This window comes from Ammodytes marinus (assembly GCF_949987685.1).
Source record: "Ammodytes marinus genome assembly, chromosome: 16".
NCBI lineage: Eukaryota > Metazoa > Chordata > Actinopteri > Uranoscopiformes > Ammodytidae > Ammodytes > Ammodytes marinus.
Window position 1 is genome coordinate 2482527 of NC_137220.1, and position 72089 is coordinate 2554615.

The window sequence follows — 72089 nt, forward strand, 5'->3', positions numbered from 1 at the left end:
CGGAGCGCCTGTTTAGTGAAGTTTCTTTTTCTTTCTCTCTCTGTTGTGTGAGCGTGCGCATTGCCGCAGTAACCACCTATCAATCCACGGTTGAAACGTGCTCTCCCTGAGTTTGTTTGCATCGCCCTTGTGAGTAAGTGCATGGAGTTTCCCGATCTCTATAAATTATAATTTATGCACGTTATTAAACAGCCGCGATTCGCCGGTTGCAACAGCTGTTTAGCGTGTCATCATGAGCCGAATATTGCTATTGTTATTTTCCTGGGATCTGTATGCTGCTGTGCATGTTAAAGAAGGAAATAAACATAGGATAAATCCTTACTCCTCCTCTCATCGTCTCATGCTTCATAGTCTGACGTTTTTGGCCTTAAGTGGTGTTTTATCCGACACCCCTGAAGTGAATCCAGTGATAGCAGATCAGCACGGCAGGCTACATTCAGCAGTTTCCTCTTCTACTTTTGTTGAGAACAAAATAGGCTAGGCCTACTTGAAGTGCAGGATAAACCTCTTGCTGTCTGTTGATGTGCAATAAATATTGAAGGTTATGTAGTCTGTTCTACTCATTTCAACTGACTTGTGAAAACTGCTCAGAAAAATCCAAATTTGTTGACATAGCCTACAGCAACTTTTTTTTTACAGTAGGCTAACACAAATAGTTACTTTCCCTGGTAACTAGTTACTTCTATTATAAAATAATTCAGTTACTAACTCAGTTACTTTTTGGAACAAGTAGTGAGTAACTATAACTAATTACTTTTTTAAAGTAACGTTCCCAACACTGTGCATATGTACTAAGTACTTGGTTTGGGCCCCTTTTGCATGAATTCTTGCCTTAATGCGGCGTGGCATGGATGCTATCAGTCTGTGGCACTGCTGAGGTGTTATGGAAGCCCAGGTTGCTTTGATAGTGGCCTTAAGCTCCTCTGTATCGTTGGGTCTGGTGTGTCTCATCTTCCTCTTGACAATAGTCCATAGTTTCTCTAAGGAGTTCAGATCAGGAGAGTTGTCTGGCCATTCATGCACAGTAATACCATGGTCAGTCAACCAGTTACCAGTGGTTTATGGTACTGTGGGCAGGTGCCAAGTCTAGCTGGAAATGGAAATTGTCATCACCATAAAGCTTATCAACAGACAGAAGCATGAAGTGCTCTAAAATCTTCTGGTAGATGGCTGTGGTGACTTTGGACTTGATAACACAGTGGACCAACAGCAGCAGATGACATGATACCTCAAATCATCACTGATCCAAATTAAATGTTGCGTTTCATTTGGAAATCAAGGTTCCACAGTCTAGAGGAAGAGTGGAGGGGCACAAAATCCAAGGGGCTTGAAGACCACTGTCAAGTTTCAACAGTCAGTGATGATTTGAGGCACCATGTCATCTGATGGTGTTGGTCCACTGTGTTATCAAGTACAAAGTCACCACAGCCATCCATCAGGAGATTTTAGAGCACTTCATGCTCCTGTCTGTTGACAAGCTTTATGGAGATGCTGAATTACTTTTTCCAGCAAGACTTGACACCTGTCCACAGTGCCAAAACCACAAGTAACTGGTTGACTGACCATGGTATTACTGTGTTGATTGGCCAGCAAACTCTCCTGACCTGAACCCAATAGAGAAACTATGGAGTATTGTTAAGAGGCAGATGAGACACACCAGACCCAACAATACAGACGAGCTGAAGGCCACTATCAAAGCAACCTGGGCTTCCATAACACCTCAGCAGTGCCACAGGCTGATAGCATCCATGCCACGCCGCATTTAGGCAATACTTCATGCAAAAGGGGCCCAAACCAAGTACTGGCTACGTATGCATGATTATACATTCTAGAGCAGTGATTTTCAACCTTTTTTGAGCCGCGGCACACTTTTTACATTTACAAAATCCTGGGGCACACCACCAACCGAAATGACACAAAATGACATTCTAACACAGTACATATAATACATATAGTTAATAATATAGTTTCTAAATGTATTTATACTCACTTAGTGTGAAACCTGGGCCTGTTTTGATGAGCACAAAATGGATATCCTGGCAGGAATGGTAGAAAGACTGGGATTTTGACCCATTTTCACCTCAACCCCTTCGACACCTGAGCCCTGTGATTTTTCCTTCTCTATCTCTGCTGACTCCTCTATAAGGAAAATAGTTATTGGCCCACAATTAACTAGTAGTAGCTGGATGACATAATCAACTAATTTGCATAATATGCTATTCTGAAAGAGGCTAAATTAATAGAAAATGCTGAGTAGTAGGCCTATACAAATTACCTAGGTCTCTTTACATATTTACAAACTAACTTTAAAAACGTTGTTAGTTGCTATAACTACAAGGTTAGCATTTTTTTATATAGATGCAGTCGCCAATTGAATGTGGACCAATAAAACTATTAACGTGTTTACAAACGTCACCTGGCAGCTCTTGCTCAGAGCAACACGGTGTTGACTGTCTGCTGGCTGCTGCAGGTAGCAGGGGGCTGTTATCAGAAACACACAAACCGTGTGAGTGAGGGCTGTCAGCGGTGAGGAGGAGGAGACAGCAGCCGTTGCTAGTACTCGGCTATGGTGAGCGCGATATTAAAAAAAAGTTGCAAGATGTGTCTCTGGTCTTTAACGAGCCTTAGCGCTATGGCGGAAAGTCGGCAAATATAGCGGAAAAAGTCGCCAGTTGCCAACATATGTTAACGAGGTGACGACACTGAGATGAGAGTAGGTCACGTGATCCCGCTGTTGATCGTTTCACTGATCAGTCGCGGACTGCTCTCTCTCTCTCTCTCTCTCTCTCAAACACAAAGCACTAATAATGGATGTAATAATAATAATGAAAAGATGTCGGCGAATTTCCCGGTCGCGCGTGCCCCCAGTTGAAAATAGTAGGCTACTCGCACTGTCTCAAAAAATTTCGCAAAATGCAAGCATTTGGTCGCAGTCTGGTGCCCTGCAGCTTTGCACACCACTCATCACTTGCAAGCAGCTTTGAGTATCCCATTTCCTCACACAAAGTGTGCCGCGGCACACTGGTTGAAAATCACTGTTCTAGAGGGCCGACATTTCTGTATTTAAAATAATTTTTTTATTGATTTTATGTAATATTCTAATTTTCTGAGATTTTGAATTTGGGGTTTTCATAAGCTGTAAACCAGGGGTCCCCAAACTACGGCCCGCGGGCCGCCCGCTTTTTATTGGCCCGCGGCCGATTTTAAAAATATAATGTAATATGGCGCTTTTAATTTTTAAATAATTTAAATGCACTCATTATATTACAGAGAAATATGTCCCATAAAAGAAAATGAGCAACAAGCCCATCCCAGAGGACCCTGCATAAATCTATGCGTCCTTCTCCAATAGCTTCTAATTCATCTGACACAGTGTCTCCATTTTTTTTTCATACAAAATTCTTCAGATTTAGCCTCTTAATTTCCCTCTCAAAGTGCACCAGATTCATGCATTTCGCTTTAAAAACTTAAAAAAATCTCCCAGGGGGGGCATACCCCCGGACCCCCCTAGGAGGGTCGGGACCTCGGCTGGATACTATTTTCACCCTGCTGGACATTGGACGCAAAGGCAGAAAACACTGGGTGTATCATTGGCATATAAACAAGAGGGGAAATGTGTCTGTTTAATGTGCAAGGAAAGTGTTGCCGTGAAGAAGGATTACAATTTACGAAGACACTATGAAACTAAACATCAGAGCAGCTACTGTACATGTCCTGATAAATGTGTTATTTTTGCAAAGTGGCCCGGCCCTTCGTAGATTTTTCTGTATGTGGCCCTCAGTGAAAAAAGTTTGGAGACCCCTGCTGTAAGCCATAATAATCACAATTATAACAAATAAAGGCTTGAAATATCTCACTTTGCATGCTATGAGTCTATATAATATATTAGTTTAACCTTTTAGGTTGAATTACTGAAATAAATTAACTTTTGCACGATATTCTAATTTTTCGAGTTTCACCTGTATGTTCTGTTTTAGGAAGCGGGGTTAAAAAGCATAGGTTGCAAATATAAAAAGGGTTTATACTAAACAGAAACCGGCATCATCATAAGGATGAAGAGGTTCTGATGAAGTAAAACGCTGAATACCGTGGCACTTATTGAACATTTTCCTTTATTTAAAAAGTATCTCAGGGAGTCTTGAGGGTGAATCTTGCGCTTTCACCGCTGAGGCCGGGGTTCGCGTCTTGTAGCAGAAGCCGTGGTGAGAGGGGAGATTTCTTTATGAAGAGAGAATTTACAATTAGAGCACAGTGTTACAAGCTAGTTAATACTGGTTTATTAGGACATAACTGATAGACATTAGATACTTATTTATTTAGCGAATGCAAAGTCCTTTAGCCAAGCAGTTGCCTCTTGCTCTGCTGTATGAAGGGTGACGAGTCCTCCTTTAAGTTTTTGTAGAGGGCATGTTTCAATGATGTGATGCATTGTTTGCAGCTCTCCACAAGCACACTGTGGGGTTGGGCTGCTGCCCCATTTGTGAAGGCTGGCCAAGCAGGGGCCATGTCCAGTCCTGAATCTGTTCAATGTTGTCCACTGCTTCCTTGGAAGATTGGTGCCAGGGACCGGTAGGGTGGGGTCTGACACCAGATGTTGATTTGGGACATCCTTGGACTCCCATTCCTTTTTCCAAACTGATTGGATGGTGAGATCAGCTGGTGGTGGGTTCTTCCAAATTGGACGTCTAGATGGAAGTCGAGCTGTGGGTGGATTAAAAATGTCCATGTGAATTGGAAGGTGAGGGGAGTCTTTAGACTTTTGGAGCATCCTTTGAGTAAGGACTACTCGCCGGATGTGTGGAGGAGCTATGTTGGCTAGGACGGGGAGCCAGGGGAGTGGTGTTGAGCGGATTGTTCCTGTGATGGTCCTCATTGTAGAGTTCAGTTGGGTGTCCAAATGGTGTGTGTGGGATGACCTGGACCAAACAGGGGCACAGTATTCCGCTGCAGAAAATACAAGGGCTAGTGCTGAAGTACGCAGAGTGGGGGCTGCTGCCCCCCACTTTGAGCCAGCAAGCTTACTGAGGAGGTTGTTTCTGGACTTCACCTTAGATACTAACTTTTCATTATTGGTCGGACTTTTCCAAACTCAATCGCTTCAACACACACCTGATTGCAATGAGTTGATGCAGTGTCACCTAACTAATCTCACGGAGCAGAAAGACTCCGTGTCCTCACGGAAAGCGAATGAACGAGAGAAGGCAGTTAGTAGCCTATGGATCACGATGAGGTAATGTGTTTATGTTGTTGTAAATAATGACTATTTCAGATGAATAATGGTCATCTGATGATGCTGGTGAGGCAAAGTAAACTTTGTTTTAGTACCGCTCATTCATTTAGGAGTAAACACTGCAGTCTAGTTCGCTCCCGTGAAATTGTGTATACGTTGCTTGGCAACGCCCTCCCGCCTGTCTACCACTCTCCCTTTTAGCTTTTCTTCATTGCATTTTCTTTTTTTTCTTTGATGGTTCAGCCCCGTTATCAGTCATTATGACGACAAATAACTGTCTCAAACAAGGCTCCCGCTCCCCTTCCCTCACCTGGAGGGATAGGCTTCTCAAATCGCGCTGCTGCTCCACACTGAAATCTGCGACCAATACGAATATGTGACCATAGAGCATGCATGCGCCAACCGAACATCGTACTGGGTGTGCGACCAGACCAAACGCAATAATAAAAACTATATAAAAACGTCTTTCTTTGCACTGATGGTCTTGTTTGCTGTTAAAGGTAATTTATGATTATCAGAGGAAACATGAGGCTGTTTAAAAGATATTTAAATGTTACTCGTAGCTGCTTTAAGTCTGACACTGTCCCCAAATGAATAGTATATGTGGAAAATCACTTTATTTTTGGGCCACAACAAAATTAATAACAATTTTATTTTGATTTAGGCTAATAGCCCTTTATTTGCATCTTATAAATATCAATACAATAAAAAGCATAGATACAAAACCTGTAGTCTGTATTTTCCAGACAAATATGAATCTACTGTGAGAAGCTTAACCTGCGAGTCTGCAGCGATGTCCGAACTGTGACAGCTGTCACCTGTCACGTCCCAACTGTAATCGCTACTGATGAAAAGAAAGAAGCCTACAGTGAAATAATGTTGCAACCTGTGATTTTACAGAATGCTTCAATAAGAGCCAGTGTGTGTAGATCGCCAGGAAAAATCATTTGAGGAGAGAGCATAAAGTGGCGCTGCGTACAGTAGGCTATTTTACATTTTCTGCATCAATAACTGTATGCATGTGGCAAAAAGCCGCAGCGCAATGTTACAGTTCACTCTGCTGTAAGTCTTATGTCACAGCTTCGTTTCGTTCATTAACTTACTGATCAATAAGTTAACTTATTTAACGAGTTTCCACCGTGAGAATGTATCGCTCAGACAATATAGTCAGGTCCGCAGGATTTCAAAATGTGTAATTTCCTCAAAGGGCAGCGCTCTAAGAGCGGAATTTAAGCTCAAACTCTGGAACAAAAACTGGTCTGAGCAGGTTAGCCGTGCAGCCTCTGTTACCGCGGTGATCTAGCCAGGTAGAAAGAGAGCCACCTTTCGTGATACTGAAAACTCTGGCTTTAGACTCAACAGACCTCGCTCAGCCCTTAATCTCGCGTCGTAGTATACTCCTCTGCTCAGGTGGCTAGGCTAATTACCATCACCGCAGCAAGTCCGGCTGTTTTCAAAGCATCAAGTAACACATCGCACATATCCAAACAACAGAAAGGACCAGAGAAACATATACATCCCTTTATTTACGGTGTTATGTTGTGATATAGTGTCAATAAAGACCAAATATATATAGCTTTACATTTACGGCAATACCTGTTGTGAAATTATAGGGGGGAGGCGGGGCGTGCTGGTGTCACGTAGGGCGCAGAATACCATTGTTTGGACCGGCATTTACCGTTACTGATCGGCAGACGCCATGGAATGTCAGTGGTCGCTGTGGCACCACAGGCCGATAAACGATCTTGGTGTCTCTCAAACAATCTGTTTATGGTTCTAATTTGTGTGTGTTTCCTAATAGATAATTTAAAATGAGATAAGGTGTAAAATTGTTGAAATCTTTAGAAAGGTAAAGCGTCATTAATTCAAAACATACTTTGTGGAAACTGTCATGGAAACTTAAATATCAGTTTGTCGGTTGCAGATGAGAGTTGTTTTTTTAAAGGTAACATATTATGCACTTTGCTGTCAATTTTATATGGTCTAAGTAGTCCCTAATACTTATTTTTTTAGATGTTTGTTGAAAAACCCGTTCAGATCATTTATTGTAGCAAGCCTCTATACCCTGATTGTCCTCTGGTCTCAGGATGACCTATATTTGTGCGATCTGGCTGGCCCCTCCCACCTCTCTGCCGGGCTTTCTTTATATGGCCATGGGGCTCTCCCACCGTCTCTGCCGTGCTCTCGCGATACTAGAGAGACACTACGTGAGTCGTGACTGCAAACACAGTGTTTACACCCGGAGGCTCTGGGCCGGAGCTAAGCTAAGAGAACAGTTTGACATGACCTGACATGATTAAAACCAGTGAAAACAGTAGCTTCAAAGTTTGATTTCTAAAAACGAGTCATTTTCAGACTGCTGTGGGGAGTATAAAGCGTGTTATGAGCAAAACTTGGTGCTACAACAGAAGCTACATGGGCGCTAACGCTAAAAATAAGACTCAGACGATAAAATAAACTAAAAGTACCACACAAATCAGTGAAAAAAATATCTTCAAAATTGACAATCCTTTGTCCTGTTAAAAACGAGGCATTTCCAGACTGGTTTGGGTAATAGAATTATGTTTTTATAAGCAAAAGCTGAATGCTTGTCCCAAAGCTAAATAGCTATACACCAGTCAGGCAAAAATACCAATAAAAACATTTCTTTCAGTTTCACTGTTTGCAAAAACCCACAAGTAGCTTCCTATCCGTTGTGTTATTAAAAACGAGGCATAGACTGCTGTGGTTAAGATAAATTAGTGGAGTATGAGCAAAAGCATTCTGTGTTGGTGTATGTTGTCGCTTAGTGGGGAAAGCAACATGGCTGTCGGTCGGAAAATTTTCCAGAAGATCTCATGGGATCTCGGGCACGGGATCTCGGGGCCGTGGACCAATAAGAAATGGGGGGGTGGGGTTATCATAGACTACTGCACGGTAGAAATTTCTGGTTACTAATGTGGGGGGGAAGCATCGGAAGCATGGACATATAAAGAAAATATGGGGATGTGGCTGTGCAGTTTATGACGTCATAAACCGCGAGAATTATGAACGGAGTATATTGGGGGGAGGGGTGGGGGTTTCAGAAAGGGGGCGAGTGAGAAAAGGAGATTGTTATTTTTTTTTATATTTTGGCAGTCTCTAGGCACACCGTGGCCCCATGGATATGTTAGAACACATTTAAAAAGTGCATTTAGCATAATATGTGACCTTTAAATTCCAGTTGACACAATGTTCCAATTCTCAGTAGATCTTTATTGTTTGCAAAGAAAAGCCTTAGTCAGCATCACACAGAGAGGACTGCAGATATAGCAGTTATAGAACTTAAAATTAATTAACTAGAAAACATAGTGTGCAGATTTTTTTCACTTAAGACATTATAGACTTATGGCGCTTTTCCACTGCGTGGTATCAGCTCAACTTGACTCAACTCGCATTTTTGACGTTTCCAACGCAAAAAAATGTTACCTGCCCCCCTGTAGCGGCTGTTTTTTTGGTATCGCCTCCCTCTAGGTTCCAAGCGAGTTGTGCCGATGCCATAAGGTGACGTCGGCAGACTGCCGGCTTCATTCTGTTGTATATTCTCCCTAACTCTCCGGGACTTTTTGAGTGTATTTTGTCTCACCACGTGCAGCCTTCTCTGGCTCTCTTTCATTTGATTTGCATCACAGATCCGAAAAAACTTAATGAAATGTCCATATATAATGGGGGCGGGACCTGATAAGCCTTTGGCTTCTTCTGTCACCCTTCGGACAAAACAAAGTAAGATGTATGAAGATATGAAAGAGAAAATTGTGTATTGTGTGGAATTGTCCGAAAGAATAATAAATAAATAAATATATTAGCTAAGTTCACCCAGTTGTGTTGGTTGTTGGGGATGTTACTTTAAACATACGGTACACGACACGAGAGGAGACATGTAGGGCAGCTAGCAGATAGCAGTAAACCAGCAGGGACAGAAATGATAGCGAGCAAATACATTACAAGCCTGCAGTGATTACCTCAATAAAATATTCAGGCTGAGACAAGGCTGGCATTTGAAAACACGTATCCTAAAACAAGCACTAATCAGTCAACTTTATGATGCCTGTGTTTACGTGCAAAGGGATGTAGGTGACGGATCCCTACAGCTGACTGAGTGGCAGAGTCACACATCGGGACACCAATCCTCCCTTTTAATGGCCCATCGCAATATTCTTCTACTTCTTTTAGCAAACAGATACAAGGGGGGGATTTCTTAAACATTTTCCATCTGTATTTTTGGCGGTTGGTTGGCTACTTGGCTACGGAGTCGGCTTTCTGTCACTTTGTAAGACGACCCCGCCCACGTTCAGGAGGTACTATTTGCGGTGGAAAACGACCCATGCTGCTACCAAACCAAGTTGAGTTGAGTCGAGTTGAGTCGAGTAGAGCTACATGTGCGGTGGAAAAGCGCCATTAGACAACCTTGCTCCGTTATCACATCCTTACTATTCAGGCCTTATCTTATAACACCTTGACTGTCTACCATCTGCATTATACACACACACAGGAGGAGGTCAAACTCTTTTATAATGAGTTCATTGTATTCTGTTTCACAACAACATATGACCATATTAAAAATACACATGATTATGCCAATGATATCATTTAATTCGCAAAACAAAGTAAGAAGAAAATATGCAGATGAAAATGTCTCAAATGATTTTCAGATGAGTTGGACAACAGATATAGCAAAAACATTAGCCAAAACACAATAATTCCTTACTTTAACATGAACGTTCAACTTCTCACAACTCTTTCCTTTTTTGTAGAACTCAGCAAGTCTCATATACAAGTTTCATTCATTTTTGTAATCAACAACTTTTCATTAATTCAAACTCAAAACATCTACAATGACTCATAATATCTATCGGTACACAAATTCTTTCAAAACCCTTAAAAAACAGTTAACAAATAATACAATTAGAGATGTACTTAAGTGGAACTTTTAGCAAAAGTATGTACAATATTTGATTTCTCTTTAAACTTAACCAACTGTGAGGAAAAACTTCATTTCTATTTTTAATGTATATCATTGGAAGAAAACAGATATACTCCCCTTAACTAACAAGGCACAGCTGGATCAACTTTTTATTTAAGCATACAAATTAAAACAGTTATTTTCATATAGAAGTAAAAAGGTAAATAAATTAAAATTATAGCCCGCTCCCTTAATTTTAGAGGAATGAGAATATGTCCATACTATTTAAAACTTTGAACTGTGTATTCCTTTTGTTTGATTAATTCTCCCTATACGTTTTAGTTAACAAATTGCATCGTCATCATAACATGAAAAAATGCAAACGTTTAATTCTGTCTCATAACTTTTATAATGATCCTTTAAAAGCTGAAAACTATTTTCTGGAGTTCTGCTTTGCTAATGTTAATTTGCAACTATCCTTACTACTTAATGTATTAATGCAGTTTAATTCTCTTTTAAAATTAAAGGAATTAAAATAAAACATTTTGATCAGATAAAAAGAAAAAGGTGCTTCCTTGGTCATTTTGAAAACTCTTAATCTATGATACTGCTATTGTGTCACTCATTTAATAAAATAAAAAACTAAATTTGTTATGAACAGTTAAAGGATCGTTGAGCTTCTGTCATTTAATATAGAGATCAATTGTTTGCTAGTCAATTCATTTTGCGCAAGTATCATGATTTTACTCGGAGGTTATAGTTTTGGCTCACTTGAACATTACATCCAGGCTTTTTATAGCCTCTCCTTTACTGTGTGTTCTCCACCCACGGGGAATTTCACCATCGGCCTTGAATTTGTTCCTGTAGTGCTCTTCCAGTTCCTTTTCAAATCGACACACAAACCATTTCCAATACGGCAGCTCAGAATTATCAGGGGTAATGCTCCAGTTAACATATCTTGGGCCAGCAAATCGGTACATTTTAAAGGGAATCATCAACTGTGGTCTGTCTTCTGGGAAAAAAAATCCATCACTTGCAACCTCTGTTGTGCAGAAATAAATCGACATCATGTCTCCGTATTTGAAGTGAAATCCCCCGACAGCAGCAGGTCGATGAAAAGGCACGCTGTGATCATAAGGGAAGTGGTCTTCCAGGGTGTTGGTACAAACAGCTGCACAGAATGGACACTTTACCCAGCAGCAGTTACACAGCTGATCAATGAGGATTTCATCAGGCTGCTGCTTGAATTCCTTGATCTTCTCCAATGACAGGCTGTTCATCTCCTCTATGACGGAAACAAGGCCGTTCTTGATCTCTTCTTTAAGAAAGTCAAAGTTGTTTATGTCATGGAAGTTTTGACAAGAAATGGTGAAGGTTAGCTGATCTTTGGAACTGGAAAATTCATCCACCCACATGTTTATGTTCCCATTCCGAGTTTTGACTTGATCTGTTGCAGTGACTAAAGCATCACTCAAATGGTTGTTGATTTCTTCAACATTTCTCTTGAGTATATTGCGTGCTTTATCTCTTTGTTTTGTGAAAATGAATTTTTCAACTTCTTCCTTTATAAAACTCTCTACTTGCTTCCTTGGCTGTAGGATGTAGGTGATAAAACCATCAAAGTCCTCTTTCTCTGCGAGTGATCTCAACACATGTTTCTCCAAGTTCAGCCTGTTCCCACTGAATGCTGGGACATTGCGCCTCATTTCTCTAGCGAGATCAATGGCAGTCTTGTTCTGGACAGCCTCAACAACGGAGCTCTTAAGTTTTTCACAGATCAGTTTTCCAAGCACGATAGCAGATGAGCTTCCTTCGCAGAAGCTTCTGAAAATGTCGTAATATCGATCTTTGTTGCTCTCTAAATAAGTGAGCACATCGTTGTTATTTTGGAATTCCTTGTGGGTCTTTGAAAGCCAACCTTCTGCTTTGTCAAATACGTACAGAACGAGATCAACCATAAACTCCTTCTTCAGAGAGTGTTTCCTCGCTGACTCAAATTCTGTCACTTTTTTTTTAACATGTTTGGCCACTTCTTGCAAGTAAGTTGGATTGTAGCCATTTGTAGCTACAGGTTTCTTTTTGATTGCATCAAGGGACTGTTTTTCAACATCTTGAATGAGGGATCTGATCAGTCTCTGTTCTTTCTGAAAAGGCGGCTCCAAGTTTATATAATGTTTTGCTGCATTGACAAAGGTAGAATCTTTTCCTTGGACTACATAACAGCTGTAATCTCTAACCGCTGATATTGTTTTGTATTTGCCGCTGCTTTTGGATTCATTGATGAGAGACCATTCATAACCAATATCTCGAAGGATGGTTATTTGGTCTTGTTCCAGGTTGATGTCCTCAATGGGTTTTGTATCTGCCGTTAATTCTTTTACCCAATGACTCCAAACAGAGTCAAACTCCTTTTTAAGTTTCTCTTCGTCTTTTGCTTGGTCTTTTAACTTATGAGCCAGATCTTTGCTCTGTTGTAGCAGGTTGTTCTCAAACTCTGTCTTCTTATCATTTAGCTTTCTACAAGCGTTTTTCTGCTGAATAACTTCATCCAGTTTTCTTTTGACTTCTTTCACTTGTTCATCATGAAACGTGTTTAATTTGCATTCAAATAGGCCTCGCCACTGAACCAACATTTCTTTGTCGTTTTCATCCTCAAAGTGAGTTTTCATCTCTTTTTGGATGTCTCCAAAGGTCTTTTTAATTTCCTCATAAAGGTGGCTAAGCTCAACCTTGTCAAGTTTTTCATTTTTAATTCTTGTACAAAGATTGTTCTCAATAGTCAACATGTTGCTTCTCAGGTCCCATGTCCAGTTCCCATACTGGACCTCAAGTTTTCTGTACACTGCAATTTCAAGAGTGTTTTTGAAACTGAAAACAAAGTTTTCATTCATCAGGGCATTCCACAGGTCCACAATGTTGCTCTTGAACTGTGAGAGAGGAATCCCTGCAGCTGTTTGGGCTTTAGAGAGGATGAGTTTCTTCAGTTCTTGAATGCTCTCACTGTAACCTGGATTTGGAGGAGCCATGGGTGGATTTCCCTCCCAGAGTTGGGCAAAATATTTCACATCTTTTTGCACATCAAATTCAATTACATCATTGAAGCACTTGGCATCACAATCCTCCTCTTTTGCGGCAAGTAGGGCCATTTGATCCAGTTTTTCTTGCAGGTGTCTCTTTCCATCCATGTTCTTCTCTGTAGCTGACATATCTGAAACGTTCTGGTGAACAAACAAACAACTTGGAGAAAATTTAACTTTCTTCATCCTCATGAAAGCCTGAACAACAATCTGCAGAACTTCTTGCATCTCAGATGGATTCTCTCCAAAGATGTTGATCAATGTCATGTTCCCAAGACCAACAACAAATGTTGCCAGCTCATTGTCGTGGTGAAGAGTGGTGTTACCTGCCAACTCAGGAGCACGCAGGCCTTCAGTGTCCACCACCAGAATGTAGTCAAACTTAAAGTCTTTCCTGATCTCCTTTGACACTTTGACCAGCTGCATGAAAGCACCTTTGGTGCACCTGCCAGCACTCACTGCAAACTGTAAACCAAACATCGCATTCAGCATCGTTGATTTTCCACTGCTTTGTACGCCTAAAACTGACAAAACAAAAACTTTCTGGTCGCCCACTTTCTTAATGACTTCATCTAAAAGACTAGATATCCATGTTAAAGGAACATGACCTGCATCTCCATCCATCAGCTCCATCGGGTGTCCTGATAGCATCAGTTCTGCAGCCATCTCGGGGTATTTAGACCAGTCAGTCTTTACCGGTTTAGTTGGTTCATTCAGAGATTCATGAGCCTCATAGATCTGTCCCATTTCTCTGAAGATGTGCTCCAAGCCAAAAGTTGCTGACTGTAGGTTTTTTGATATTGTATCAAGCTCTGTTTGCTTGATATTTAGATCATCAGATGTGTTATTCTCCTTCTCCTTCTCCTTCAAAACCAAAACTTCAGACCACTTTTTATCATACTCATGGAGAATGTCAGAGATATTGTCTGTGGAGTGGGCATCTATGAAGATCTGAGTCCATTTCAAGAAATACACCCTGTCTGCTGATGGCAATGAGGAGAGGCTTTCAATGAACAACTTCATGAACTCATTAGAAGCTTTGCATTGTTTTTGCCTTATACCTTTCTGTTCCTCTTTCTTTTCATCTTTGTTATGTTCAATTCTTCCTTTGAGGTGATGCAGTTCTTTGTTTATTTTGCACCAATCATGCCAGAGTTGACCTTGACAAGGTAGAAAATGTTCTTTGATCTTTGAAAAGTCCATCCCTTGAAGCAATTTCCTTGCATCAGATTTACCATTTTGACAGACAGTGTCGTTTTCATCCACTGTAATTCCAGGTACCTCAGCCATGGTTTCAAGCTTGAAGGCTGTATGTGGTCCAGTCAAGAGGTTTCCGATGATTCCTTTCAGTTGTTCAGAAACACCTGCCTGGCTTTTGTCTTTCAGACCCATTTTGTATTTTCCCTCTTTAATTTGAACTGCATCAGAGTCATTGTCAGCAATGAGAATAATGAGAGGCTTTGGAGACTTCATAAGGGCTGCGATAACTGTTGTACTTTTATGGGTTTTAACCAGATTTTGAACAAGAACAACATTCACTGAAGCTTTTTCAGTCATTATTTCTCGCTGTTTTTCAATCAACAGAGCATCACCATGAAGATTACCGAAGGCAATGCAGTCTGTGAAGGCATCATGAGGTTTTCCAGAAGGGCAATACCAGGCAATCTCTGCCACTCCATCCATAAGATGGCGGGACTTGGTGCTACCTGGGCAGTTTCTGTGGAAGAAGGTGCTGTGACGGTCATTGATCAAAGTGTTCATCAGCTGAGATTTAGACAGTGATACTGGACCCAGGCGGAAAAATGACACCATGGGTGTCTCAGCTGTGCAGATGGGCATACTCTTCATTGTAACAATGTTTGATTTATCTTTGAGTTTTTCAGTTATCTTCAATGTTTTTATTATTTGTCTGAATGTCCACAGAGGACATTGAATATCCATGGTGACAGGGTCAGGGACAAGCAGAGGTAAGGCGTACTGACATTGTGAAAGCTTTGTAATCATGTTCTGTTTAAAAAAGCTGTCTGAGCAATGAAACACTGCCATTTGAACATCCATTGGATGCACATGAGTCGGTTGAGATTGAACCGAGTCTTCACCAGAGCTAAAGAGTGCGTCAAAGTCATTGTCAAACACTGGATCTGGCTTTGACTGGCCCACATCAGGACTGTCTTGTCTTACAGGAATATATCTGGCTGTATAGTCTAACATCATCAACCTCTGAAGAAAAGTATGAGCAAGATCTTCGTCAGATGTTTCATTTTCCTGTTTCACAGGTGGACCTATTTTAAGAAAATCTGCTGTTGAGAACTTCTGTTGAAGTTTCTCCTGAAGGTGAAGTCTGCCAAGCAGTGTTCTGGTTTCTTCAGTAATCTCCAGTGACTGCTGTAAATAACCATTTAATACGTTAAGAAATAATAATGATAAAGTCATACTACGGGATCTAAAGTAAATTGTCTTAAAGATCTTGTGACTTAAATTCGAGTTTCTTACCTCATCCTTGTTTTTACTAATCTCCACATGGAAGGCACCTGCAGTAGAAGAACAACATCACAATAGGGTCAGAGCAATATGCCAATCAACCTGTATATATCCCTAAAAGTATTGGAACAGTAAGGCCAATTCCTTTATTTTTGCTGTAGACTGGAAATATTTGGGTTTGACACCAAAAGATGAATAAGAGATCAACATTTCAGCTTTTATTTCCAGAGCCCTGTTTCAGGTAGCTGGTTTTGAGGCAACCCAGAGTTTGTTCGCTCTGAGTTAGTTGAAACTCTCGGTTTTCCGTTTCAGGTAGCAGGTTCAGCGCAACCGAGAGTCAGTTACTGCGGCAACATACGCCGTGGGTCTAACCTGCTCGGGAGGTGGTTAGAGCTATCCTGAGTTTGTTACGCTGCAGCTCCGACTGAAGAAAGAGTCACTGTTACAACGCGTCCCTGTACAGTTTAAAGCAAAATCAATCCATAGAAATCTCCATCGGGATGTTTTTATCATGTACTGATGATTTTACGTTTGATCGATCATTTATCTGATCAGTAGCCTTGTTCTCAGCCCTCGTTCCTTCATATGGTGGCCACCTTACACATCGTGAACATGTTCTAAATTCAGATTAATAAACCTATTTGTATTGTATGTAGGCCTATATCATTCTTCTTTTTATTAATAGGGATTTTTTAACATCTGTGCCACTGAACAGATTTATGTCAGGATGAAATGTAATTCTGCGGCTGGGGCTGCACACGATCGTTACTGTTCACTTGTGTCATCCCAAAGTCACAGACGAGCCTCGTTAAATAGCCGTATATGAATATAGAAATAATATAATAATTTAAAAGGGGCTGGCCCGAATTATTCGAATATTCAAATACTCGTTCGGAAAATTAGTATTCGGAGCTTAAATTAGTATTCGGAGCTTCGTTTTTTTTTTTTTTTTTTCCAAAATTTTTTTTTGCAAGAAGCTAGTACTGCAATATAATGTCATCAAATGATTTTATATTTGGATATAAAAGTTAGTAATATTGTAGTGGTAGTAGTAGTATTGCTCATTTTAACCTGCAATTTTTATTCTATTAGCTTCTTTTATTCGCTTTTAAATGTTTTATAATGTGTTTTATGTATTCTAATCTTGCCCATGTAAAGCACTTTGAGTGGCCTTGTGTCTGAATTGTGCTATATAAATAAACTTGCCTTGCCTGGGGGTAGTGGGTAGGGAGCTCGCCTCTGGTGTGCAGGGTCGGAGGTTCGATCCCCCGTCTCCCCGCCACATGTCGAAGTGTCCCTGGGCAAGACACTGAACCCCGAATTGCTCCCGATAGTTAGCTTAGTTAGCTTAGCACCCTAGTGCTAAGCCTACCCTGCGTGGTAGCTGCTGCTATCGGTGTATGAATGTGTGTGTGACTGGGTGAATGTGTACAAAAAAAAAAACAATGTAAAGCGCTCTGAGTCTGTGAATAACGGAGATATAGCGCTATACAAGTCCATTTACCATTTACCATCATTTAGGAGGATATTACATCACTAAGTGTCATAGCGCATCCATTACTTCACCTTCGTGCACGTAAATCTTCAACAAAATATGCAGATACTGTCAAAATCGGTTCCAGGGAGTATATAGGGATTATTAACGTTTTTTTTTTTTTTTTTAATAATTTTTAATTTTTTAAATTTTTTTTATGTTTTTGATGGTGTGTTTTTCTGGAACGACTATTCGAATATTCGCTCGGAAAAACCAACGAATATTCGAAGCCTGAAAAATGGCATTCGGGCCAGCCCTAAATTTAAACTGTGATCACTAGAGGACAAGGAATCTGGTAATACATCAATCAGGCTCTACAATGGAAACTGTCATCTAACGTGTCTGACGTTTATGTCTTTCACTCCTCATTTAAAAGAAGCGACAGTCTGTTTACTGCACAGTAGGCTATTAGGCTATAGCTTGCCTACATAATACAGCAAATATAAAACACTGTCAGCATGATAGTGTTTTATATTCGCTGTATTATGTGTCAGCAATGCTGTGCGGCGCATGCTTACACTTTTGCTGCTGCTGATATGCGTAACTTAATTCTTAAAATAAACTTGCTTCTCATACGGAAGCGTAGGCCTAATGATTCTATTGACAAAAAATGTTCCCCCCGTTGTTTTTCTGAATGGCCGAGGTGATTAGATCAGAGTTATGAGATAATATCCCCGTTAATTCTTCTCCATACCATACACTCATTCGTCACTTCGTTCGGAGCGGAGAAGTTTTTTTTCTTTTTTTTGAGAAGTGGAGAAGTGGGAGGATCAAGCATTTGTTTCTTCTGTTTCCATGGTGAATCATGTTATCAGCGATACATTGACGATGGCTTTTACGCACGCGATCAACCCAGAGTGAACACGCTCAGAGTTGATTGACCCAAAGCTGATCCACTGTTCTGAAACCGATAACCCAGAGTTTCTCATCAACCCTGCGCTCTGAGTTTACCAACTCAGAGCGCAGGATTAAACCAAGAGTTTGTAAAACCAGCTACCTGAAACAGGGCTCTGGTATTTACATCTGGATATGGTAAACAACTTAGAAAATAGCATTATTTGTTAAGGAACACCACATTTTTAGGTGAGCAAAAGATTTGGAACAGATAGACTTAAAATAAATTAAAGTGAACAAGACTTAATATTTTGTTGCAAATCCTTTGCTTGCAATAACTGCATCAAGCCTGTGAGCCACTGACATCACCAAACTTTTGCATTCTAGTTTTGTGATGACTTTCACTGCAGCCTCTTTCAGTTGTTGTTTATTTTGGGGGGTTACTATCTTCAGTCTCCTCTTTAGCAGGTAACATTCATGCTCTATAAGGTTTAAGTCTGGAGATTGACTTGGCCAGTTTAAAACTTTCCACTTCTTGCCCCTGATGAACTCCTTTGTTGTTTTTGGAGTGTGTTTTGGGTCATTCTCTTGCTGCATGATGAATAATCCTCCAATAAGTTTGGTTGCATCTTTCTTTTAAGAGAACCTATTGTGCTATTTTTCAGTCTGACTTTGGTACTGCAGTTTAGCCTCTCTGCAAAAACGCTCTGTCCCTCTGCACTCTGTTTGAACCTCGCGAATCAGAGCAGGCCTGTAACTCCATGGCAACATGCACGCCCCCTAGTTTCACGTTACACTGAGCAGATTGCAGTGTGACCGGAGAGAGGGGGACAGGGACATGTCTGAGCGTGCAGCAGCATGACCATACATGGAAAATCCGCTTTGTGTAACGTCACGCAAATCATGGAAACTAGACAATAGGATGCCATGATTGTTGAGGCTGTGCACAGCTAACTGCAGCCACCCCGAACATTAAGCAGGGAATTGTCTAAAATGCATGTACGTCCTTATCTGACACTTTGGTATCATTTAGCATGACTGTATAACATTATAACAGCATTTAGGTCAGAAAAGATGAAAAAGCATAATAGGTTCTCTTTAAATTGGCAGACAAAATGTTTCTGTAGACTTCTGAGTTAATTTTGCTGTTGCCATCATGTGTAACATCATCAATGAAGATTAATGAGCTTGTCCCAGAAGAAGCCATCCAAGCAGCCCAAGCCATGACATGGCCTCCACCGTGTTTCACAGATGCGCTTGTGTGTTTGGGATTATGAGCAGATCCTTTCTTTCTCCAAACTTTAGCCTTTCAATCACTTAGGTTAATCTTTGTCTCATCAGTCCATGAAACTTTGTCCCAGAATTTTTGAAGCTCATCTCTGTGCTTTTTGGCAAAATGGTTTGCATCTTCTGGTGTAACATGCTGTAACTGATGGGAGGATGGCCTATAGCAGGGGTGGCCAACCTGCGGCTCGCGAGCCGCATGCGGCTCTTTGCCTTGCTTCGTGCGGCTCTTCAGTTCATATCAAATTTTGTGATTATAATTTTATTTTTTTCTATACTTTTTTTTTGTGTGGGCCTATGTGTGTGCATGTTCGCAGACGTTTCATGCGGCTCTTACGTTCGTTTTACATGTTGTTTATTATTTAATTTTTTATTTTGTTAATGTGTATGTGTATGCCTGTTTGCAAATGTTTAATTGAGGACGCAACATAACGTTCGCAAACGTTTGGTGTGGACGCAACCTAAAACTGCCCGCTCAGCTTGGAGGGAGGTTTTCCGTGAGTAAACAATTTGTGTCAAGTTCGCTCCGAAACAGAGTGGGAGAGTTTATATTTTTTGTTGAACGTTATGCCAAGCCATTCTGCCTTATATGCCAGGTGTCATTTGCGCATTTCAAGGCTTCAAATCTTCAGCGCCACTTCAGCTCACTCCATGCTAAAGTCCCACTAAGCAACATGCATAGTAAGAGAAAAACGCTATTGTAAATTGTTATATTTTTGTTTGTGGACTTGGTTGAACTGAGAGTTTGTGTGTGAGGCAGTGCACACAATGTTCATTGTTGAAAATGACTGGCCTGTCGTCTTAGTACTGTAGGAGTCCAGTTCTGTCATTATCACAGGGGCGGCCTTAACGATCTGGGGGCCCGTTTCAAGTCCTAGTGTGGGGCCCCCCTTTTTTTTTTTTTTTTTTAATAAATAATGCGAAAATTAAAAAGATTGTGGAATCCAGTTGGTTCTTCAACGGATTATGAGATAATAGGCCCCTGGACCAAGACTCTCAAAGGGCCCCCCCACTCCTACCTATCCAGTCAGTTACACTGACTTTTCCGCACAGATACATACAATTATTGGCAAAAAACATATTAAGAAAGTCAGTGTTTCCCAGATGATTTTGGGACACTGTGGGAGGGACCCTGGTCCTTGTTGGGGGGTCAGGGGGCATTGCACACTGGAAGAAAATGTGTACTGTTTTAAAGTAAAATGCATCAATCTGATGCACTTAGAGAGGAAAATTTAGAGGCTAAATCAAATCTTGAGCTGCAGAAGGAACATTATTTTTCTGATTTTTCTTAAGCAGGCAGCATCCTTTACTCTGCAACTGCAAACACAGTAGATTGGTCTGTAGACCCATGTTATATGATGGAGAGACCCATTTCAACAGATAAAGGATGGATAGCTACTTTTTATGAACAGTATAGAATTTACACATAGAAAGTTTATTCCTGTATGTGTGGGGGCCTTAGAGGCCCCTCATGAAGCCCCTAAGACAGAGCTAATAATGCTGTTGCTTTACAATTGCTTTTGTATTTCTCCCCTAGTTGAGGGGCCCATGATGATTTATTTTCTTATATTTAGGCTATTCCTTTTTGGAACCTTTTATTGACATGAGTGACTGAGCTCTTTGACTATAAGACATGTAAAGTTATCAGTACCTTAGCTTAGGGCCCCCTTGAGCCCTTGTGCCCCTGGGCCTGGTAGCATGCACAAGCATTATTTATTTAAAAAATAATAATAATACAAAATTCAACTGAAACGGGTGAAACATAGTTAAGGCCGTTACTGCATTATCATTTTGGTTGTGACATTTACAGTAAATCTGACTGAGCAGAGGTCTGTGTGTGTGTGTGTGTGTGTCAAACTGAGCCCAAGGATAGGAGGGTTAACTGAGGCCCTTTAAAGGTGCAGTGTGTAATGTGACATCATCAAGAAAGTTCTACAAAAATTTTGGGGCGACTGTGGCTCAGTTGGTAGAGCAGGTCGGCTGATGATCAAAGGGTTGGAGGTTCGATCCCCGCCCTGCCACCTATGTCATAGTTGTTGTGTCCTTGGGCAAGACACTTCACCCACCTTGCCTCGTGTGAATGTTGATAGTTAGCCTGCTATCGGTGTATGAATGTGTGTGTGAATGGTAACGTGGGAATGGGAACAGGTCTCCCTTGCAAAAGAGTCTTCGGTCTCAATGGGATTTACCTGTATAAATAAAGGTTAAAAGAAAATAGAATGCAACACTCCCTACGTAACCCCAACCCTTTCGAATAATAGCAGAAGCTACAGTGGCCTTCAAGAACAATTCTAAATTTTAAACAATGCACCTGATGACATTCCAACTATAACACTTTCAAGATGGCGGCACTAGGCCTTGGTCCAAAATATGCAGAAATATGGACATATATGAGACCCTTTATAAGGAAAAAATAATATAATTTTTTTCAGCTATTATGCACTAAATTAAATGTACTTATGGATATTATAATTACTTTCTACAAAATCTGCTAGGAAATAAAACCCAAAATTCTACACACTGCAGGTTTAAGGCAACAGGACCAGTAACAGTTCACCACAGCACAGAGGAGGAAGAGCCACCTGATACTAGCTGCATGTGTGGAAGACTGATGACTGAAGCCAAGCTGCTGAGTGTGTGTGTGTGTGTGTGTGTGTGTGTGTGTGTGTATGTGTGTGTGTGTGTGTGTGTGTGTGTGTGTGTGTGTGTGCGTGTATGAGGAAGGGATGGGGGAATGTTCATGTGTGTGTACGATGTGGCTCTTTGCAGTAACACAGTAAAAAATGTGGCTCTTAGTCTCTGACTGGTTGGCCACCCCTGGCCTAGAAGAAAGGTGGCCGACCAGTAACCATCAGGTCGCTGGTTCGATCCCCAGCACCGGACAGGAGGGTGTTAGTTGTAAAACTAGCAGAGGCTGGTATAACGTCTACGGTGCCCACCATCTCTACCATTGTGTCCTTGAGCAAGACACTTAACCCAAAAACTGCTGTACTATGGCTGACCCTGCGCTATGACCACCTCCGAAGTTTGGTCACTTGAGAGGGGATATGCGAAAAGACAAATTTCAATGTAACCATTGACTAATAAAGTAACTTAACTAACTTAACAGCAAAAATAACTCGGAAGTCTACAGAAACATTTTGTTTACCAATTCAAAGAAAGATGCAACCAAACTGATTGGAAGATCATTCATCATGAAGCAAGATAATGACCCAAAACACAATGCAAAAACAACAAAGGAGTTCATCACAGGCAAGAAGTGGAAAGTGTTAGACTGACCAAGTCAATATCCAAACTTAAACCCTATAGAGCATGCATTTTACCTGCTAAATAGGAGACTGAAGAGAGTAACCCCCCAAAATAAACAGCAACTGAAAGAGGCTGCGGTGAAAGCCTGGAAAAAAAACAGCATCACAAAAGAATAATGCAAAAGTTTGGTGATGTCAATGGCTCACAGGCTTGATGCAGTTATTGCAAGCAAAGAATTTGCAACAAAATATTAAGTCATATTCACTTTAATTTATTTTAAGTCTATCTGTTCTAATACTTTTGCTTGCATAAAAATGTGGTGTTCCTTTACAAAAAATGCTATCTTCTAACTTGTTTACCTTATCCAGATGTAAATACCTGGAAATAAAAGCTGAAATGTTGATCTCTTGTCTCATATTCATCTTTTGGTGTCAAACCCAAATGTTTCTAGTCTACAGCAAAAATAAAGGAATTGGCTCCACTGTTCCAATACTTTTCGGGGGGACTGTTATATATTTTTTATTTCTCAAAACATCAGAAATTGCATAGCCTAGTTAATTATCATTTTGACTGTTTCATGGTATTGTTTAATTACATAATTCAGCATAGCTGTTACCTTTGTTTTTGGTGGCAGATGGCACAGACATGATTTCAGACTCTCCTTCTATTGCTGTGCTGTCCTCATTCTTCTCTGAGTTTTCAACATCCTCAGGATCATTCACTGGATCATGCTAGGAAGGCAAAACATTTAATTTAAGATGTAGTTAACCAGGTTCCAACCACTGAGGTGAGGAACATGAAGATCTACAACACACAGTGTTACAAAAATTAATGACAATAACAAAACAAGCAAAGAAAACAATATGAACAAACTAAATGGAAGCAGGTTTGTATTTAGTTTAGTTAAGTGTATCTTATATCTGTAATTTTCCAATTTATAGACTATACACTTGGTCAAGCCTTTTCAGAAAAAAGGGGAAAAAAATCAATGAACATGAAATGAATGCTTCTAGCATTAGAAAAATCAAGAAAAAAAAACACAATATAACCAAGAAACAAGAAGGGCCGAGAAGGTGTAGGCTTTAGCCTTAGCTTATTACACCATCCGTTTTAACATTCATTATGTAGTCAGCTTCCTTTAAATTTTACAGATCAACGAAATAAGGTAACAGAAACCAAGCATATATCAGTGATTCTTGAGAAGTGGGACAAAACAGGGTGCAATGTTGAAAAAATACAAACCCTATGTTTAGACAAATTAAATTACATGTATGTATCCAACATACTGAGCTAAGGTTTGACACAACTTCTCAGCTTTTGTCCTTTATATCAAAATGGGCTTTTTACCTTGCCATTCCTTATTTTGTGTCCACACCGTCAGACACCAAAAAACACAAATTAATTTTCCCTCAATTTATGCTAGACCCATGAGATCGGGGCCGCCCATAAGGGGTAGAAAGTGGGAAGTAGAAACTTTCTAGGGCATAAAAAAAACATTTATATATTTTTTTTTGCAGATGACCTAACTTAGCCAACCTTTATTATGAACGCTATATTTGCAAGAGAACTTTCTATAATAAAAGAAAACATTTTATTCATTGTTACTTGGGTAAAATAAATCACATTTTATATTGAAAAACTAAAAATATCATGGGTCGTTTTTACCCCTCAAAAACGTTGCATGCAGCAGGTCAACCAAACAAGCGTTAACTATGTATTGATGATGAGCAAGCTAACCTAGCAAGCTCAGTGATGCCAGGACCTGGACATAAATTAGGGTACCAGAAAAAAAAGAAAAAAAAGAGTGAACTTTCATGGGCTTTAGACCCCCGGAAAATTCCTTAATATCAGTATTTCTGCCAGCAGAAGTGGATTTTCAATTCAGAGATACTGTGATATTTCATCAAGTTTTAAGGTGTCTTTGTGAGGGTGTTCTCCAAAATATTCTGTATATGTTATCTATTATTTTCTAAAGAAATTAGAAAATTACATATTTAGCCTTTAAACAAAGGTGGCAGATAGCTATACTGATGAGGAAAGCTTCTGGTCGCAGTGCTATCATGGTAAACCCCCCTTACAGCATTGGTGTGTCTAAAAGCTTACATTACAGTAAATGTTACAGTAAATGTGGCAAAAAGCAGGTGCAGAGATCTTGCAAGAGCAGAAAATTTCCGCTCGCGCACGCTCGCATCGTCGGTGTCTCTGCCCACTATTATTACCAGTAGCCCACCCTAATCTAACTGGCTAGAACCGGCCCTATGTACAGGTATGTGTTTATGTAGGAATAAGCGCATCATGCACATTGATACAAGTTCAGTATGAGTAAAGGGGGCCCAATGACTGGACCTTTTCACGGGCCCAGTCATTTGTCAGGGCAGGCTTGCATGAGATGCATAGTGATCACAAATATTCACCAAAACTGATAGACGCCACAAATTTTTTTTTTTAAATGTAGGGGAGAGTAGCCTAAGTTGTGCATTTTGGAAGTTACAAAACCCCTTGTTTCTAGAAAACCGTGGAAGAAATTGGAAATGTGACCACATATTTAAGAAGAGCCATCCATTTGACTCATCCTGTAAAGAAGGGAGACACAAGGAATAAGATATAAGCACATTTAAGCTCAAAAAACTGTGTTTTGCCTTTCAAAGTAAAATTTCCATGATCAAGGTTTTTTGATTATTGTGTCTGAACAATTATAGACACGTTTGAAAACATTTGACACATGTTGTAGTGCTTTGGTATGCTACACTTTGAGTCTATATAGGTAGCACGATGTCAGCCCTAAATTGCTGCATCATGCCTATTATCCAAAATTCTGGGGATGGGGTGATTTGTGCCAAAGGGCCTAGGTGAGTTATAAGTAAGTAAGTAAGTAAAATGTATTTATAAAAGCACATTTATGACAGTTTGCACTGTCCAAAGTGCTGTACATAGTGCATTCAGTAGGTAAACAATGAAGGTAAAATAACAATAACCAAAATAAAAGACGTAAAGCCCATACATCCACATAAACACAGATAGTAGTGCAGAGGTAAGATAGTTAATGGGGAGGAAACACCAGGGTGTACATATGGGTTTTGAGCCTTGATTTAAAGGCAGAAATGTAGGGGGAATCACATTTGTCAGGTGGCAGTTGGTTCCACAAGCACGGAGCAACTAGTGCAAAGTACATTTCTGAGAGTCGTGCCAGTGGCATGGCTGTATACGCTGGTCACCAAAAGAAAGTGATTGTCTACAGTAGCTCAGAAGAGAGTGACATCTCAATTCCACTTAACGACACCACTGATGAGAGTTCAGATGGCCAGAAAGATGATGATGGTGACTTTGTCATTGTGAGCTTTGCAGGCAAAACCACCTAGATCTGCTAGGCCTTGTTTAAGAAAATGTACCTTCAATCTTTGTCAACTATTTACTTTATTTACTTTAAATACACCTTAAATAAGTGATTGTCTAATGGATTTGTCTTGCATTACAGTTTTTGAGATATATATAAATTGGCACAATTCACCCCATCTTATTTTCTCCAAATGCACAAATCACCCCACAACGTGGGGTGATTTGTGCGACAAGACAACTTTTTTTCCGAAAGCTATATTTCTTAAACAGTTTATTCCAGATCCAAAGTTTGTATTGCCAGGGATGCACAACATCCTGAAATATATGTACATATTTGAGTTGGAGACATAACTGTCAAGGCCTCACTTTAAAATCACTTTGAGTAAAAAGTTGCACAACTTAGGCAACTCTCCCCTATATGAATATACACTCACCGGCCACTTTATTAGGTACAGTGGTTTAATTTCTTGTTAACACATATAACTTATCAGCCAATCACATGGCAGAAACTCTATGCATTTAGGCACAGAATGGGGAAGAAAGGGGTTTTAAGTGACTTGAAACATGGTGTTACGGCTCCCGCCTTGTTTTCTCCTCCCTCCTCTTGCCTCCTTCGTTCTCTCTCTCTCAGGTGTTCTGGGGCCTGATTGGGGCAGGTGCTCCCAATCATGCAGAGCTTAAAGGCGTGGCCTGGGCGGCTGGCTCTCCCTCTCTGCCTGCCTGACTGGAGGACGGTGTGCTGCTGACCTGCTGCTGGTTTCCTTAGTTTTGGTTGTTTAGTTAATGGGGGGCTGCTAGGTTGTGTTCTGTTTATTTTATCGTAGTTTTTAGAAGGGCAGGGGAATAGTTTATTTGGAGGAAGGCCTGGGCAATACTGTGGTCCAACTGTGGCTGCCCCAGGTCTTCCTCCCGTTTACCTCTTTTCTTTTGCAGCCTCCTTATTGAGTTGTTGTTGTGGGTTTGTTTTAAATAAAGCACATTATTACTTTGATTCATGGTTTCGTTTGGTTTACTTTAATGGTTACTGGCCGGCTGAACGAGCCTGGGATGGCCGGCCGTAACATATGGGGACTCGTGAATTTTGTTGCTGTTTGTTCTAAAGCGCGGTGGAGTTTGATCTGGAGGGTTAGTAGAGCACTTGAAACTCATTACGGAAAAGAAGCTGATTGGGAATCAGCTGTGTGTTTTGCTATGGTTCAGCAGGGAGTGTTGGTGGAGCGGGGCGCGGCTGCCTCTCCTATGTCTAAAGGGGCGGGCTTTAGCGAGCAGGTAAGGTTGAGTGAGATAGCGCTAGAAATGCGTAAATTAGAAATAAAAGAGAAAGAGCTTGAATTAAAAATTAAAGAGATGACTCGCCGTTTTGAGGTGGAGACGGTACGTTTAAATGAGCTGGAGATGAGCGCGGCTGTGCCACAGCACGCTGCAGTTATACAGCCAGCTGAGCTAGACGTTACCGAACACATTGATCTTATTACCGAACACCTTGATCTTATTCCGGTTTTCTCTGAGGAGGAGGTAGACAAGTTCTTTGTTCTCTTTGAGCATGTCGCAAGTACTTTAAAGTGGCCTCGTGATTGGTGGGCGCTGGTGCTGCCGAGTGTACTCACTGGTCGGGCACAGGAGGTTTGTGCGTTGTTGTCCGTTGACGATAGTCTTGATTTTGACAAAATTAAAGCTGCCGTGTTGAGAGCATATGGATATAAGGCTGTGTTTGAGAGAACGGTGACACAAGAATGTCATGTTGAGAGCAATCATGGTGTCTCTGTCCAGTCGTGTAAAATCAGCACTGCTGGTGGGGCGGAGGGGAAGCACACCCGGGAGGGACGGGGCACGCGGGAACGTCCAGTGTGTTTCTATTGTAATAAACCGGGGCACATGGTCGCCAATTGTTATGCTTTACGGGGAGAGAAGGAACCTGCTGTGAAGTCAGTGGTTTGTGTTAACTCTTCGAAACCTGTGGCGGAGGTGGCTCCTGAGAGTCTGGAGTCAGAGCTAGACAATTATGCACCATTCTTGATGGGGGGCGCTGTGCCTTTAGAGCAAGTGGGGGATTCCGGTGTCATTTTCCGGGGGTTTGAGACACAGTGCAGGGGCGCGCCAGGGTACCTTGAGTCAGATTTGGTCTCCGGTCCGGTGGCTGTTCGTCCCTACTCTCCGATTGAAGGTGTGTCTCGTTGTTTGGGAAGTGATTTAGCTGGTGGTAAGGGGTTGGTCAAGCCTGAAGTGACGGTCGTTCCTATGGTTGCAGGGTGTAACGCTAGGTTGGCTCGGAAAAATCCTGTTTTTTTTTTTGCAGGTGCGATGACCAAACAGCAAGTAGTGAGCGTAGCTGCTACACCGTCCTCTGGCAAGTTGTCCATTGGGGAGGGTGGAGGAGTGTGTTGCGCTGTTTTGGCGGAGACGGGTCCTGGTCCGGTCGGTATTAGGCCCGGTGAATTCTCCGAGGAGGGGAGTGGAGCTGTTGGTGAACCTGGCTGTGCCCGTGATGTGGCGCTGTCCAGTGCTGAAGCTCAAACACCTGTTGGGGCGCTGTCTGGTGCTGGGGGTGCTGGCGGCGTGGTTGTGGTGGAGACTGGTAGTTCTCCAATTGAACGGCATGCCTGGAGTGTGAGCCTGAACAAGCGGGGTTGTCTTGGGAGGGAGGTGGAGTATGGGCTAGAGCATGGGGTTGCTGGGCCTGGTTTGAGCTTGTGGAGCTCTCCCTGTGTTTTGGTTGGCAGGGCTGATGGATCGGATCGTGTCTGCAGCATGTTACTGACTTTGTTTGGGCTACAGTGGTCTGTTTTGGGAGGCTCGTGGGCCGAGGTGAGGTACGGGACTGCTTTGGTCGCGCTTGTGTGTCAGGGCCTGCGATTGTTGTGTTTTTTTTGTCTGGGTTTTGTTTATGACAGGGGAAAAGTAAAATCCAGTTAAAAAAAACACTAACTTAGGTTGGGGGTGTTACGGCTCCCGCCTTGTTTTCTCCTCCCTCCTCTTGCCTCCTTCGTTCTCTCTCTCTCAGGTGTTCTGGGGCCTGATTGGGGCAGGTGCTCCCAATCATGCAGAGCTTAAAGGCGTGGCCTGGGCGGCTGGCTCTCTCTCTCTGCCTGCCTGACTGGAGGACGGTGTGCTGCTGACCTGCTGCTGGTTTCCTTAGTTTTGGTTGTTTAGTTAATGGGGGGCTGCTAGGTTGTGTTCTGTTTATTTTATCGTAGTTTTTAGAAGGGCAGGGGAATAGTTTATTTGGAGGAAGGCCTGGGCAATACTGTGGTCCAACTGTGGCTGCCCCAGGTCTTCCTCCCGTTTACCTCTTTTCTTTTGCAGCCTCCTTATTGAGTTGTTGTTGTGGGTTTGTTGTAAATAAAGCACATTACTTTGATTCATGGTTTCGTTTGGTTTACTCTAATGGTTACTGGCCGGCTGAACGAGCCTGGGATGGTCGGCCGTAACACATGGCAATGTTGAGGGTGCCAGAAGGGCTGGTCTGAGTATTTCAGAAACTGCTGATCTACTGGGATTTTCAGTCCAAACCATCTCTAGGGCTTACAGAGAATGGTCCGAAAAAGAAAAAATATCCAGTGAGCGGCATTTGTGTGGACGTAAAATGCCTTGTTGAAGTCAGAGGTCAGTGGAGGAAAGGCATTCTGGTTCAAGGTGATAGAAAGGCAACAGTAACTCAAATAACCACTCGTTACAACCAGGGTATGCAGAATACCATCTCTGAACGCAAAACACGACCAACCTTGAAGTAGATGGGCTACAGCAGCAGAAGACCCCACCAGGTGCCACTCCTGTCAGCTAAAAACAGGAAAATGAGGCTACAATTCTCAAAGGATCACCAATATTTGACAATAGCAGAGAAATCATGCCTGGTCTGTTGAGTCTCGATTTCAGTTGCGGCATTCAGATGGCGGGTTCAGAATTTGGCGTAAACAACATGAAAGTATGGATTCATCCTGCTGTGCACCATCAACCATGCCATGTTCAAAGTCACTTTAACCCCCTTTCTTCACCATTCTGATGCTCGGTTTGACTTCAGTACATTTTCTTAACCACGTCTAAATGCCTAAATGCATTAAATTGCTGCCATGTGATTAGCTGATCAGCTTTTTGTTTTTATAAGCCATTGAACAAGTGTACCTAATAAAGTGGCCGATGAGTGTATACCGTATATTTTTTTTATATCTGACAGTGTTGACATATTTAACGTTTCTTAAACAGAACAAATAGAGTTTTTCTAGTAGCAGTTTGGTTTTTCTGTTGATGATAGGTGCGAGTATGAACTACTACTAGGAAAATAAAATGATTGAAACATTTCAAATAACTTCTTCAGAAATTGTAAGTCAGTGTTGACGTATCATGGTTGTGACGCAGGACATTTAAGATTTGTAATGTAAAATATTCTAAAACTACAACACTTATCAGAGCCTGTCTGACTCTTATGTACTCTGCAGAGGTAGAATTTGACAAGAGGTCCTTCATAGTGACAGCTGCCCCTTATTTTAATGGATTGACTGATGGTGGTGACAAAAAGTGTCCCACCACTTTGAAACCATATAAAACATGAATGTGTTGAAAAACAGTTTTTATTGATATGAGAGATTATTTAGTGTTGCTTTTGATGAAAAAAACTAATTTTAATCATTAAAGTAAATGTTTAATAGGTTGTATTTAGGGCTGTCAAGCGATTAAAAAAAGTAATCTAATTAATTACAGGCTCTGTGATTAATTAATCGCATACTTATATGACACTTTTATGCCTGTTTATAAACAGCTGTATAGCCTACAGTTTCTCTCTCTCTCTCTCTCTCTCTTTCTCTCTCTCTCTCTCTCTCTCTCTCTCTCTCTCTCTCTCTCTCTCTCTCTCGTAACTTCTTTCTCCTCCCCTCAGCCAGGTTTCTACATGAAATAAAAATAGGAACTTCGCCAAATTTTCTACTTCAAACCACAAAAAAACAAGCAGGCTAAATAAAGACTATTGTCTATCTTCCACCACAGACAGCGTTGCACTGCCACAGGTGCGCATAGCCTAAGTCGACTGATTCACCATCGTCCTACTCATAGCCAAAAATATTGACAGACACACACACACACACACAAAAGAGGAAAAAAGGCAGGCTGCATATGCTAGGAAGAGTGACAGGGGGGGTGGGTCCGTTTATGCGTTAAGCTAGCAAACAAAAGTGAGACGGAAGATTGATAAATACTGAGAGTTTTGAACCTACATTGTTAATTAGTCTAAATCAATAATGCACAGACACTGCGGAGAATAACATAAGATAACTTCCTACCTTCATGCTTATTTGCCCGAAGCTTTCCATAAAATGTCCATAGAGCCCTCTCTATACTTCTTCACATTTAAATCCTGTGCGGGCCGTGTCCGCAAACTACAGGTGCAGCTGCGCTATCGTCTCACCCCTTTTGCACCGGTTCAAAGGGCACTATAGAAGTGCGATTAATCTGCGTTCATTTTTTTTTTAATCGCGTTCATTTTTCTGTGATTAATTAATCGAAATTAACACGTTAATTTGATAGCCCTAGTTTTATTGCATATGATAGATTGAAACCCTCTCTGTGGACACACTGTTTTGGACGTCGTGAGAAGATAACAAGTGTCATATATTTGACATAATAAAGATTTAATTAAATTTAAGGGGATAATTGTGCTCCAGACATTCTATTCTTAATCCCTAATAACATCTACAATTTTAAATGTTTTTATTTTTAAAGATAACAGCAGTATGGAAGACAGCCTTTTGTCCCGGTTCTCAAGAATCACTGATATACATTCCCAAAATTCCCAAACACATTTCATGTATATACATGAAATTTTTTGAGAATGTTTTCAGTAGAAACTGGAATAGCTGAAGTAAGATAAAGTGCAATAACACACAAAGGGGTACTTATTCAGTAAAAGAATACAACATATAAAAGCAATGTAAAATTGTATGTGCAGTAGGGATGGGAATTGATAAGAATTTAACGATTCCGATTCCGGTTCCGCTTATCGATCCGATTCCTTATCGATTCTCATTGGGTGAGAGAAAAAGTACAAATTAGTTTGTTTGTATTTTCTCTCTTTAATATTTTATCAGAGGTGCAGTGTTTCCCACAGAATTTTTTTAAAGTGTGGGGGGGGACCCCGACCCCCCTAGGGGGGTCCGGGGGTATGCTCCCCCGGAAGAAAATGTTGTACCTTTTAAATGTTAAATGCATCAATCTGGTGTACTTTGAAGAACACTATTCCTATATAAATGGTGATTAAGATGGAGTTTAACACACTTATCAATGGTTAATGAATAAATAATTTTCTATGATACACATTTGAGCCATCAAAAAAATGAAGCAAAGGTGGTGGTTACCTGTGGTTCAAAAGAGTGAACACAAGCGCCCTTTTGTTTTATTAGATTGTTGAATTACTAGTACTCAAATAACTGTGACTACAATCACGAAGGATAGCTCACAATATTCTTTCCAGCAGAGGGTGCTCAAAGAGCGCAGAATGAATTGTGATGGAAAAATTGCTCGCGATCAGACATACAGACGGTAATTTTCCTACTTACTAGGGATGCACCGAAATGAAAATTCTTGGCCGAAACCGAATACAATTAAACAGTTGGCCGAAAGGCCGAAACCGAATACCGAAAGAGGCTTTTGCAGTTTTGTTTATTATTTAGTCAATTATTTCAACATTGCATACATGAACTCCCAAATGTTCTCCTCAAACATAGCCTACAACTAAAAAGCAACCCTAAATAAACAATTAAACAGTAAAACCTTCAAATCTAAGAGTAAAATTAATATTTCACTAGGAATTAATTTGTGAACCTCTCACTGATTTTTACCTTGACTTAGGCCTATATGAGGATGAATCTACAAAGATTGACTTATTGCCGTTCTTCATTTTTTGCAGTGCAGGTTGAGTTGCTCTAAAAACAACTGCACCACAGCTGCCACCATAATGTTCAGACTACAGAATTTGCTTCAAAGCCCTGATCATAACAATGAGAGGCTTTAAACGATGTCAATTCTTAGGAGGTGATTGTAACCTTTTTGTCTGTAGACTGAAACTAACGGGGGGAGGCGGCTTGCTGGACATATATTTAGTCGCGCTGTCAGTTTGCCGACTTGGCTCTGTGTATTCAGGCTCGAGAAATGCAATCAGACCGTAGGAGCCTTTTCCCCCAACAGCGCTAACGAACAGGATATCTCCGGTTATCATTTTAGATGTCAAACTAAAGTTTTTTTTGCGCGGCGGCCCTCACCGGCGAGGTGTCACTGTGAGACACCGTTACCAACTGTCACAGAGTTTCACCGGGTGAATCGCTGCTTCGCTCGCGCAAGGCTTTTGTGTTTCTATGGTGATTAAACATCAGTGTTGGACGAGCGTTTTAACTTTATGCTGCATTAAGCATTGCACTGTCTGCGCCGTGTTTCATCCAGTTTGAAAACATTCTCCCACACTGGACTCTGACATTTTCATGCACGCTCCAAACTGCTCCTGCTGCGCGCTCACAAAGAGACGTGGACTCGCATACACGGTTACGTCTTTCTTTACTGCCATTTCCTGGTTTACCAGCGCGCAGCTCTTTTAAAAACATATTTCCTTAGTGTCATTTAGTTCGCCAATTTTCGGTAATGTTGTTCGGCTTTTTAACTGTTTCGGGGCGAAACCGAAAATGACTTATTTTGCCATTTTCGGCCGAACTTTTTCGGTGGCGGAATATTCGGTGCATCCCTACTACTTACCTCAATAAGTTTCAGATGATCCTTGTCAAATTAATGCGCTGATACCTCTTCTCGTAGGCTACCTGGCAATACAGTCACAGCGCGTGTTGACACTGCAGGGGGAGGGGCTGATTGACTCGGGGAGATTGAAGCCTCGATCCCTCAAGCAGCGCTTTGATAATACGTCCATGATTGAAGGAAATATTGTTTCTTGAGATCACAGCACGAATCACACGTTAAATATTTTTATGCGGAAATTCTATTGTTTCCAAGTGAAACTCACGCATTGCAAATGAAATGTATACGCATTGAAAGATTATCAAGAGTAGGCTACTTTAGGATTAGGAAATTGTCAATTTTCACAAATATTGGTCCAGACAAAAAAATAAATGTTTGGCTTTTAAGTAGGGCTGTCAAGCGATTAAAAAAATTAATCTAATTAATTACAGGCTCCGTGATTAATTAATCTAAATTAATCGCACACTTATATGACACTTTTATGCCTGTTTATAAACAACTGTAGGCCTATAGGCTACCGTTCGTCTCTCTCTCTCTCTCTCTCTCCGTCTCTCGTAACTTCTGTCTCCTCCCCTCAGCCAGGCTTCTACATTAAATACAGTCATATGAAAAAGTTTGGGAACCCCTCTCAGCCGGCATTATAATTGACTCTGCTTTCACAAAAAAAAGATAAAAGTGGTATGTCTTTAATTTACCAGGAACAGCTAAGTACTGGGATGTTTTCCAAACAAAGATTTTTTGAAAAGCAGTATTTGGTTGTATGAAATAAAATAAAATGTGAAAAACTGGCTGTGCAAAATTATGGGTACCCTTGTGGTTTTGTTGATTTTAATGCCTGTAACAGCATGTAAAACTGATGAGTTTAAACGCAAAGTTGGTTGGATTATGTTGTTAAGCCTTGAACCTCATAGAATTGTCTGTTTAATCATGAGAAAATGTATTTTAGGTGCCTAAATGCAAGTTGCACTTCTCTTTGACTCTCTGCTGAAGTGAGACAGAATGGGATCATCAAAACAGCTCCCAAAAGATCTGAAAAACAAAGATTATTCATTGTCATGGTTTAGGGGAAGGCTACAAGAAGCTTTCCCAAAGGTTTCAATTGTCAATTTCTACTGTAAGGAACGTTGTCAGGGAATGGAAGGACACAGGCACAGTTGCAGTTAAACCCAGGTCTAGCAGACCAAGAAAAGTACAAGAGCGGCATATGCGGCGGATTGTGAGAATGGTTGCACACAACCCAAAGATCACCTCCAAAGACCTGCAAGAACATTTGGCTGCAGATTGTGTATCTGTACATGGTTCTACAATTCAGTGCAATTTGCACCAAAACATCTGTATGGCCGGGTGATGAGAAGGAAGCCCTTTCTGCGCCCACGCCACAGATACAGTTGCATGGAGTATGCAAAAGCTCATTTAGACAAGCCAGCTTCATATTGGAAGAAAATGCTTTGGACTGATGAGACAACAATTAAGTTATTTGGTCTTTATAAAAAGCAGATGTTTTGGTGCAAATTGCGCTGAATTGTTGAACGATGTACAGATACACAATCTGCAGCCAGATGTTCTTGCAGGTCTTTGGAGGTGATCTGTGGGTTGTGTGCAACCATTCTCACAATCCTCCACCTATGCCGCTCCTGTTTTTTTCTTGGTATGCTATGCCTGGGTTGTGCCTATGCTTGTGTCCTTCCATTTCCTGACAACGTTCCCTACAGTCGAAATTGACAATTGAAACCTTTGGGAAAGCTTCTTGTAGCCTTCCCCTAAACCATGACAATGAACAATCTTTGTTTTTCAGATCTTTTGGGAGCTGTTTTGATGATCCCATTCTGTTTCACTTCAGCAGAGAGTCAAAGAGAAGTGCAACTTGCATTTAGGCACCTAAAATACATTTTCTCATGATTAAACAGACAATTCTATGAGGTTCAAGGCTTAACAACATAATCCAACCAACTTTGCGTTTAAAGTCATCAGTTTTACATGCTGTTACAGGCATTAAAATCAACAAAACCACAAGGGTACCCATATTTTTGCACAGCCAGTTTTTCACATTTTATTTTATTTCATACAACCAAATACTGCTTTTCAAAAAATCTTTGTTTGGAAAACATCCCAGTACTTAGCTGTTCCTGGTAAATTAAAGACATACCACTTTTATCTTTTTTTTTGTGAAAGCAGAGTCAATTATTATGCCGGCTGAGAGGGGTTCCCAAACTTTTTCATATGACTGTATATTAAGGAACTACTAGCGCCGAAAGAAAAAAAACACAAAAAAACAAGCAGGCTAAATGACGCACACACACACACACACACACACACACACACACACACACACACACACACACACACACACACACACACACACAAAGGAGGAAAAAAGACAGGCATATGCTAGGAAGAGTGAGAGCGGGCGGGTGTTCCGTTGAGACGATCGCAACTAGCAAAAAAGTGAGACACGAGGAAGATTGAGAGATAGGCCTACTGTTTTGAACCTACATTGTTAATTAGGCACCCACTAAATCAATAATGCACAGACACTGCGAGAATAACATAAAACGTATTCCTACCTTCATGCTTATTTGCCCTCGGCCCCTTTCCCCTGCTTCTTTCTTTACTCTTTAATCCCGTGCGGGCCGTGTCCGCAAGATACAGGTGCAGCTCCGCTATCATCTCACCTCTTTTGCACCGGGTCAAAGGGCAATATAGAAGTGCGATTAATCTGCGTTAATTTTTTTAATCGCGTTAATTTTTCTGTGATTAATTAATTGAAATTAACGCGTTAATTTGACAGCCCTACTTTTAAGCCCAAATGCCATTATGTGCCCTAAAAACTAAAAACACAGACTGAAAACAGTCAAGGAAGAGCTTGTGCCTTTTGGAATATTAACAGTGCTCATTTGCACTTGAAACAAAATTCAATTGACATAATAAATACAAACAAGTCTTTTGAAAAGATAAGACCAACTATCAACTTTGGCAAATTAACCATTTTTATGCAGAAAAATCATCATGTTTGCGCTCTCGGGAAGGATATGAGATATTTAATGTATGTTAAGTGTTATTATATGATGATTGCGCCCTTACTCTGAAAGGGCAACGTGATGATGTCACTACGTTCAAGAGAAGGAACCCTTGCTTTATAGGTCCGTGGAAGGAACGCCTCAGGTCAAACTGTCCCGTTGTAAGTTGTTGTTGAACTGACTGCCCAGTAGTCAGTCATGTAGGCTATTCAAGAAGAGAATAAATACGCCATAAAGGCTAAAAGAGAATGTATCACTTTGCTCATTCTTCACCACGCCAGCGACGAGGAGTCACCGCTCCATCTCAGCTTTGCAATGTACATGCTGTTATGTGGAGCGCGCTGTTTATTATTAATATAATGGCCCGTCATCAGACACACGTAGCGAATGGTTTTATACACATCGATCGCTCCGTCAAGTAATCCAAGGCAGAGCTTTTTGTATGGGCAGGGAGCGTTATTTTAAGTGTGTCTTACTGTCTTTATAAAGTGTTTTGTTAAACGTTTCCTTATCACCGGACCGCCGAGTCCCGCTGTGTGTTGTTTTGGGTTCGTCCCCACCGCCGTGTGTAAAGGCAGCAATAACAGCTGATGAACGAGAGTAAACAGCGCTCAAGAAATCCTTTTTGCTTTGCTTTATGCTGCTCTCGCCTTTTTATGTATCTCCCTCTTTTATCAGCCCACACCTAGGCCTACACACATGTTCATTCTCATACATTTTATGTTCAAATCCAAGTGATGGGCAATTCTGGTGCCGACTAGTAAGGCAGCGGAGCGGACATTTAACCCTTTCATGCATGAATTATGATATCCTTAGTCTGGATTTTTTTCTCAAGTGATTTTATACTTCTTTAGGCATGAAAAGAAAAAATATAACTTCATTTTTTTTAAACACACATTTTTCAGAGAGTTTTACACATGTCCACTCGGGTGGACTCCATGCGTTTTGACTTCTCAATTTTGACCTTATTTATTTAACAAAACAGTGAAAAAAATGATATATTATCTGAAAACTATAAAATAATACATATTTTCAATGCCTGTTCACATATATTAACATATTCCAATACTTCAATCTAATGCAAAAGCGTGGAATAATTTTTTCAATCAAAAATTTCTATAAAAACAACAGATAACTTTTTCCTTGGTTTTCCAATTTCTCTTTTTCAGATGTCATTTAGCAGTATAGCCTACTGACTTGTACATCACATCATCAAAGCTATTTTAATATGAAAATTGGCATCATAGTGACACCAACTGTTTTACACATAATGGAATGGTCTGGAATTTTTTTTTTCTTTTTACACAAATACTTCAAGTTGCATTCTAATAACATAAATCAATTGATTTAAAACCAAAAAGTTACAGCAAAATAAGCTTTTTTAAGCACAACACATCTGCAGTCATAGTATTTATTGAAGTCCGTGATGCATGATGTCCAATTTAGTGGACATGTGATTAAACATCATTTCCTCCCAATGTAAAATCAATAATTGGAAATTTGAACAACTATATGACTCCTAAGATGTTACTTGATGTTGCCATATTTTTTTTACCTGCCAGAGTCTGCTATTCTTGAAGTATTTACAGGATATTCCTGAGCTACACAACTTTTCTGCTCCCTGTCGGCCATCTTGGTTTTGACTAATTGTAGCTGCTCTTACAATGGTTGGCCACTGGTTGGCAGTGCATTGGATGACACATAAGAGTCCACTGTAGTGGCTGATATGCAACTAGGCGATCTACACCCATGCATATTCAAGAAAACAGCATTTGAATAGCTGTCCACTGTAGTGACCTCTATGCGTGAAAGGGTTAAATGTTTAACTGTCAGGATCGCAGTCTGCGCGCTTGCTTGTGCGTGTGTCGTTTGACGAAATGTAAACTTTAAAATTGTTGCAAGTGGCCATATTGTCACCTTTTTGCTTGAATTACAACCACACTTTAGAGCGCTTCTGCCTCGACGCCATGTTTGCTGCGTTCTGAACCAAAACAAAGCAGCGCAAGTGTGTAGTCATTACGCATTTGCAACGAGCGGAACCGTTAAGCAGAACCGCTAAGCAGGCATGTTAACGATTCCCATCCCTAATGTGCAGTTTTTTGAAGTGTTGGACTTCAGATGTGATCTGACTCATCTTGGAAAATACAGGCGGTTGTAGAACAAACCTTGTCTTCTGAAGGATAAAATGAGGAAAAGCAGATTTGGAGGTACATCAGTTCTCAAACACATTTACATCACAGGGGTGATCCTTAGCTTTACATAGGTTCCACAGTTACTGTACATGGACCAGGCAGCAGTGTTGTGACCAATGGTGTTTTTTTTTGTTCCAAACTATAAAAAGAGCTAGGTGACTTTATACAATTCCGTTTTAGATAATACCATTTGAAAGAAACAAAACAAATAAAGACAAAGTCACCACCAATTAACTAAGCAACATCACATCACATGAGAGCAAGGTGAATGCATATACCAGTGTTTCCCCTACCATTATACAGGCCTGGCGGGGCCTGTATAATGGTAGGGGAAACGAGACCCCCCGCCAGGCCAACAACAGCCTGGCTTAAAAAAAATAAAAAATGTATAATCAATCTTTCATTGATTCCGTAATACTCATTTTTGAGCGTATGCGCGGCACTGTCAGTCTACCCCTCGTGTGCGCCTGTCTTTACAACCTCTCGTTTGTTCATCCCATCAGCTGATCTGTGTGTCTGCGCGCGGCGCGATGCGCGTGTGCATTCGGTGCACACTTGTTAAACACACGGAAGCCAATGAGCAGGAGCATGACTAGCAAGCAAACGTTGAACTAGTGGCGAAAATAAAACCAGTGCCTGCTCTATGGAGATATTAAGGACTCAGTAACAGGGACGTTGAACATGAAAAAGTGCTGAGCAAAACTTAGAAAGTTAAAATCGCTACGTCGCCGTGGCAACACAACCAATCTGTATCAACAGCAGAGACAGCGCAGAAAAAAACGGCATGCACTCGTTTCAGTAAAGGCTGTTACATACTCCGCGAGAAGAAAGAACGAAGTTCTCGGTGACAGAGCTGCGAGAAGAAAATGACGTCATTTTCTTCTCTCAGCTCTTGTTTAGCTGTTCTCGCAGCTTGTTCTCGACACATCACCCGGGCCGAACTTTCTTCTCGCAGCTTGTCCGAGAACTATTGTGTGATTGGTCAGTCTGAAGTCAATGAGGAAAGCGAAGTGAAATCAGCTGGCGCTACTGAGTCAATTACCATGGTAACAATGCGCCGCGGTGAGGAGTTCGGCAGTTGAGTTCTCGTGAAGTATGTAATGTCAGACCAGAAAGAACTTCTCGCAGCTCTGTCACCGAGAACTTTGTTCTTTCTTCTTGCGGAGTATGTAACAGCCTTAAGTTTACAGAAGTGCCACACCTCTACTGCCTTTCAGGAAAGCATTAATTTATTTTCAAGGGACATATTAATTTATTATTTAAACCGTTAGGTTATCTTGAAAACAGAAGGCTATTGTAGGCCTGCAAGCTTAATTTGTTTGTATTTTCAATGCTACTTTATTTTTATGTTTTAAATTGAGTTAAAGGCTAGATGAAATATAATGGGCGGAATAGGGAATTTGCCTTACGTAGCACACATGTTGATAGGCTAATCATGATGTGTAGCCTATGTTAATTTATTTATTTTCAACAAGGCTATTTGCCTAAAAAAAAATATATATATATGTTTCAGTAGGCTAGCTTCAAGGTTAGGTGATTCAGATTATTCCAGAAATTAGTCCTAGACAGGACCTGTCTATTAGATCTTAGTGTTTATTGTTTTTTATTGAAATCCACGTGTTTTTCTTCAATAGTTTACATGGCTTGTGTCTCCAAATTATTACAGGAAATGGTTATAGGCAGGACATATGACAGTTGTTTACAGAGCACAACATTAATCAGATTTCGCCTCTCAAAGTGCACCAGATTGATGCATTTAACTTTAAAAGGATAAAGTTTTCTTCTGCAGGGGCATGCCCCCAGACCCTCCTAGAAGGTCCATTCAACCAGCAGGATCTAAAAATCCTGTGGGAAACACCAAATGTACAAACGTACTGAATGTGAAAGCATAACCCTATGCCCTCATTCTTAACGGGCTGTCAAAAGAAGCTCATCCCAAATGGGGTTCGTTTTGGTCAATTCCTTCTAGAAATTTGATACGCACGCGGCGCGCATACCCTTCATCAGCTCTTACCACCAGGCCTAAAAAAAATTCTAGGGGAAACACTGTATACATTAAGCAAATGCAAATAAAATCGAGTTATGTGAAAGGAAATTGAACGCTTTACAATGTTTCATTTCTTGTGTAAAACCAGAGGTTCATTAAGTCAAAGTCAGATGAAACAAAAACAGCTTCAATCTTTGATGCAATGTCCAGAGATTCATTAACCTAGCATGGACATATCTCTTTGGTGATGGCTAATGAAGGTGAAAAAATCTTACCTTTAGACTACTTTGGTTTCATCCAAACCCTCCTCAACGCATCTATTGCAGGGAAACAAAACAAAAATCAGATTGCACTGCATAAAATATTAAGGAAAAAATATTTTCTCCCCTAAGGGATTCATTGTCAAATTAGTGGTTTGCATTTTTCTTTCTCAATGTCACAGATGGGATTGCAGACATGATTTTAGACTTTGCTCCATCTGTTGTGTGTCATGGTCCTGCAGAACCTCCTCCGTCATCTCTTCATTTACAGTCATAGGACAAAGACATTTGGACGGATTCAACAAGAATTTATGTAAGCCCATTGGCAAATTATTTAATAAAAACTTTTGACAAGGGAAAAATCATCATGACATTTTTAAAATGTTATTTCCGACCAACCCCAACATTTGCTAGTCTCTGTGCCCAATGGATGTAGAGAGACTGAGGGAGTGTGCTGGACTAGATTTTACACCCTCAGTCCTCAGTCAGTCTAACCGAGGCCCCTTCATTACTATTTTCCTTCCCTCCATTAGAGCCCCTCTGAATTCCTCCGCATACAAATTAATTTACTGCCCACACATTTGCGTCCCATTTCTCATCAGCCGTTCACTTATTTGCCCAATTCCAAGCGGATCCCTGCGCACTCCCAGAACCTCTTTTCATATTTCCCTCATCAGCCCTGTAGTAAATATACCACTTTATTTCCACTTCTCTATTTCCATTTCCATTTCTTTACATTTCAGTGTGCCTCATGCCTTTGCTCACTATTCAACAGGACCTGAACCTGATTCAGACCCCTTACCTGCCCCTCCCCTGCAATCTAGTGACACAACTTCTACAATGTGTCTCTATCGTCTGCATTTGGTTCCAATTCCTGTGCAGCCGACAAATAATTTTGTCACACAGAAAGGCAGATCTGTCAAGCCTAAACATTCCAGAGAAAACTGAAAGTAGAAATTATGACGGAATTATTAGAGGAAGCTAGAGGTAAAAATCTACTTAATAGATTATAACACTGAGTTACGTGGATTGTTTGTTTGTGTGTGTGCATATTTATTAAATAAATGAGGATGATTCACAAAAATGTAGTTTTAATTTACACTGCAGTGAATGAGACATATTGACAGTGAAAATGTTAAACCAGTTAAACTCTGCACCCTGAGCTCATTTTTGGTCCTTTTGAGTTTTCATTTTACAACTGTTGGGGCTGTGTTCATGCTAAAAATGGTATCAGATTGGGCAAAATATATAATTATGTTTTCTGACCAATGTATGAATTTCAATTTCTCAGCTTATATTGACACCTAAATGCACTGCACATTGTAACAGCTTTAAGACACAATGCACACTGTTTCTTTGTTTGTTTATCTGACACATTTTTATCTTTCTTTAATTGCATTTGTGTTTCATATCGGGAAAAAGGGTAGATGCATACGGATTTCGATATGTTACTAGCAGGGCTGTACGCTTATTTTTTTAGGTGGTAGCACTGGTGCTAGGAAGCAAAAAAATTCAGTAGCACAAAAATAAATTTGGTAGCACACAAAGTATGATCGAAAACTTGCATAACCTTAACCCTTGCATTTAATTATGCTTTATTTTTCTTTTAACAAGGTTTTTTTCTAATAACACCATGACTTTGGACTTTAAACAAAGGCCTAATCGAACTGAAAACAGGGAGAATAGAAATAGGCTAAATAAGTGAGACATATTTTTAATAATTGAATAAAATAAATATGTCAAAATAAAAATAACCCGTTGAAAATGGTGTTGATAGGGCACGTCTTTTGATAGCATTAAATGTAAGGGCATGATTTATTTATGTCAAGGAGCAGGGTGGATAGGCAGTTGCATTGTAGTGTTGACAGTTGTGGTGGCAGGAGTCAAGGAGCTTTAAACTTCCTGTGTTTTTTATTCATTGATTGCTTGGTCATAGACCACTATGATTCCACTTAAAGTGAATAAACAAATTGGTCGGGATGTTTAGAGGTGCAGATCAGGTCGTATACCTTTTTTTCTCTCTCTCTCTCTCTGTCTCTGTCTCGCGGTCGCGTATGTCACGTTACTCACGTGTCCGCGCGTGACAAATCTTGCACATTATTTTAGTTTGTTGTGAGTCTGAAGTGTTTTCAGACTACACAATTAGTTTTACATTTATTTTCGTCATCTAGAAGTTTTTCAAAACACCCGGCAATGCGCAACATCTCCCTCCTACTCTCTGGACCAGCCGATAGCTAAATTATCAGGTGAGGGAGGGGCCGAGCGAGCGCACTGCATTTAACAGCCTGCATGTCCCGGCGTGCGGAACAATGATAGTTTAATAACGATTATTTTGTTTTCATGATTGAGGGAAGCCGTAATAGTAATCGAAAATGAAATTCAAGTTATTGTCCAACCCCTCAAGAAGGATGACTTAAATTGGGCTGAATTTGGAGAGGTTTTAAATAGCTATATTTATTCTCAATCTTTATCATTTTGGCGCTCCTGATTTTCCTTTGGCGCTGGATAAATCCGCTTTGGCGGGCGCCAAAATTTTCTCTATGCAGGAAAAACCCTGCTAGTGTGTGCAGTAATAATTATGGAAAAATGAATAGGGGTGCACTGATTGCAATTTAGACAAAAGAATCTAACCTTTGCAATTTTTTGCTGATTCAGAATTATTATTATTATGTCCTTCTGTTAATTACAGACCTGCAAACTCATAGGAGGTGAAAAAGGTGACAAACACCCGTACCTTCTGGGGGGGGGGGGGGGGGGGGGGGTCGGGGGTATGCCCCCCCGGGAGATTTTTTTTAAACTTTTTAAAGTGAAATGCATGAATCTGGTGCACTTTGAGAGGAAAATTAAGAGGCTAAATCTGAGAAATTTTGTGTGAACAAATAATTTGGAGACACTGGGTCGGATGAATTAGAAGCTATTGAAGAAAGACACTTGGATTTTCCATTAAAATGTTCATTTAAAATAAAATGTTATGCAGGGTCCTCTGGGTTGGGCTTGGTAGTCTTTTTCTTTTACGGGACATATTTCTCTGTAATGTAATGAATACATTTAAATGCAATGAGAGGAACGAAGCAGAAGAACTCTGTTGTCCAGCTATCTTTTTTTCCACAGACGAGGCTGAAATAGGTTATACAGTGCATGGGCATCCGAGCCCCATTTCCAAATGTTTTTAAATAAACTCAATACACACTGTGCGTGAACGTGACGTGATCAGTTAAACTTGGATTACCTCCCAGATGAACTGATTAAATTATTGGGCTATTAACTATCTAGACCAAAACATTGTATTCATTTTTTTGTATGATATAATAATATGATGTTAATATCAAACACATAAAATTAAATTTAAAAAAAAAAAAATTAAAAAATTGGGGGGGCCTGTCGGTCGGGGGCCCTAAGCAACCCCTAAATTTGCTTATGCCTCGGGCCCGGCTCTGATTGTGAGCGCACTGCAGACGCTTCATTTCTGCAATGTGTGCTCATTAAAATGTCAGCTTCACTTAAGAGTCAACAGTTGTGTGGGTCAGAACAGTGCAGTGCAAAATATGCAGCATAAAGCTATAACATTCGTCTACGACCGTGATGTTAAATCACCTTCACACAAAGCCTCCGCCCGAGCAAAGCAGCGAGTCGATCGCTGTGACGGTGAAAATCACCGGGACTCGGGAGACCTCGCCAGTGTGAGCGAGTGAGACGCCGCTCAGAAAAAACTCTGTGGTTTTATGGATGAAATCACAGTCGGGGATATCCTGCCCGTTAACGTTGTCTACGGGAACGGCTTCTGCGATCTGTTTCTATATCTCGAGTCTAAATCATGGACATATACAGAATACAGAGAGCCATGTCGGCAAACTGACAGCGCGACTAAATAAAGGGACTGTACAGTGAGCTGCGTCCCTCCGTTACTTTCTGTTTTCAGCCGAGTAGGCTAAGTCACATTCACCTCTAAAGCATTGACAGTGTTTAATCAAAGCCTCTAATTTTTTATTTTTTATTATCAAAAAGGCTTTGATTGAGACTTTTAGCCAATTCTAAAGTCTGAACACACACACAGCAGCAGGCAGTAGTGATACTTTACGGTGCCCGATTTTAACGCTGATTGGACAATACTCATGACGTCTACCAAAGATGTTTTATTGCCAAGATAACTATATTCCCTTGTCTCACACTACGGTAACTCGCCCACACAGTTCAGACTGGGAAGCGCTGGCTGACTTCTCTGGCAGCTGCCGCTACCCCAACCCCCCCCCCCCCCTCCCAAAAACAAAAACTCTTCGGATCTATACGATTCACGTGGGTCATATATTTTGATTCAAAACGGCGAAAAGCGACGAGTTTGCAGGTATGTAATTAAAACCAAACTTTAAAACATTAAACATAGCCTATTAAATAAATAAGTATACATATTGGTACAATTTAGGATAAATTAAATAGGTTGTTGTGAATGTGTTGGGAGTAGCTTTTCAGTGGCTTATTTAAAACTGTTTAAATAGACTAGGCTACTGTTGACTGCTCGCTGCAGCTGAATGAGTTTGGTATTTTATGTATTTATTTATTTGCACACACTCAACACACTCAACAAATACATTAACACATGTAAAGATTAAAAGAGTATGTGCTGGAGAGGTCAGAAACCCGAATGGGCTTATCGAGTGACCTCTCCAGGTTACATATAAACAAAAAAAAATATATAAAAAAAAAATATATATATATATATATATATATATATATATATATATATATATATATAAAAAGAAAACAATTACCAAAACCTTTGGTAGTTGCCTTTCAAGCTAGAAAAAAACGCTAACTTCCTGTTCTTACCGGCTTCAAAATAAAAGTCAACTCACGTTTGGCTAGTAACAGGCTTTTAATGTGAAGGCGCACAGGAAATGTTCTGTTTGTACACGCGCTAACTTAACTGCAGTAATGTGCCGTCTCCTTCCGGTAATTACCCGTTGGTGAAGTTTATTAGAGGCTTGCATCGCCGCACGAGCACAGATCCCGAGGTCACATATCTTTCACCAGCCAAAGTGGAGGGTGGACTCAATAACTTACTTGCCTAAGTCTACATTTACCCCCATTTGGAGTATTAATGTAGAGCACTCTAAGCAGTGTTTTGCAGCGCTCCTCTGTGTTTCAAAGACAGCCTCTCCTCATAAGCTACCTGTCGCACGAGTGCGAATGGATTTGTATTCATCATCGCACGTGATCAATTTCAGTAGCAAATGCGATCAAAACTGTCGCACTGTACAGCCCTGGTTACTAGGATACATTTCTATTGTTTTAATTTAAATTTAGACTTATTTTATGTACAAGCCTAAACGTTAGATATCACATACCATTTAATCAAACACATACGTTGATCTATAGGCCTATCCTATTTATCATTGTGTAAAATTAATAGTTTTTTAGGATTTTCTTTTAAACATAGGGGTTAATAAAGTCAAATAATAAAGCAACAATCTGGGAATGTGGTAGAAGCATTTATACCATAGTCTTTGCGAATACTCTATTCTGATTGGCTAGAGAACATTCCATAGGTGTGGATTAACCCCTGATATATGGACACCAAGATGGAACTGTTAAACATTCTGTCCACTTTGATGCATCGCCGCTGATTAAACAGTGTTGATAAGTGATTTATAAAGCATAAAATATCCTGCCTTGCAATAGCCTCTGAACAACACAGGATGGCGCTCGTAACACACAAGCTGCGATAACGAAAGTAGTGAAATAAATTGGCTAAGCTAAATGTCCTCTGGCTAAACTTCAATGTCCAATAAATGTTTTTGATATAAAGAGCATTTCTATTAAGTAATGTAGAGATGAAGATTAAAGAAAATGTCAGGCTGGTCTCTAAACTTTTCCGGAGCTGTATTGGCTGATTACAGCGTGCTCAATGTTGTTGTGTCTTTGTGTTGGTTTTATTGAAATCCCAATAAAATAAATGTATGTGTGGGGTTGTAATGTGAAAAATGTGGAAAAGTTCAAGGGGTATGAATACTTTTTCAAGCCACTGTATGAATTTCAGTGTATGTGTTTGGACACACACACACACACACACACACACACAGACACTTACTTGTCAAAACACACATTCACTACACTATGCCCTGTGGCAAAAATCAAGATTAGTTTTTACTTTTTTTTTTTAATAATACCGTAATGTCAGTAACACTTTACAATAAGGGTTATATTAATTAACTGTTAGTTTCCTCTTAGTTAATGATAATTAGCATTAACTCACCATTAACTGCTTAATACTTAATAAGCTTTAACAAAGCATCAACTAACTGTGTAAATGCTTAACCAAGCATTAGTTAACTAAGCATAGTCATGGTTAACCAAGCATTAACTAACATTAAGAGTTAATGATAAGTATGAACTCAATGTTAAAAGCATTAACCAACATTTAATTAATGTACCCTTATTGTAAAGTGTTACCGTAATTGCTTTATATTCATGACAAAAATTGGCCTTAGGAAGTGGTTAGGAGTTTTTTAAAGGATGCACCAAAGCCACTACGACTAACATGGCACGTTGGCGTCCCCTTTGGACAAAAGCGGTAGTATTTTTACGACGCCCGCTGTCGCAAAGCTGTTTTCTAGCTTGTGCCAGGCGTGCGAGTGTGAACTGAGAAGGGCGCAATATAGTGCATGTTCGTGTGTTGAAAGTGTGAGGACTCTTTTCGGCTCTGTGAGAGTGGTTTTGACACTGCATCAACTAATGCCAGTCAGTGCTACACACACCTGATTGCAATGAGTTGATGCAGCAGCGTCACCTAACTACTCTCTCTCACGGAGCTGAAAGATTACATGTCCTCACAGAAAGCGAATGAACGAGAGACGGCAGTTAGTATGGATCACGATGACGTAAAGTGTTTGTGTTGTTGATGCAAATAATGACTATTTCAGATAATGGTTATCTGATGATGGTGAAGCAAAGCAAACTTTGTGTTAGTACCAACCGCTCATTCATTTAGGAGTAAACACTGCTAGTCTAGTTTCGCTCTCGTGAAATTGTATACATGTTGCTTGGCAACGCCTTTGTCCCGCCCGTAGCCTATATCGCTCTCCCTTTTAGCTTTTCTTCATTGCATTCTTTTTTTTCTTTGATGGTTCAGCCCCGTTATCAGTCATTATGACGACAAATAACTGTCTCAAACAAGGCTCCCGCTCCCCTTCCCTCATCTGGAGGGATAGGCTTCTCAAATCGCATTGCTGCTCCACACTGAAATCTGCGACCAACGGTCGGATATGTGACCATAGAGCCTGCACGAGCGAACCGAAAATCGGACTCGGTGTGCGACCAGACCAAAAGCAGTAATAAAAACTATATAAAAACGTCTTTCTTTGCACTGATGGTCTCGTTTGCTGTTAAAGATAATTTATGATTATCAGAGGAAACATGAGGCTGTTTAAAAGATATTTAAATGTTACTCGTAGCCGCTTTAAGTTTACAGCATCATGATGAGCCTAGGTGTGGACTGCATAGTAAGCAAGCAAACATAATACAAACTTTTTCATAAAAGTTTACCTGTATTTCAAAACTAATTTGCAAAGAGAGAAGACAGAAGATTGAAGTTAAAGATTAAGCAAATAGAACTTTGTATGAACTTACCATTTTGGTGTGGTTTCTGACTTGTGCCTGGTTAGTGTGGATGTGGCCGCCTCTATGGAAATCCTACCACAGGTTCAGAGCTTTATAATGTGAATGATGTAACCCAAATAGGTGTACCTATTACAAACCCCTCCCATTTGATAGGTACACTCATCTGTTTGGATCAACATGACATGGCAAATAATCTAATTTTCAGTTTCACTTTGAGTGGGATGTTATCTTGAATGTGAAAATAGAGTTGATGTTGCACTTACGCGAGTCATTTATTAACTTGGAACACGGAAAAAGTTTTTGAGAATGTTAAAGATTTTTAAAATGCAGACAGGGGCATGCATTATCCCACTAACTTATTCCTCTTCATTTGAATAGAGATTATTTGTACATTTCATCCAAACTTTCACCTAAAACTGCTGCCTCTCACTCCCAAACCGTGTGTTTGACTGACAAAATTAATTTACCATATACCAGGAGTCTATGCGGCAGTTGGTGTAAGTTGGTTGGACACCCTTCCGCTTAAAAGCTCACAGCTCCCAATTCTTAGGTCCGTTTGGTTCCATAGACACATGTATGCGACCGGCACAAGATAACTTACCTTTTGATAAACAATTACCCATGTGGAGATACATTTGAGCGAGTGAGAGCGAGCTGAAAAGTGTGTGGTGTTTTTTTTTAACAAATTCTACACCAACGGTAGCTGTGAACATTCCCTTCCACTGCTTTCATTGTAAAATCTCAAAAGATACATTTTACATGCTTTCAAACAAGGTTGAACATTTAAAATGTTGAATGAAGTATGAATGAGAAGAAAGGGTTTGAAGTCAATGTGTCATGTTGAAACGCTTCGCTCAGCTTTTTGACATTTTTTCAGCAAATGTTGTGGAAAATTTTGAATATATTTGAAGTTATGAATGTGAAAAAAAGTTGAATAATAGTTAGAATGACCTGAAGGAGTTGAAGATTTTGAAGTCGGAATGAAGTTTCAAGGTTGAAACGTGTTGAAGTAGATGAGTTTAAAAAAAGTGGGCGGAATAATAATAAATATGTGTATTGGAATAATATACTCAAATTTAAGTGAATATTGCTTTCAGATGTTTTATGCAGTTTTGCACACAGATGAATGTTATCTTGGTATTTAGAGAAGTGTAATTTTCTTTATTTTGTGAACATGAAAATTGAACAGCACTGATGTGAATGTTTGTATGACTACAACAATTGTGTTTATATTTTCTAGTTTCACTGTGCTATATCGACAGCACTATGGTGCCAATGCTGATGATTCCTCCTATGATGAGCCGTGATGGAATGCTGCAGTAATCTGATTGATGAGACCGAGTCGTAAATCTATACACAACTTATATAACGAAGATGATTAAAACATTCCTGCTTCAAGGAAGTGGAGAGAGAAAAACACAAACCTTGAGTTCCAACATTGTGAGAACAGCATCTGATAAAGGTGTACTGTATGTGTGTTTTCTGTGTCAGTGCACATAGCATTTAAATTTATTTTTCCGATTGCTTAACGACAGTGGGCACAACTGGAGCTACATGTGCAAACCTCTAACTACAGTCTGCACAGCAGCAGTTCATGTGGACCAAACTACAGTTCGGTTTTCATTGCTTGAACACAGTTTTGGAATTTCAGCTGAAATCCAAACAATTGAAAAAAGGCGCTTGCGCTCGGAAAAAGGCAGTAGGTGTACCCGGCCCTAAGAAGGTGTCTTGTTTTTTTTCAGTGTTTGAGTGTGTGCGAAGAAACAAAACAAAAAAAAAAATACAATCAAAGTTCCAACAGATGTTTTAAAATCTGCCGACTTCAAGGGCCAGAGGAGGATTCCTGTTCTTAACTGAGCAACTAAATATCTCAGATTTTTTTGCAAAATCACAAAAACTGAATTATTTTGGCTCCAAAGTTTTTGCACAATTAAAACCAAAATTTACCTCAAACTTTTACAGATGTTCCCGACAAAATGTTATTAATTAAAAATGTATTTGCAATGACCACCAATGAGGAAACAGTAGAGCTTTGAATTTGTGTGCATTAGTTAAGTGTAAAGTAAATGCTCCTAAATCCAAAACAAGTCATCCTATTAACACCAAACTTAACACATGTTTTTTTTTTTTAAGATATTTTTTTGGCATTTTTATGCTTTATTGATAGTGTAGAGACAGAGTTGAAATGGGGCAGAGAGGGAAGTGACATGCTGGAATCGAACCCGGGTCCGCTGCTGGCCGAGGCCCATGGGGGGGACGCCTTACCAACTGAGCTAAGGGCACCCCTTTAACACATGTGTGTCCTATGGTTCTTAGGTGGGTACTAGTTTCGTCAAATTACTCCAGAATGGGGCGCCAAAAACACAAAAACTAAATATCTCCTAATCCACTTGAGCCTATTTTTCTCTGTGATTTTTTTGCGTTTTGGTATATAACACCCAAACTGAACCACATTCAAAAACTTTATATCCCCTGATTCTGTGAAGTGAGCGGCCGGCGCTGCGGTCGACAACGCTCGGGACCCGAGTTGCGTGGGAGGCTAGGCCCCCGTTCATAACTGCTTGTAGTCAGTGTTTCCCCTACCATTATACAGGCCTGGCGGGACCGCCAGGCCAACGGGACCCCCCGCCAGGCCAACAGCAGCCTGACTTAAACAAATAAAAATAAAAAATGTTTTTTTTTTTTTACTTTTTCCGTAATAATCATTTGCGAGCGTCTGCGCGGCACTGTCGGTCTACCCCTCGTGTGCGCCTGTCTTTACAACCTCTCATTTGATCATCCCATCAGCTGATCTGTGTGTCTGTGTGTATGTGTTCTGCGCGCGGCGCCATGCGCGTGTGCATTCGGTGCGCACTTTTTGACACGGAAGCCAATGAGCAGGAGCATGACTAGCAAGCAAACGTTGAACTAGTGGCGAAAATAAAACCAGCGCCTGCTCTATGGAGAGATGAAGGACTCAGTAACAGGGACGTTGAACAGGAAAAAGTGCTGAGCAAAACTTAGAAAGTTAAAATCGCTACGTCGCCGTGGCAACACAACCAATCTGTATCAACAGCAGAGAAAGCGCAGAAAAAACGGCATGCACACGTTTCAGTAAGTTTACAGAAGTGCCACACTGCTACTGCCTTTGGCATTCTTCTCAGAAAAGCTGTATTTTCAGGGGACATATTCATTTATTTATTGTTTTAACTGTTAAGTTATCTTGAAAACAGCAGGCCATAGTAGGCCTACAAGCTTTATTTGTTTGTATTTTCAATGCCAGGCCTAGCCTACTTTATTTTTATGTTTTAAATTGAGAAATAGGCTAGATGAAATATAATGGTCGGAATAGGGAATAGGGAATTTGCCTTATGTAGCACACATGTTGATAGGCTAATCATGATGTGTAGCCTATGTTAATTTATTTATTTTCAACAAGGCTATTTGCATAAAAAAAACTAAAGAAATGTTTTCAATAGGCTAGCTTCAAGGTGAGGTGATTCAGATTATTCCAGAAATGAGTAGGCCTACTAAACAGGACCTGTCTATATTAGATCTTAGTGTTTATTGTTTTTAATTGAAATCCACCTGTTTTTCTTCAATAGTTTACATGGCTTGTGTCTCCAAATTATTACAGAAAAGTTATAGGCAGGACATATGACAGTTGACAGTTGTTTACAGAGCACAGAATTAAACAGATTTCACCTCTCAAAGTGCACCAGATTGATGCATTTAACTTTAAAAGGATAATGTTTCTTCTGCAGGGGGATTCCCCCAGACCTCCCTAGAAGGCCTATTCTCACCCAGCAGTATCTAAAAATCCTGTGAGAAACACCACATGTACAAACGTACTGAATGTGAAAGTATAACCCTATGCCCAATTTTTTTTTGGCATTTTTATGCTTTATTGATAGTGTAGAGAGAGTTGAAGTGGGGGGAGGTTAAAATAATAACTTATAATCAGAATTTATCATAAATGAAAAGAAAATGAAATCCATCTGACTGGTTTGGAACGTCACATGATGCGGTCGGTGCTTTTGGGACTGAAACATTCTTCTCGTTAGAGGTAATAAATAACTTACAAGGAAGCAGTCAAAACCCAGGTGAACAATGGAATGTTTGGTTCAGTTGTTGTGAAGAAGAATCCAGATAATTATACACCTGAATGGTCCTTGCAGAAAAACCACATGGATTTTTAACATTTTTCCCACGATCAAATGTGATGGTTTCAGTGTTGGTAGCCTAAGACTTCAAATCACCTCAAAGGCTCAAACTATATCAAATTAGATCATACAGTTGAATCAAAACTAACACGCAAAAGTTGAACATTAAATGTAATGCAGGATTATTGTATAGACTACACATTTGAGCTAGCTGTTTGCGCTTGCTCCAATTGTGTGCAATATGTTTGTATTTCTTTCCCCATTTTGCTAGGCTTGTTGTAATTAGGGGGCCACGCCCGAGTAGGGCCTGGGACAGCGTTATGCAGAGCAATAGATTTTGTTAGGATTTTTATTATTTTCATTATTCTCGGTTTCATCAGAAATGATAGCTCTATATCTTCTAGGTCTTCCTCCAAGCATTTACTCTCCCTGCCCCTGTCTTCTTTGGTCCACTTAAAAAAAATATTCTGAGGGGGCGCCCTTAGCTCTGTTGGTAGGGCGTCCCCCCCATGGGCCTCGGCCAGCAGCGGACCCGGGTTCGATTCCAGCCCGCGGTCGTTCTCTGCATGTCACTCCCCTCTCTGCCCCATTTCAACTCTGTCTCTACACTATCAATAAAGCATAAAAATGCCAAAAAATATCTTCAATCTGCAGTGTTTGAAATGCACAAGGCTGAAATCCATTCTGTTTTGAATGTGTGGTTTACAGTTGTGTCAGCAGTGTTAGCATTTAAACAAGAGTTTTGAAAACTCTGTTTAAGCAATGAAAATCGAACTGGAGTTTGGTCCACATGAAAGTTTGAGGTTTGCACATGTAGCTCCAGTTGTGCCCAATGTTGTTTAGCAATTGAAAAAAACTGTGAATGCTATGTGCACTGACAGGAAACACACCCACACCTTTATCTGAGGCTGTTACAATGTTGGAACTCAAGGTTTGTGTTTTTCTCTCTCTACTTCCTTGAAGCAGGAATGTTTTAATCATCTTCGTTATATAAGTTGTGATTAAAAGATTTATGACTGGGTCTCATCAATCAGATGCCATGGTTTTTTTATTCCGTTCTTGGGCGCTTTGTGACAGCTGCAGAAAACTTTAAGGTGGACCGTTTTCTTTCATGTTACTCAGTGGATGAGTTGATGTTGTGAATCAATCAAGCCACCTTAAATGTCAAAATTATGACCGTTGTGTTTGTGTTATCGTCTCTCTAGGCCGGGTGACATACAACTTCATGATTTCATTTATGTTTTATACATTTTTACTTTTTACCGGGAACAATGCAATATTTTTGATTAAAACAAGGTTTGTTCATCATGTATCAGAGCTCCCACATATGGATGATTCTACTGTCTTCATGGGAGCTCAGCTCCCACTGGCTCCCACGTAACTCAAACCATGCAGATGACTGATGAAATGTAACATGATTCGCTAAGGGTGTATTCACACTGTGAAAGTCCACTAGTTCACTTGCTTTGGTCCATACCAAATTAAATTTAGATTATTTTTGTTTAGTGTGGTCCACTTCCATAATTCCCTTTTTGCAAGTGAAGCAGCATTACGAAGCAAAACCACACGTGAGCTGAGGTCATTCATTCATTGGACAGACATTCTGTGGCGGGGAAAGCACAAAGTGAAAACTGCCAAAGTGTAAGCAATCATAGAGATATTCAATAGCCTGCGATAGTCTTTATCTTGTGCCATCAGCAAATAACAACTGTGCGCCATTTAAAATCTGTAGGCTAAATAGACGGCAAGTAATTTACGCTGTTTAAGAGAGAGGAGGGGGGGGGGACACTACTGCATGATCTACAGTTTGATCTAATTTGGGGTTGAAAATAATAAACAAATACATCTAGGCCTACATACAATTAAAAATATAAAATGATTGTTGTTTTATATGGTTATAATATGTATTGCCTATGTCAATGCCACATTTTGTGGCTTTTAGCCTATCACGTGAAACATATTATTTTCACTGCACTTTGGTTGCTGAGTGCGCAGCTGCGAGAAGAATAGGCTCAAGCTGACACACAGCTGATTTACCTCATCTTCACATCTCAACAAGCTCACCTCACCTTGCTACAGCCTGACTGTTCTTTCCTTTGAGTCTATTGGTGAAGCCTTCAGTCCTGATGCTGCATCACTGGGCTGTGCTGAGGTGGAGTACAGGACAGGTGGCCCAACATATTTCAAATGAGCATCTGAGAAGAGAAGTATACATGACTTATTGTTTGTTAAATTATAATAAAAAAAGGTGAAAATTCATGATAGTGCGAATTAGATAAGATGCAACTTTTTGTCATAATGAAATGAAGTGCAGAGAAGCAGTAAAGTGCAGTGTGATAGCAAATGAAACATATTGTAAAGTGAAGGTAAAGTTAAATCAAACGGAAACGTTTGTAACCGGCTTTTTTCATAAATCAGAATCAAGCCTTCTGATGGATATCTCATGGCTTTATGTAAAGCACTTGGAAAGGCCTTGTGTTTAAAAGTGATGCAAACTAACACTACAAGCACGTTTTAGACAGTATCAACTGTTACACAATAAACCAAAGGTTCACAAGCATTAATTATAAACTGGACGGAACAGGAATAGCTTTCTAATGACTATTACAAGCAGTGCAAACTATGGCTAAGTTATGAAAGGTGTGTTAGGCTACCTGAAAAATCTTTCCAAATGTCTCTGATGAATTTAAGCTGGGAGTAACGTTACCCATCTTCCAAAAATAAGCTAGCAAGTTCACACACTGCTCCAACAACAATTACAACAATGCAGCACACTATTCATTCATCACATTAAGGTTACCGTAGGCCTACCTCTGTCTTTGTCACGTTTTTCCTCCTCTTCTTTTCAATTTGTTCTTCCCTTGGCATCAGTGAGCTTCAGTCTTGTTGACATTGTGATGTTTATAATATAATAGCGCTCTTTTCTTCTTTTCTTCCGGTCCCGGAATCAAAATACCTGACTGATCGCCAGAAATAATGAAAATTCGAACGAGCAGGGGGGAGGAAAGGGGGGGGGGCGCTCTCTGTGATCTATTTAATAGTATTGTCTGTAGTTGTTATTGTAAACTTAACTCATATTTAAAAATTATAGTATTAACAGTGTCAAAAAACAGTGTCAAAAATAAATAAAGTGTTGGTCATTTATTTTTTATTTTTGTTGTGGCGCCCGATATGGATGGATGCAACTTTAACATTCACCTAGACGGCCTGTGCCTAGGGCCGGCCCTGGTACTAGTTGATAATACGGCATGTGAGTTTTCAAGAAAGTGTTACTTTTTCAGGTCAATATACTTATATGGATGAACCATGTTTATTGTGAAAAGTTTTTTGTTAATTGACAGTTGCATTTTGTGGTGAAAAAAAAAACTCTATATTCATCATGTCATAAAACATGTATTTGTTTCATTCTGATATTCTTGTGTCCTCTCGATAACTTGATGATACGACTGATAAAACCTCATTTATTAAAATGATACCTGTTGTTACAAGGGCTGTCACTTATTCCAATAATGAATTCCGAACATTATTTGTTCGAATATATCCCCCCAGTGTTCTGTCCGAGCCCGGCCTGTTATAATAACGTTATCTTTTAGCCCGAGCCTGATTTTAAACCCGACATTTCTTAATAAGTTCGCTGCTATAACTAAAGTTTAAAAACACATATCCGAATTGTTTGAATTAATGAAATCTGTTCAGATTAATAAACGGTTCACGGGGGGCATGTAACAGCAACAGATTAACATCTTGATTAACATTAGCTTGGTTTACTGATAGATCAAGAGGGTTTACAACAGGTCAAACTGATACAACAGTTAGAAAGCGCCCTCTGCTGGATCACAAGAGAAACTACTTTTAATGGTCTGATGCTGATGAGTCTGCAGCACACATATCAAACAGGACATTACAGTTTAAATATGAACTTGTATCTTGTTATCCTTTTAATGTTTAATCCCATGTTTAGATATTATTGTGTCTTATTTAGTTTTATTCTTCTTACCTGCCCAGGGACTACAGGTGGAAAATAGCAGTTTGCTAAAACCTGGTACAATGCATCTCTCCTTGCTCTAAACAAGGTTAATGTTTCTGTTGTACATTGTCCCTGTTTAAATGAGTTACATTACAATTTTTCACCCCACCTTCGAAAGAATATTTGAATTTCAATTAAAAAGTGACAGCCCTACTATGTAGTTACCCAGTAAGTAGCCTGTTCTTTCATAGTAAATACTGGGGAAGATCACATACCTTGTATTCTTGGTGTAGTTGTTAATGGGTCCCAGGTCATGGCGCTTGTGGACAGATGTACAGATAACTGAAATATAAGAAAAAACAACCTGCAGTAAAGGTCCACGGGTCGGATTTGAACCCGCGACGACTCCAACAAAGGCCAGAGCCGATATGGTAAGCCTCAATCAACTACGCCACCGGAGCACCCTTATTCAAATTTTCTAACTTTACTCATGAACTTCAACTTCCTGTCTTAAACCCGTTTTTAAACAGTACAATTCAGTGCTTTACAAAACCAACACACCTTATAACACTAAACAATAAGTCAAGGAGTGAGCCACGTGTGTTGTAACCCCAATAAAACAAACAGGGAGAGACTAGCGTGGTCTGTACTAGCTTACAGCAACTAGCTTCTTGCTAACAGTGACAGTTTAGCTAACGGCGCCGCCATTACACTTCTCTCGGCGAGCGGTCGGACTTTAATAGTTACAAATTACATTAATTTTCACGCTCATACTTTACTGAAACAGTCTCTATGCATTCTCCGTTCAGTAACAGTTGACTTATCTTACGTTTTAAACATATTACCAACCTGGAATATCAGTAAACAATGATGACCGGGGAGACGTGGCTTTTCTTCATTGCATCCTTATTCGTTATGGCCATGGGGTTAAAGGAATACTTCACCGATACAGAACCTGCTTTCTATCATTATAAAATGGCTATTATAATATAAGGAAAGAGGTTTGTCTTGACTCAGTCTTCCCTTGGCCCAGCTGTCCTGATATTCCACACCCCACACACTCCAATGGATGACGTATTCTGCGTCATCAATTGGAGTGTCTGGGTGTGGACGTTTGCGTGCCAGAGGGCCCGAGGACTACAGGCCTTTAGTTCCGCACATTTTTATGCCCACCAATAAGGAATGAGGGGGGCGGGAGCTCGCGTACAAAATGTAAACACAACGTCCGCCATGTTTATTCCCCGCTAAGCGAGAGAACTAGACAGACTCAAACCTACGACCATGGCAGAAGCAAACGTTCAATTTGATATGACCGAAGTGGATTTTTTTAATCTAATGTTGGATTCGGACATTCAGGGCTATCTATATGAGCCAGAATACAGCGAGGAAGAGCTGAAAGTTATAGAGGAGGAGGAGGCTGCTGCGGCGGCTGCACAAGCCTTGGCTGAGGACGACGACGAGCCGCCGCGAGCTGGACTGAATTCGTGGTGCAATTGTTTGCTGTGTTCGCCTATGGACAGTAACGAAGAGTCAATTTGCTGCAATGAAGTTCAGCGTTGCCAGTTTCGTAAAGAAGAAATGGTTGAATCTGGCTTGGACGAGGACACGTGTATAACTTCGCACCCAAGCTTTTGGGCACTCATGGACAGTGGGGTCTTGGATACCTATTTCCATACACCGAGAGTAAATTGGAAGCGCCAACCCAGGCCCGCCGGGAGAAACGGACGTCTGAGCATAGAGTAAGTGTTTTTTTATTAACCAAAAAAGCTATTTAAAAGGGATTCCCGGTTTCATGACAATGCAGTTATCCGAAAGTAGCCTATGTTATTGACAGAGCAAAGGCTACGTTACGTTAGCTTGAAGTTTGTGTAATGCTAGCTACTCAAGGCATAATATATATTCTTTGCTAATGTTGTGCTCACTGCTCATTCTTCCTCAGACAGTATCGGCTTACAGCATACCGTCATTTCCTGGAGTGGATACTACGAGGCGAGAGATTGGGGAGAGGCAACCGACTTGTTTTGCCAGCCTGTGTTGTTCAGGCCATCAGGACTAAATATCCAGCTGAAGACGGGCAGTACCGTGGCTTCCAGGAGACATTAGATAGTCAGGATGACCTGTGAATATTTAGACGCACCCTACACGTTTTATTGATGTACATAGTTCCTTTTTTATCCACTAATAAAACTTCAAATTCATGTTGGTGGTTGTTGTTTTTTACTAAACCTGTGCTGTAATGGGTCATTCATCGCTATTGTTGACATTTCAACTTTTGGGAGAAACATAATCATGTTTTTAACATTACATCAGTTCAATAATATATTTAACTTTTATGAACTTTGGTATTGGTAGAGTTCATGCACTCAAATTATCATAATTATAGGTTGGTCCTTCATGAACTGTGCTAGAAATCCACCATGTTGGGGACATACACATGTATTGCAAAGGGTAAATAGTGTAAATATCCAACAATGCTTAGCCTTTCTTACACCTCATTGGTGTGTAAAACATGTGCTCATTCTTTATACTTTTCATAATACTGCACCCAGTTTTCCCAAAATAGGAAGTAACAGAAATGTTCACAAATAATCATGAATGCTTTTGATCCTTATCAAATCTGCAAACTAATGTAATATAATTTCCTGTGGACAGAAGTGTCACAAATAGAGAGTAATGACCCTTATACTAAAGTAGGCCTACTGTATAAGATAATCATTTATTTCTACTGGGGAGAAAAGGTTCAGCACAAATACTTGATATGCTGAGCTAGTGTAATTATCAAATGTTTTTATGCTGTGCAGTAACAGTCATCTTTTATGGATACATTCATACAGCATATGATGGCTGTATGCTGAACCTATTTAGCCTCTTTGTGATTTATAACACATAAATTGTTGTTTTTAAAACATATGGAAAAAATATAATCTTACAGAAAATGTAATAATTATAGAAGTGTCACACCACAAATGTGTGTATACTGGAGTCCAAGGTAAAAACAAAATATATTTTATTCACAAAGGAAATATACAAATATATCAACATTACAAAGCTTTGATTAAAAACATATAATAATATAAAAGATAAGTTAAAATAACATATGTACAATGTAGTTTACTCAAAGAAATGCCTCTAAAGAGTGTAACAGGAGACACTGAACATTTAGAGTGGTCTCTTCATTTTTTCCGGAGCTGTATAACTGACTAGAATCGGCGGAGTATTAATTTCAAAGCAGTTATGTTTCTATAGTCCAATATCACAAATAGTCTTTTGCTTCAGGGGGCTTCACATTTGATGCATGATGACTTCAGAGGCTGCGAGAGGAAAGACTGGATCCACACCATTGCCGCATCTCCACCAGGAAAACCTGGAAGAGGACAGATAGAAAAACCAATGAGCAAGGCAAAGTGAACATAGATAGTGAATATGTTGGAGAGTAGAAATAGTACTATCCTGAGTGATGATATTCAGCTGATTTTGAGGTTGAAATTCAGATGTCCCTCTCATGGCGGCTTCGAAATGCAGCCACTGAAGCCTCCTTTGTTGGTTTGGGCCCTGGTGACAAAAATACATTTGACATGCTGTTACTTTTTAATAATAAATACCCTAACCATTCAGCTAAATCAATGAGTGAAGCAAAGTGAACATAGATAGAGTGAACAGTTTGGAGAGTAGAAATAGTACTATCCTGAGTGATGATGATATTCAGCTGATTTTGAGGTTGTTGAAATTCAGATGTCCCTCTCATGGCGGCTTCCAAACTGGAGCCTCCTTTGTTGGTTTGGGCACTAGTGACAAAAATACATTTGACATGCTGTTACTTTTTAATAATAAATACCCTAACCATTCAGCTAAATCAACAAACTGAGTAAGCAGGGGAAATTATTATTGTATTAATTGTGCCACTTTTACTACACACCTGTGGTTGTGGCCTGCATCCTCCATTTTGCTCCCCCTTCATCTCATTCCCTGGCGTTTGGGAGGTACTTTTTGAACAGACCCAGGCTCTAGGTAGTGTCAATGCAGATTCCAATTTTCCTATGCGACAATAATGCTATAACAGCGTAAAAAAAGCAATGCCACCTTCAACAGACCCAGGCTCCGTTTATGCAAGCTCTAGGTACTGTCAATGCAGATTCCAATTTTCCTATCCGACAATAATGCTATAACGGCGTAAAAAAAGCAATGCCACCTTCAACAGACCCAGGCTCCGTTTATGCAAGCTCTAGGTACTGTCAATGCAGATTCCAATTTTCCTATCCGACAATAATGCTATAACAGCGTAAAAAAAGCAATGCCACCTTCAACAGACCCAGGCTCCGTAAAAGCAAGCTCTAGGTAGTGACAATGCCCATACTACCCATCCCCATGGAATATTGGTTCTTCAGTAGTGCAGGGTGAAAGACCTCCAGCGGCCCTGTATGCAATAAAATAGAGGAAAAATATTATGAAAATGAAAACATGATAATTATGGGTTGATTTTGTAAAGTATTCAAGTTTGCTAGGAGAACTATTCTCACCAGTATGTTTGAACAGGGCCATCTGTTCCATGTCTTTGAACACAGAGTTTACAGGCGTGAGAGTAGAAAGAGTTCTATCCTGCAGAGTGATGCAGCGGATTTTGAAGTGGTTGAAATTCAGAAGATGCCATGGTCAGATGTCACTCTCAGAAGCGGCTTTCAAAAGCAGCCACAGCAGCGTCCTTTGGTGGTTTGGCCACTGGTGCAATGTTGGGTGGAAGTGCAGGCTGGGGCAGGGCAAGGGAGGATGTTGACTTATATCGAATGTTTTTGTTCCGTCTTCTGTCTATGACACTTAGGAGAAGTGTGTCAATGAACTCGTAGGTGTGTGGATTGAAAATCTTCTTCACGACCCACTGCTTGGATCTCTTGCAATACACCTGGTTGACGCGTTTAACTCCTGCAAAATACAAAAAAAAATTATAGATAAAGACTGAAAAAGACAACATTTGACATGCAGTACATGATTGTGCCACGCTTAATACACACCAGCCTCAGTTGTAGCCTGCTTTCTCTTGACAATGTTTTCATTGTGCTCCAAAATTGCGAGGTGACCCCTTTGTCTCATTCCCTGGAAAGAGAATCCCTGGCGTTTTGGGAGGTACTTCAGCAAGGCACTGTGAAATACCTCCAGTGGACCTGTATGCAATAAAATAAATGGAAAAGATTATGAAAATTAAAACATGATCATCATGAGTTATTTTGTAAAGTAATCAAGCTTATAAGGACAACTATTATATACTGACCAGTGTGTTTGAACAGGGCCATCTGTTCCAAGTCCTTCATCAGCCTTTTGTCATGGACCAGTGATGAAAGGTCTTCAAACGCCAAAGAATCTTTCTTCATCCACCTGCGCGTGCGCATCTCCGGGGCTGTCAGAGGAGCATGTTGACACCTGTGCGTTCCATCATCATCTTCCCATTCATGCTCATTCCGCACGTGGTGTAGAATAGACTGCCAACTGCTTTTCAGTTTCTGTATGAAACAAGTATTATTTACAATTATAAGACTCTAAATGTTTGTCTCTGAAAAAACAGATCACTCACAGATGAAAAAATCCTTACCTCTGTATCACCCTTGCTTGATGCACAGGAAAACCACATGTGGTTTACGATTGACCTATGAAATAAAAGAACATTAGTAATTTAGAAACTTACAAAACAATGTAAAAGCTTGGCACTTTACAAACCAACACTGACCTGCTCCAAGCAGCAAGAGTTTCGTTCCCTTTTTTTCTTCCTTTAGTCTGTATCTTCTTCCTGACACCTGAAAGTATAAATGTAATATAATGTTGGTCACCTCACAACAAATTTTTTTTTTGCATTCATGTACAGTACAGCCAAAGTGCAGCACAGGCTGCAAAGATGTACATGATGTGTGAATGGCGAGGGCTGGAGAATTGATTAGGATTATGTGTACAGGTAAAACAAAATAGACATACTTTTAGCAGTATGCCAGATGTCAAACTCATGCTTGACTTCAGGGAACTGTTCTCTCATAATCTTCCGTATTGAAGTGGACCGGTCAGTGGTTAGCACCTCAATATCCAAGCCATCACCCAGGATCTCATTCATGCCCCTCTTGAAACCAAGTGGTTCCATGGCAACCGAGCTGCCGGCTTCTGTAGACTAGAAAATAAAGTTTAATAATTAATTGAATTGAATCACAATTTTCACAAAAGCAATTGTGATAATATATTATTATCTTCCACTGTTTCTTTTGTTTACCTGCAGTAGTTCTGTGTGGATAATCTCCTTGGTGTCATCTATCATGAAAGTATAATGGCAGTACTTTGCACTGAAACCTGGTGTGTCACATCTGCCATCACCTGCCAAGTGAAGCGTCTTCCCATCCTCCTGTTGGAGGTACACTCTGGCCAGGATTTTTTTTCTCTGTTCTTGATAGAGGTCTTCAATGGCAGGGTGCAAGTAAGTCTTCTGCATCTCATAGAATGTTGTCTCTGAGATCATTTGAACTTGCATGGTCTTGCACCAGTCCGACAGTTCAGTATACGTGCCACCCTTGAACAGAACAGCTGCTGCTGAGAGGAGGTTCACCTCTGCCATTCCCCTTATTTCAGGCGATGATGACCATGTCCCTGAATGGCCACCAAGACAAGTCCACATGACCTTCCTCTGCGCTCCAGAGTCAGAGTGACTTTTTGATGACACTGGCTTGCCGCACATCTGGCAAAATTTAAAAAGGGACATCAAGCAGGACTCATTGACAATGATCTTCTTTTCTTTCCAGTCTTTGGTGCTTTCATCTTCTGATGATGATGATGACGTTGATGTGGGGGTGACAGTTGTGTCGGGCTTGTAACTTTCGTCTTCTTCACCCACAGTGCTAAAGCTTGTATCAAGTGTCCCAGGTGTGTCTGGGCACGATGTCTGTGAAACAAAGAAGAGGTTTGTTTTTAATAGGAGAGCTGACCAATTACATTATTATTATTCCTTCAGAATGATTATTTGAGTGTTAAAAGTGTTATCTTTTGTAAGTATTATATTTGCAAAATATCTGATTTCAATCATTTGAATTCCTGAAACTTACAGATTGTCCTTGACTTTTTACTGGTGTGGAGGTCAAAGGTAAAGTGTCAGTCTTCCGCGGGATGGAGGATGCAGTGATAGTCAGTGCGCCATGTCCTATACCAGTGTCCTGTAATTACACATGCATATAGTTTGTCATGTTTTTGGTATTATTTAAGAAATAATTTGACACCTAAAACTAAACCAAATTAGTGTAGAGACCCACACACACACAAACAGAACGTCTGGCTATTGATCACTCAATGCTAATTTGACACAAACACACACGCACACACACAGAACGTCGGGCTATTGGTCACTCAATGCTAATTTGATACACACACAGACAAAGACACAGACAGAACGTCTGACTCAATGCTAATTTGAGAATGGGGGATGATGCAAATGTTTACGGGTGTCGCCTACAGGCCCACATACGTATAGTCAGGCTATTGGTCACTCAATGCTAATTTGATACACACACAGACACAGACAGAACGTGTGGCTCAATGCTAATTTGAGAATGGGGGATGATGCAAATGTAGAGGGGTGTCGCTTACAGGCCCACATACATACTTATTTAAAAAATGAATTTAGGGAAAAGAATAAAATTAAGATACATTTGATTCCACAACACACACACTCTATACTGTACACACACAAATTTGTAGCTTACCACAATGCTTGAGAGTGTTCCTTGGGAAGACTGGCCTTGCAACTGACCTCCTGAACCCAAAATACCAGCAGCTGAAGCCACCGGATTCTGCAATGTCACCATAAAGACAACAGTTATTACAAGTAGCCTATAATGTTAGATTACATCACTCACTGAAAATGATAGCAGAGTCATTACTCGTTATTTGTGTTATTTCTGTCCCCAGGAAATAACTTTTAACAGTTTACATAAAATAAATGGAATTCACCTGGGGGGATGATGCAAATGTTTACGGGTGTCGCCTACAGGCCCACATACATACATACATACTTATTTAAAAAACGAATTTAGGGAAAAGAATAAAATTAAGATACATTACACTCTCTATACTGTACACACACAAATTTGTAGCTTACCACAATGCTTGAGAGTGTTCCTTGGGAAGACTGGCCTTGCAACTGACCTCCTGAACCCAAAATACCAGCAGCTGAAGCCACCGGATTCTGAAATGTCACCATAAAGACAACAGTTATTACAAGTAGCCTATAATGTTAGATTATATCACTCACTGAAAATGATAGCAGAGTCATTACTCGTTATTTGTGTTATTTCTGTCCCCAGGAAATTACTTTTAACAGTTTACATAAAATAAATGGAATTCACCTGATCTTTAACCATGAAATAAGTAGGCCTATTATACATGTTTACAAAAGTTAGTAGGCCTGTAACCTGAAAACATTGTTTTCTTTTCCTCGAGAACACACGTTTATAACAGCGAAAATCAAATATGCTTTACTTTGTTTTTGAACAAGCTTAGCAATGTGTCCCGATAGCAGCAAGTAGTGTAATTTGTAAACAGAAATATAGTAAAATATTACGAGAGTCTTACCTGTAGGCGATAGCGTTTTGCTGCGGGAGGAGCACTCGAGGGACCAGCGGCCTCTTCCTGATCTTGCAACGGGCCCAAAGCGAACACCGACGGAACAGCTGTTTCTCTTAGAGTAGGCCGGGACCACTTCAGGCCGACAATATTTCCCATAAAGTCTTCCGGTTTGAAATGGAGACTGCACACTTTTCTGTGTTTTAGCAATTCAATACCGGCGTCTTCTCCGATGTTGGGGTGTTTCACGGCCCTGAGCCATTGCTTGCAACGGTCATTGTCTTTCAGCGGAAAAGCGTGAAAACTTACATTCTTTCCCTTCCTACACTTTTCGGTGCAACTGGGTACAATACAACTGACGACCATGTTTGCGTAGAGAAAAACCGAAAGCAGAAGTCTGAACAGGGAACAGGTCAACGTATCACGAGGATATGTTTACAAAAAGTCGCGGCACCACATTTATTTCCGACTGAAAACGGAAACAGGGGGGCGGGACAGCAAGGTGGGAGCGAGCGCGGTGCATTGTTGGAGTTGGAGGATTTATTACATTTGAGCATGAAAAAAAGAAAAACACACATAAAAACACTCTTTCTGCCTTTTCTCAGGCTAGGATGAACCGATTTCGAAATTTTTTGCACATTTATACTACACAGAATCATATACTTTGTATAACCTTCATGTTTCCACCGGGGGAATAATCCTTTAAGGCGCTCACGGGGAAACAGGCAAACCACAATGTCACTGTGCCCCCTACTGGCGGGATAGTGCAACTGCATTGCAAAAATGTAGAATTATAAATGGTATTTGTCATAAAAAATAAGATAATTTTGATAGAAAAGTGTTTGAAAAATATAAATGGTGAAGTATATGCAAACTTAATAAATCAAATATAGGTTTACACAAATGTGGGCATCACATAATAAAGAACAATGTTTCATAGCATAATACATTTTTTTAATGTGTATGAAGCTTCCCTTCCAGCTAAGCACACGACACACATGCATAAATGATTTTCATAACCGCGACGAGAAAAAGGCAAAAACATATATTATTTTCATCTATAAAAACTTGGATATGCTCTTAAGATTGACTTGGAAAATGTACAAATATTAATTTTAATATTTGTACTTCTCATATTCTCTGAGATCAGAGTCACACATTTACATGAACAAACCTAATAAACTCACTTATCTGAATTTCCACATCCAACGCTAAAATGTCTCAACAAAGAACTTGAATATTCTGTCAGATTAAATTTGTACATTTATTTATTCAGCAAATAACATTTCCATCAGCGTTTATCACAGAAGCCTTTTGCCCATGAAGAGAAAAAACTGATACAACATACAAAATGCTGTGTCAATATTCATGAAATTTAATCACATTTTACTGTTTCCATAAGGCATTGCTTTTACATTCCATATAACTTAATTCACATAAAAAATATTGTGGATAGAAACATGGTTACTGTCTCTTTCTTACTGTAAAATCAGCATAATCAACATTCAGACAGTCAATTAAAGCTATAGTGTGTAACTATTACTGTGTAATTCTGAGTAATTTCATCAAGTCTGTCGGTGCATCTACATGAGGTAAAGCCTTCAGTGATGGCACATGGATTTTATACCTTCTGCTGCAGTGACGGCGCTACACCGGGGCTAACCGGGGCTAAAGCCCCAGTAGAAATCTGGTTAGCCCCGGTTCAGCCCCCCCAGGATTCTAGTCCCTTATACTGTATTGCAATAAACAGCTGTTAATATTTTCTTTAAACACTCCTAACAATGAAATCTTCCTTGTAGCCTACTGCTATTCTTATTCTTAGGGTTAGTCTATCTTAAAAGTTAATGAATATCAAATTCTGGATTTTTGAGGAGCACCTGAATGTAGCATTCCTCGTCGCACAGCTGTCTCATCCCGGCCTATGCGCGTGACCAGTAGGCCTACCGCGGGAAGTAGGGGTGCTGGGGGGCAGCCCATGGGGCCCACACACATCACACATTCAGGCTATTCGAAATATAAGGTAGGCTATAACGTTGAAGCACTCGTCTAGACCGGGATGTTAAATCACTTTAAGGAAACTCAAAGCCTCTGTCCGAGCGAAGCAGCGCATCACCCGGTGAAACATGTGGCAATGAGTTCACAGTGAGACCTCGCCGAGCCGCCGTGGAGAAAAACTAAGTGGTTTAAGACGATCACCGGGGATACCTGCACGTTAACGTTGTCGAGAAGAAAGGCGTCCGCGATCCGATTGCATGTCCCGAGTCCCGAGCCCTGATACACAGAGGCTCTGTGTATCAGGGCTCGGGACACAGAGGCATGTCGCCAAACTGAATGCGCAACTATGGAACTGTACAGTGAAGCAGCCGCCTCCCTCGTTAGTTTCAGTCTACAGCCGACACAGTTAATATAACCACCACATGGACAGCGTTTAAATAAAGCCTCTAATTCTTATTATCCTAAGTGCTCTGATGCAAATTATGAAATCTTAACATAACGGCGGCAGTGATGGTGCGTAAAGGAGAGTGCATTTGGCAAGCTCTCCTCAGCACTACAAGTAACGCAGCAAAAAAGCCACAAAGTTGATCGCTTTGTCAATTCATGCCTCTGACTCGTCGAGGCTTTGAATTCAATGGTGGGGATGTTGAGCTCTTTGGTGATTTCCCGTGCCTTTTTATAGCTTACTATAGTCTCTCAGCCCACCGCGTTCTCGCTCCCAGCGCAAAAATGCACGTCCCAGCCGTTCCCTAGCGCACAGCAAAGGAGATATATATTTAGGCTACTATTGTTATTATGAAATGTCACGCAAGAGAGACGATAAACAAACATAATGGTCAGTTATCATTTAGATTAGATGGCAAGATGATAAAGCAGATTATTTGGAACAACTAAAAAAGGCAAAAGTTGATGATGATGTGAACAACTTGTTTGTGCTTTAAAGTTGCCAGAACGCAAGAAACAAGTCTTTGAGGCTAAAATTTTCCTGGGGGAGGACCCCCAGACCCCCCGCTGTTGTAAAGACCCTAAATACACGTGCCACACCGAGTTTTTATGAAACACACGCGTATCTCTTTTCTGGCTATACTTTATAGTGCAGCACCCCCACATATTGGTCAAGCCCCTCCTTAGCCCCGGTGGAGAAAAAATCCTGGCGCCGTGCCTGTTCTGCTGTACGTCCAGGTTTTGCAGAAGAATCAACAACTGAAACATTTCGTGGGCCCTTGTTGGGATTTTTCTGAGCTCCTGCACCAGTGTCAGGGGGGAGAGACACACCAGTTTGTAAACGCTGCCATACTGAGAAATATAGAGAGTTTTGTGGAGCTGATAATAGGCTTAATCAACTTGGTGTCGACTCGTTTGGGGCGATGGCTAGAATGTAACTGACATTCATTTATATGGAAAAAGTTACACACTATAGCTTTAACTGACATGTTTTTAATAGAGAAAAGGGGGAGGGGACTTAAAGCAACTGGAGATAAAGTTCATTGTGTGTTTCTCTGATGAATTAAAACATTCAACAGATTTGTGCTTGTGTGGTAAACAGGGTTCCCTGAAGGCACCGCGGTCTGTCTTCTTCTATGGGGCTTTCCTCCAGACTTCCTCTCCTGAGATGTAGGTGGCTTTGACGTTGAGGCCGTCGTCCAGTAAAGCGAGGTCTAGACACAGACAGACAGACAGACAGACAGACAGACAGACAGACAGACAGACAGACAGACAGACAGACATACACACACACACACATTATTAAAACACCAACGATGCATCTTTGCTATGGTCATAATGGGCTGCAACCTCATTTTGACTGATACTACCAACTTTACCACCTTTGAACTGTTGCATATAGAATTCATTCATAAAATTGTAATTCAAATTGTCCGGGACATTTGAAATTTCAAAGATCTTCCTCCCCTCATTATTATCTCCTCTGGCCCTAAAACTCTTAATAATTAGAATATTCAATACATTTTATTCGTAGCGCATTTCTTTACACCCCAAGGACGCCTTACAAGACATAATAAAAGCACAACAAATTTAAAAATTACATTTAAAACTCTCAAATAATATTGTTAATTCTTTACCTGCGTCTGAGCCGTAGTCCAGGTTTCCCTTCTTGTTGCTGATTCCCAGGACTTGAGCCGGATGTAGTGAGGCGGCTTCAAGAGCCTCTTCTACACTGCAGCCTGTTTATACACACAGACAGACAGACAGACAGACACACAAACAAACAAACAACAATAACTGTCAAGAGTTTTAGAACACCTACATTTTTTTTAGTTTTTATCAAATTTACACTGTTTTGATTGTTTTGTCTTTATATAACAGAAATGTGAATGTTTTAGTTTTTTTTCCACTAAAAAAAAAGATAGGACAATTTCTATTCCCGTTTGTATAATCATATTAGTTAATGACACAAACACACACATGCAAACTCACACAAAAAAAAGTCAAATAATGGTGGAGTTATTGTTTAATGCTTGAAGGTGAAACTGACCTGAGGCCTGTTTAAAGTGCCGTAAACACATATCCATTGTGGCGATGCTTCCACACAGCGTCGTGGTGCCTGAGAGAATAAAACACATTTATCTGTTAAAACTCAAAGACCTGAAAAGTAATGATGGGAGGAAAACATTTGACATGGCTGTAAATATATTTGTGTTATCTTTTTTTTTTTTTTTTTAAGATATTTTTTGGCATTTTTATGCTTTATTGATAGTGTAGAGACAGAGTTGAAATGGGGCAGAGAGGGGAGTGACATGCAGAGAACGACCGCGGGCTGGAATCAAACCCGGGTCCGCTGCTGGCCGAGGCCCATGGGGGGGACGCCCTACCAACTGAGATAAGGGCGCCCCTATTTGTGTTATCTTTTCAGATAATTTAGAATTGGAAACAATATGTAAGTTTTTCACCTAATGTTAAATACCTACTTCACTGGTTGGAATATGAAGGTGTATTGAACTCTGAGGTCATATGTAGTATAAATGTGCAAATATTTTTTAAATCGGTTCATCCTAGCCTGAGAAAAGGCAGAAAGAGTGTTTTATGGTCACACTGTCTAACCCTACATGTTACTAGTGTGACATCACACTAGTAAAAATGTAGGGTTACGATTAACAGGACAGCTGGGCCAAGGGAAGACTAAAGGAAGACTGAGGGAAGAAAAACCTCATTCATTATATTATAATAGTGATTTTATAATGATATAACGCCGGTTCTGTATGGGTGAAGTATTCCTTTAAACAAATTCACATAAATGACTCCACATGCAAACAATACTGTAGGAGCTAGAAAACCATTGGTATTAGATCCAGTATAAATAAAGCTGGACCTGCTACGTAGGCTTGAAGCTAAGAGACCAGTCTGGATTTTTCTTCAATCTTCATCTCTACATTACTTAATGGAAATGCTCTTTAATGACAAGATGTTTTGGAGGGAATTTGGTAGAAATGTTGTCAGTAGTTTATATTATAAAACCAAAATGTTCATTCTACTCAAACATTTGCCTATAAAGAGTAAAACGAGAGACACTGAACATTTGGAGTAGTCTCTACTACTATTTTTCCAGAGCTGTATGTTTTGAGAGTGAAACAAATTCAACTTTGCTCTATAAGTTCTGAACATTACAAACCTATCTCAACTAATATCGACATTAGCCATTTTATTAGACTATAGACATCATGGCAACAGTTGGATAAAGTTAAACGAATACACATAAGTTACCCACATGCAAACACAAGTTACTCCATATGGTTGTAGGAGCTAGAATAACATTGGTATTAAAAAACGAGGACTCGAAAAATTGACGTATGTTGCTAGTGGAAAGTGGAAGGGGAATTTGTCAAGCTCTGGGAGCTGTACAACAATATCATTGCGGACAGGAACATGGGATAGATTTGCCTTTTTTGGTAATTTTTTTGTTTTGTTTTAGTTCTGTTCTGTTTTTTTATGATTATTATTTATACTATATTTTATGTTGTGATGGTTCAAGGGTTTGTTTATTTGTGTGTGTTATGAAAAAAAACTTTAAAAAAATAAATATATTGTGGAAAAAAAACGGTTTAAATGAAGGCAGACCTGCTACGTATGCGTGTAGCCCCTGGATCTCGATGTCTTGCTGCCCCAGAGTGTGTCGGCCAGGAGGGAGACCCATCGCTGCTATCGCGTCAGTCACCAACACCATGCCTGAGACAGAGAAGAGAACTGTTTACAGAGCCTAGGCTGTGTATTAACACCACAGCCAGAGACAGAGAAGAGAACTGTTTACAGAGCCTAGGCTGTGTATTAACACCACATACAGAGACAGAGAAGAGTTTACAGAGCCTAGGCTGTGTATTAACACCTAGCCAGAGACACAGTCAACCAATACTCACATCAGTACACAGGGGAGGACTGAGCTATGCAAGTTATTTAACACACAAACAATTTTTTTTTTTTTTTTGGGCATTTTTATGCTTTATTGATAGTGTAGAGACAGAGGTGAAATGGGGCAGAGAGGGGAGTGACATGCAGAGCACGACCGCAGGCTGGAATCGAACCCGGGTCCGCTGCTGGCCGAGGCCCATGGGGGGGGGACGCCCTACCAACTGAGCTAAGGGCGCCCTCAAACATTTTATTCTTAACAGGAATATTCGCACATCAATCTAACTCAGATGCAGGTGTGTTGG

At 40.3% G+C, this 72089-nt stretch overlaps 4 protein-coding genes across 6 annotated transcripts in view; 1 reads left to right on the forward strand and 3 right to left on the reverse strand.

The window, feature by feature from the left end:
• Window positions 1-8489: 8489 nt before the first annotated feature.
• Window positions 8490-48797, reverse strand: LOC307263163 (interferon-induced very large GTPase 1-like). 2 transcript variants are annotated; one of them, XM_080044236.1, is made up of 5 exons: window positions 48751-48797; window positions 41143-41184; window positions 23227-23341; window positions 15722-15759; window positions 8490-15610 (listed from the first exon to the last, which is right to left on the reverse strand). In XM_080044236.1, exons 3-5 carry the CDS (start codon window positions 23255-23257, stop codon window positions 10919-10921), a joined length of 4761 nt encoding a protein of 1586 aa, XP_079900362.1. In that variant the 5' UTR covers window positions 23258-23341; window positions 41143-41184; window positions 48751-48797; the 3' UTR covers window positions 8490-10918. The 2 variants fall into 2 exon arrangements, with proteins under 2 accessions (XP_079900362.1, XP_079900361.1); XM_080044235.1 differs by having other exon boundaries at window positions 8490-15613.
• A 9246-nt stretch (window positions 48798-58043) lies between these two features.
• Window positions 58044-58982, forward strand: LOC307263170 (uncharacterized protein). The gene is made up of 2 exons (XM_080044245.1): window positions 58044-58589; window positions 58790-58982. Exons 1-2 carry the CDS (start codon window positions 58132-58134, stop codon window positions 58971-58973), a joined length of 642 nt encoding a protein of 213 aa, XP_079900371.1. The 5' UTR covers window positions 58044-58131; the 3' UTR covers window positions 58974-58982.
• An 858-nt stretch (window positions 58983-59840) lies between these two features.
• LOC307263164 (uncharacterized protein) lies at window positions 59841-65797 on the reverse strand. Its single transcript, XM_080044237.1, has 13 exons — window positions 65440-65797; window positions 64967-65053; window positions 64572-64658; window positions 63918-64025; window positions 63095-63757; window positions 62809-62995; window positions 62567-62633; window positions 62432-62486; window positions 62114-62342; window positions 61857-62006; window positions 61368-61767; window positions 60767-61264; window positions 59841-60635 (listed from the first exon to the last, which is right to left on the reverse strand). The coding sequence occupies exons 1-11, from the start codon at window positions 65794-65796 to the stop codon at window positions 61514-61516; spliced, it is 2244 nt and encodes a 747-aa protein (XP_079900363.1). The 5' UTR covers window position 65797; the 3' UTR covers window positions 59841-60635; window positions 60767-61264; window positions 61368-61513.
• Window positions 65798-68210: 2413 nt separating this feature from the next.
• amdhd2 (amidohydrolase domain containing 2) overlaps window positions 68211-72089 on the reverse strand; it is a 12218-nt gene continuing 8339 nt past the window's right edge. For both annotated transcript variants that reach the window (XM_080044241.1, XM_080044242.1), the window contains exons 9-12: window positions 71500-71607; window positions 69920-69988; window positions 69507-69608; window positions 68211-69083 (exon numbers count right to left, since the gene is read on the reverse strand). In XM_080044241.1, coding sequence (XP_079900367.1) covers window positions 69004-69083; window positions 69507-69608; window positions 69920-69988; window positions 71500-71607 — 359 coding nt within the window. In that variant the 3' untranslated portion in view covers window positions 68211-69003. The remainder of the gene's footprint in view (window positions 69084-69506; window positions 69609-69919; window positions 69989-71499; window positions 71608-72089) is intronic.

Coding starts and splice junctions, on each gene's coding strand:
- LOC307263164 (XM_080044237.1), bottom strand. CDS start 65,796: ATGGTCGTCAGTTGTATTGTACCCAGTTGCACCGAAAAGTGTAGGAAG. Junction 64,659..64,966: donor GAACACTCTCAAGCATTGTG/GTAAGCTACAAA, acceptor GTGACATTGCAG/AATCCGGTGGCTTCAGCTGC. Junction 62,007..62,113: donor GGCCCTGTTCAAACACACTG/GTCAGTATATAA, acceptor TATTGCATACAG/GTCCACTGGAGGTATTTCAC.
- LOC307263170 (XM_080044245.1), top strand. CDS start 58,132: ATGGCAGAAGCAAACGTTCAATTTGATATGACCGAAGTGGATTTTTTT. Junction 58,590..58,789: donor AACGGACGTCTGAGCATAGA/GTAAGTGTTTTT, acceptor ATTCTTCCTCAG/ACAGTATCGGCTTACAGCAT.
- LOC307263163 (XM_080044235.1), bottom strand. CDS start 23,257: ATGTCTGTGCCATCTGCCACCAAAAACAAAG. Junction 15,760..23,226: donor ATCTGCCACCAAAAACAAAG/GTAACAGCTATG, acceptor CTTCTACTGCAG/GTGCCTTCCATGTGGAGATT. Junction 15,614..15,721: donor TTAGTAAAAACAAGGATGAG/GTAAGAAACTCG, acceptor GGTTATTTACAG/CAGTCACTGGAGATTACTGA.